Source organism: Musca autumnalis, unplaced genomic scaffold (genome assembly GCF_047663935.1).
Source record: "Musca autumnalis isolate F117 unplaced genomic scaffold, ASM4766393v1 scaffold_2, whole genome shotgun sequence".
NCBI lineage: Eukaryota > Metazoa > Arthropoda > Insecta > Diptera > Muscidae > Musca > Musca autumnalis.
Window position 1 is genome coordinate 88,903,079 of NW_027411755.1, and position 65,290 is coordinate 88,968,368.

At 34.2% G+C, this 65,290-nt stretch overlaps 2 protein-coding genes across 2 annotated transcripts; one reads left to right on the plus strand and one right to left on the minus strand.

Annotated features, from left to right (window-relative positions):
- Positions 1 to 25,902: 25,902 nt before the first annotated feature.
- Positions 25,903 to 32,521, plus strand: Wee1 (Wee1 kinase). The gene is made up of 6 exons (XM_073968187.1): positions 25,903 to 26,495; positions 27,256 to 27,438; positions 27,504 to 27,819; positions 27,913 to 28,617; positions 31,614 to 31,753; positions 31,819 to 32,521. Exons 1-6 carry the CDS (start codon positions 26,132 to 26,134, stop codon positions 31,971 to 31,973), a joined length of 1,863 nt encoding a protein of 620 aa, XP_073824288.1. The 5' UTR covers positions 25,903 to 26,131; the 3' UTR covers positions 31,974 to 32,521.
- Positions 32,522 to 40,155: 7,634 nt separating this feature from the next.
- Acn (apoptotic chromatin condensation inducer acinus) lies at positions 40,156 to 60,729 on the minus strand. The gene is made up of 5 exons (XM_073968169.1): positions 58,914 to 60,729; positions 58,589 to 58,802; positions 58,287 to 58,527; positions 58,100 to 58,209; positions 40,156 to 41,450 (listed from the first exon to the last, which is right to left on the minus strand). The coding sequence occupies exons 1-5, from the start codon at positions 60,407 to 60,409 to the stop codon at positions 41,220 to 41,222; spliced, it is 2,292 nt and encodes a 763-aa protein (XP_073824270.1). The 5' UTR covers positions 60,410 to 60,729; the 3' UTR covers positions 40,156 to 41,219.
- Between the last annotated feature and the right edge of the window lie 4,561 nt (positions 60,730 to 65,290).

Here is a 65,290-nt window from a genome sequence, read left to right on the forward strand (position 1 = left end):
CCGCAGCCGAACACTACGATTTATATTGATCCATTGTCCAAAAATCAAATCAGGCGTTTTTCACGTGTTCTATTAAATGTTATTCCTAATTTGTATTTATTAAAAAAAAATATAAAATATTTAATTTTTAGTGTTCCGGCAGTAGGAACACTACGATTTTTAGTGTTCCGATGTATATTAGGGATATATATTTTTAGAAGAAAAAATGTATTCATCTGAAATAAAAACAATTTCCCATAAAGAATCCTTCATATCATTGACATGTAACCTCCTCCAGGTCCGAACGACATACTGCACACTAAAACACCACTTATAGAGGCGGTACAATATTTGTTAATATGTGTGGTATTTTGTTTAACTTGAAAATAATAAAGCCCTAATAAACATGTGTTTTTTGTTTTCAAAAGTAAACGATTGAAACAGCTTCTCTTTTTCAATGAATTACCATCGACCCCGAACATTTTTGCAAGAATTCTACTTCCTGCGTGAAATTATGCATTTAGTGGAATGATATGGAAACATTCAAACTAAAAATCTAACGAGTTTTCATTCATGTTTTTCAAAATATTCTATCAAATGTGAAAAATTATTAGTTTTTTAATTTCCAATAATTTATAGACATTTCCTTATTTTGTTTACATTTATACCCTGCAAACCATTGGAAGATTGTTGGACGATTTTTCGACCAGATTTTTCTTCAACGCTTCTTTCCGGCGATCTTTTAGCGAATTTTTATATAAAATTCACCCATGCGAGTAATTTGCCATTCGTAGACGATTCTCAAAAATTATTGTTTATAATCAATCGCTTCGACAAATTACCTGTTATGCTTCTCGGCGATCTTTCCGCGAAATAGTGTTATGTTCCGCTATTGTTAGAGCAGGCGAATAATATATTATTCTTCCGAACCTCGATCACGGGATTGTTACTAAAATTTTTGATTTGGCTGCTTATAATTCTCATATACACATTCTGCATAACTTTGGTATAAATGGCAGGTATTATATTATGAGTATAGACAAACATAGTACATGTCTGGGTTTTGCCAAGTGGAATTAAGAAAGGCCCGAGATGCAGTATAAACCACTATGTCATAAAGAATGATAAAAAATTATAACAAATCAGAAAATAAAACAAAAAGTGTAAAAATCAAAGACAAAAAATGGAAGAAACAAAAAATAAAGAAACATTAAAAATAAATTTTCTTTAATTTTTTGTTTATATTTTCTTCTTCTTTAGATCTTTCAAATGATTCGTCAGCGAATGTTGGTCGCGATTCGCATTCCAGAAACACTTACTTTAGGTTTGTGTTACGCAGAAGATTTTTACGCGATATCGCCTGCGAAAAATGATTCGCCCAGGAAAATCGCGTATTATTCTTAGGCGATAGAAATGGTTTGCAGGGTATTTGACACTAACGTTCCAAACAAAAACAAATTCCTATGTGGTTGTTGTTGAGTTGTATTTGTTGTAGTACTAACTTTACCTGGTTTGTTCTAGTCCCAATTTACATTAGGCGAGTTTACTTGCGGCAATTGTCAGTTTGTAGGTGAGAGAGGGTGCTGAGAGGCAAAGGGTTACCATCAGTGTTGCCGTTTTGGGCATTTCGGCCCAAATTTGGGCCGAATAAAAAATATTTTTTAATTTTGGGCCGATTGGCGGCCCAAATCCCTTTTGGGCCATTTTCATGCTAATAATTTTAAACAATATTTTATAAAATATCAAATATTAGTCTTTGGGCTATTATTACATGCTTACTTTTACTATAATAAAATAAAGCAATTTGGTGACATTAAAAATATAATTTTCACATTAAAACTTAAGGCCTGCGTACATAAGCTGCTTTGCCTGATTGCCTTGCTTACCTGCTTCATTTCTGACGTAATAAAAATAATAGAATAAAGACGAAATTTTGAACTGGGTTGCCATCAGTTGGAAATTGGGTCGGCCTTCTTTGTTCTTTTATTTTTTTATTGAAGCAGCAAAGCAAGGCAATCAGGCAAAGCAGCTTATGTACGCAGGCCTTTAATGCCAAGAAGGTCCTCCTAGTAGTTTAATTGTCATTTTTATACCCTACACCACTATGTGGTAAGAGGTATTATGTGTTAGTGCATTTGTATGTAACATACAAAAGGAAGCGAGATAGACCCATAGTTCCTTTTAGGGATATACATAGAATCACTTTCTGAGTCGATTTATGCATGTCCGTCCGTCCGTCCGTCCGTTCGCAACATACAGGTCGCATTTGTTGACCGATTTCGCTGAAAATTGGGGAATACCATTTTTTTAGCCGTCGGAAGATCAAGTTCGAAGATGGGCTATATCGGTCCAAGTTTTGGTATAGCCCCCATATATATTTTCGGCCGATTTCACGTATTTTCTGTAACACACACGCTATATATGTATGTCCGATTTCGATGAAATTTGGAATGTGTGACTGAATTCAGTCTAGAAATAAATGTGCCAAATTATATCGAAATCGGTTCAGATTTGGATATAGCACCCATATATATTTTCGGCCGATTTCGCGTATTTGCTGCTCCAAACACGCTATATATTTCCGATTTCGATGAAATTTGGAATGTGTGACTGAATTTTGTCTACAAATAAATGTGCCAAATTATATCGAAATCGGTTCAGATTTGGATATAGCTCCCATATATATTTTCGGCCGATTTCACGTATTTTCTGTAACACACACGCTATATATGTCCGATTTCGATGAAATTTGGAATGTGTGACTGAATTTTGTCTAAAAATAAATGTGCTAAATTATATCGAAATCGGTTCAGATTTGGATATAGCTCCCATATATATGTTCGCCCGATTTCACGTATGCGATGTACCAATCACGCTATATACGTCCGATTTTAATGAAATTTGGAATGTTTGACTGAATTTGGTATAGAAATAAGTGTGCCAAATTATATAGAAATCGGTTCAGATTTGGATATAGCTCCCATATATATTTTCGGCCGATTTCACGTATTTTCTGTACCAAACACGCTATATATTTACGATTTCGATGAAATTTGGAATGTGTGACTGAATTCAGTCTAGAAATAAATGTGCCAAATTATATCGAAATCGGTTCAGATTTGGATATAGCACCCATATATATTTTCGGCCGATTTCGCGTATTTGTTGCTCCAAACACGCTATATAAGTCGGATTTCAATGATATTTGGAATGTGTGACTGAATTCGGTCTGGAAATAGATGTGCCAAATTATATCAAAATCGGTTTAGATCTGGATATAGCTCCGATTTATATTTTACATATTCACAGTGGTGTAGGGTATCATATAGTCGGCCCCGCCCGACTTTGATCCTTTCCTTACTGGTTTTTAATTTTAGTTACCCGGCTTTTGAAATATATTTTTCGTGATACTTAAGTATTAGGTAAAGATTCATGCATTGTGTTAATAAATAAAAAAAAGTTCATAATAAATTGGTGGCAACGGAATCATGCCAAGCTAGAGGTTATATTAGATCAAAATAATAAGAGAATAGACTATAAGAGTGACCCAAATAGGCCCCTTTATTACAACTCTTCTTTTGTTATAGTTTGGATTTTGCGTACAGATCTATAGCGTTTCGGCTAAATTAAAGTTGAAAGTAATGATTAAAATTGAAGGGGGCCTTCTTCGTATTAACGTTTAGTGTGAAAATTACACTAATAATGACCCTTAAACTACTAAATACAATTGCTATGTTCCAGAACCTGCAAGAAGCTACTATTTCTTACTACGATAAAATTTTTTCCTTTATGTTATCGGAAAAAATAGTAAAAATTAGTAGATTCTTGCAGTACTGGAACAGACCATACAACTCCATATAAGGTAACCTCCAACGAAGTTTTGCCTATATGAACCAGGTATTACATTTTCCCAGACTTGTAGAATGTGACCCCGATTTAATAATAAAAGATTGGAATTTGCTAAAACTCGGTGAAACTATACTTTCTTTCATCTCAAAGAACACAACTTATAATACCTTTGGAATTGTTGTTGAAAAATAGTGCATATTCTAGTATATATAGTATATTTTTGTAAGCGTTTTAGGAACCTAATAAAACAGAATTTAAAAAAAGTATTCTTAAAAAAATTTGAGCTGTCAAAGTCAAAATTTCGACTTTACCGGAAAAAATGGACTGTTTTTGTCAAAAAATTGGGCAAAATAATTTTTAATCTGTCCCGCTCAAGCGTTTTATGTATTTAATAAGCTCACATGAATAAAATAATAAGGTCATATGAAGATCGGTCAATTCGTTTTAGTTGGCACCGACTTCAAATCACAATAAATTGTTGCCTTCCAATCATTATATCTCAGACAATTTTTTGCGACATACAACCTTTAAGTAAAAATAGACAATATTTTTTTCGATTTTCCTAAATGTAATAAAAGGTATCTATGAGAAATATATATTTTTGTTTTAATTTTTAATGTTGGGCCGTTTTAGGTCGTTTTGGGCCGTTTTTGGGAAAATTTTGGGCCGAAAAAAATTTTTCGAGCGGCAACACTGGTTACCATATGCCTCACCTCTCTCTCCTACAAAATGACAATTGCCGCAAGTAAACTCGCCCAATGTAAATTGGGACCTACCATGGGTAGGGTAGGTGATATCCACTTTCAAATTTGATGTAAATATGTCGATGGTCAGACTAGCACGATTTCAACATGGCGACGTCAAGTTTATAGGCGAGGGGTATGAAGTAGTGAAACCCATGTACATGGTTTTCTGTGTTTGTTGTGTTGCCTCTTCTTGTTCTTCGTTGCAAGATTTTTTCTTCAATTTTCTTTCATTTTTATTTTCTCAAGCAAACGTTAACAACAGAACAAACATAAATATATTTAATAAAAACATTTAATTAATGAAATAGTGAAAATGTAACTATTAATATTAATTTAATTATTAATGTTAATTATTTTGTGTTGTTTTTTGGTTTATTTATGTCTTTTTTTGTTTTTATTGGTATGAGAAAAACAACTAACGCGAATGGTAAAATAAAGAGGACACTAGAGCTGGCAAAAAATCGATGGCACTATCGATAATATCTATTGTTATTTAAAAATTCAATATCGATAGATAGTTTTGCCTATCGATATTATCGGAATAAAAACCCCTAACCTGAAATCCATTGAAATGTATAGAAATTTCGCTGCTTTTCGGTTATGTGTGTGTAAGAAAGTAAGCCCGTAGTCACATTTTTCGGCAAAATAAAATGTATTTTTTTAAATTTTTTATAAAATAAAAGCATTTGTTTATTCTCCTTTACATTTCTGTAAACTACCTTTGCATAATTTCAAGAAATCATTGACATTTCCGCCATTTTCATCTCCAAATTAATGGCGATGACAACTTAACGATATTATCGATAGCAATCGATATTTTAAAACATTATATCGAAAATATCTAATGTTGAGAATATCGATGGTTTGCCAGCTCTAGAGGACACGCAAAGATCTTAAATTTCACGTTAACGTGTGTGGACATTAACGAAATTTGAAAAGAAACTTTAACGAAATTGGTTTCATGAAACCTTGCTAGTCTGACCATCGACTATGGCCTTTGGACCAAATGGATCAATCTACTCATTACGCCGTAATATAAGTCACGAGGACTACCTGCTGTAAAGATTTCAAAACAATCTGACGCATGTCCTTCACCGGCACATTTGCGAATAATTTTGAAATATTGTGTGAGAGGTACCCCAAGGAATGGACCGATATAGGCCATATTGGATCCTTATCTACGTCTGGTATAAATATTACGATGTGCAAAGTATAGACCAAAGTGGCTGCTCTCATCGCAATTAATTGTGCAAACCGTTTTAGCGAAAATGTTTAAACTTTTCTGGGGATTTCTTGAGGAGAGCCAAACAGGATTTCTTAAAGAGATTTTGATGGGGACTATAACCATTAGCGTGGATTTGTAGTATTTTAAGGAAAGCGAAGTATTCGTCTGTTATCTTTATATAATTCCCGTTCTATGCTCCACTTTTTATGCTTTTATAAAATAGCATGACAACGTAGAAAATATTCTCTTTACAGTCTATTTTTGAATCAAAATTCTTTGCATTGATTGATTCTAATTAGGATTTTGCACCAGGAAATTAGTCTGTGTCTTTCATTGAGGAGTTGCATGGACCATATTCCATTCTTACTACGTTCATGACACATATGTATACACTACATATGGGTACTTTACACTATATGTTTTTTACATATGGGTTGTCACTTTGCATATACATTTTGTATTTAAAAAGTGACAACCCATATGTTGAGAACATATCGTGTAAAGTACCTAATAGTATTATTACTGTTAATATTTGTTCTAAGTGTTCGTAGCCCATCTTTCGGCACTTGGTCTCCATATCCGATGACGCGCCAGCTTCAAAAATACAAAACAATGATTTGTTTTTTTCTTTTTTATTTTCACAAAAAGTACGTATAAAGGTTTTATATGTATTTCAAAATAAAAACAAACTATATTTTGTTTTTTGTTGTGAAATGTCATGCCGTATTGTTGTTGTTCTGTATGTGGCACGCTCCCGTAATGACATACAGGTGGTCTGTTCCAATACTGCAAGAATCTACTAATTTTTACTATTTTTTTCGATAACATAAAGGAAAAAATGTTATCGTAGTAAAAAATAGTAGCTTCTTGCAGGTTCTGGAACAGAGCAAGTGTTGTATTTATCTAAATTTGACAGATGCGACTACCTTTTATCATTCTACCATGGGGAAGTACATATGTTCTCAATATAATTTCATTTCTGACAATCTGGTATCCGAATTTTTACCACTTTTCCACGGGTTTCACGGTAATTTTGATATACAATTTTATTGGCCGTACAAAGTTGTTGAAATGATATTGATCTTCGAATATTGATTAAAAGTGGACGATTACAAATGAGGATTTTTTTTGACGTATACGCCAAGGAATTGACATTTGAAACCAAGTAGGTTTGTGAAATCCGGTTATATATAAACGTACTATAAGGCCATCTTTATATTATAGCCTTTTGCAGGGTTAACCTTCTTATATTACGTTTATATATAACCGGATTAAACAAACAAACTGGGTTTTAAATGTAAATTCCATTACATATACGTCAAACAAATCCTCATAAACAAGGTTAACCCTGCAAAAGACTATAATATAAACATGGCCTTAATTAGGATTTAATTGACGTATACGTAAAGGAATTGACAATTGAAACCCAGTGGGTTTGTTAAATCCGCTTATACATATATAAACGTACTATAATGCTAAGTTTACATTTACGAAATCCACTCGATTTCAACTGCCAATTCCATAGCTCAAACGGATTTCCATTGGATTTCATTTGACGTTTAACGTATGGATTTGACAGTTGAAATCGAGTGGATTTCGTAAATGTAAACCAAGCATTAGACTGCATTTAAATCAATCCAAAATACTGCATCAAATGCCGTGATTTGGATCGAAAATGGACTGCATCCTAGCTGTGTGCTGTGGAAGCAAAATGGATTGCATCCTAGCTGTGCGCTCTCTTGTAAAATTCATAAGTGAATTCATAGAAAAAGATGTACTCCAATGGCACTCAAATGCAGTTTAATCAGTACAAGTGCCATTGGAGTACATCCCAGCAAAAAATTTTGGAAGTTGTGCATGTGGAGTTATGATTTCACAACATCCTTCGATGCAGTCCACACGGAGTTATGAAAAATGCACTCGGTTGGATACAATTTATAAGCAGTTGCTTTAGAGATCCCTACAAAAAAAAAGCAGTTGGTTGATTCCTACCCGCCGCTGGCGAAATCATTTATTCTAAAAATAAGAGGGAGTGTATACATTTCTAAGAATTTGTTATAAAATAAAGAAATAAAAACGTAAATTGCGAACATTTTTGCGGTAGTTCACGAAACGGAAATTTTTAATGGAGTGGAGGCCATATCGAGAGGTGAACTAGTGATGGGAAGGCAACATAAAAACCTTTAGAATGATGACGCAAAATCAGATGCGCTTGGATTAATTGGAGAACGGAGAAAGCATGGTGTAAGAAAGAAGGTGATACAATAATAGCAACCTATGTCTTCATTTGCTGTCAAAACATATTTTTAATCAAAAATAAATAACAAATATTTCGGTTCTATAAAAAATATCTGTGTACAACATCTTTGTTTAAGCTTCGTGAATAATATTTTAACGTTTTCTTCTAACTTTTGTGGATATTTCGCGCAAAAAAAATTTGACAGCAAATGAAGACTACAACCTAACGTCAACTATTGGATCACCTTGTTAAATTCGCCTTGGGAGAAAGTAAACTCAAATGTGATTGAATTTAATGGAAACTTTTTTAATTTGTGTTTATATAATAAAGTTCTTTGTGTTATTGTTTTACACAAATAATAAATGTATTTTATTTATTCTGGGATATTTCGCAATGGCTTGCATTTTTATTGCATCTTTAAACTGACTAAAAATGCAATCCGAAGAGTGCCTTTAAATTCAATCCAAAACACTACATCAAAACTTTGATTTGGATCGAAAATGGAGTGCATCCTAGCTGTGTGCTGTGGAAGCAAAATGGAGTGCATCCTAGCTGCGCGCTCCCCTGTAAAATTCATAGAAAAAGATGTACTCCAACGGAATTGTACTGTACACTTGTAATGATTCAACTGCATCCGCGGATGCAAACTTTTTGCTGGGATCTTTTTCTATGAATTCACTTATGAATTTTACAAGAGAGCGCGCAGCTAGGATGCACTCCATTTTGCTTCCACAGCACACAGCTAGGATGCAGTTTATTTTCGATCCAAATCACGGCATTTGATGCAGTGTTTTGGATTGTATTTAAATGCAATCTAAAAATGCTATAAAAATGCAAGCGATTGCAAAATATCCCAAAATAAATAAAATACGTTTCTTATTTGTGGAAAACAAGAATATTAACGTTATTACATTAACACATATTAATTTTATTACATAAATGCTCTGTTCCACAATCTGCAAGAAGCTACCATTTCTTACTACGATAGCATTTTTTCCTTTATGTTATAGGAAAAATAGTAAAAATTAGAAGATTTTTGCAGTTCAGGAACAGAACATAACACAAATTATACTCCATTAAATTTAATCGTGACTGCCCAGCAAAAAGTTTGCATCCGCGGATGCAGTTGTATCACTACAAGTGTACAGTACATTTGCCGTCGTCGGATTGAATTTAAAGGCACTCTTCGGATTGTGTTTTTTATCAATCTAAAGATGCAGTAAAAAATATCCCAGAATAAATAAAATGCATTTATTACTTGTGTAAAGCAAGAACACAAAGAACTTTATTATATAAACACAAACTAAAAAAGTTTCCATCAAATTCAATCACATTTGAGCTCACTTCCTCCGTTCCCGATTTAATCCAAGCGCATCTGATTTTCTTTCATCATCCTAAATTTTTTATGTTGCCTTCCCATCACTAGTTTAACTTTCGACATGGACTCCAACTACAATCCATTAAAAAATTTCCGTCTCTTGAATTACCGCGAAAATGTTCGCAACTTAAGTTGTTATTTCTTTATTTTATAACAAATTCTTCGAAATGTATACACTCTTGTTTATCTTTTGAAGAAATGTGTAGGGATCAACCAACTGTTTTTTTCTGTAGGGATCTCTACAGCAACTGCTTATAATGTGTCGAACGGAGTGCATTTTTCATAACTCTGTTGGACTACATCGAAAGATGTGAAATCAAAACTCCAATTGCACAACTTCCAAATTTTTTTGCTGGGTGAGTTTACTTCCTCTATAATTGTTCCACAAACATCCCATACGGAACAAGGGAGACTTCTCTCATATCAATGAGTGCACCCCGATTCATATTAGCTCAATGATAAGGGACCTACTGTTTATTGCCGAGTCCGAACGGCGTGCCCTAAGGCACCACTTTTAGAGAAGTTTAACAACGCTGAAATACTCAGGAAATATCGCCAACACTGCTGAGTGGTATTTTGCACCCTTGAAATGTTTGATGTTGCCTGGCCGGGGAATCGAACGCGCGACCTTTAGCGTGCAAAGGTGGGTGTGCATACCATTGCACCACGGTGGCACCCTACTTCTTCTGCTCTGCATTTTATTACACACCACTTGATTTTGCTCACCATCCAAATGGTTTTATATTTTTATACCCTCCACCATAGGATGGGGGTATATTAAGTTTGTCACTACGTTTGTAACTACTCGAAATAATCATTGTAGACCCCACAAAGTATATATATTCTTGATCAGCGTGCAATTCTACACCGATATAGCCATGTCCGTCCGTCTGTCCGTCTGTGGAAATCACTCTAGCGTCCGAACGGATTGACGTAGGTTGATGAAATTTTGGGAAAATATGTTATATTTACGTAGGACTTTTGGTATTGAAAGCGGGCTATGTAGGTCCACGCTTTCGTATAGCCCCCATACAAAATGACGCGTGACGCGTCGTCGTTTTAAGGAATTTTTAAGATATTTGGCTCATTTTACCACCGAATTGGTTGTAATTTGGTACTTTGTGTCTCCAGAGGCCAAAAAATATTCCTACCAAAGTTGGGTTATATAGGTCCACGTTTTGGTATAGCCCCCATATAAGGCCCCATATAAAGTACGCGTCATTTTAATATATTTTGAATGTATTAGACCCATTTGACCAAAGAATCGCTTGTAACTTTGTATTTTGTGTTTCCAGAGGCTAAGAAACATTTCTACCATAAAATGTTTATATAGGTCCACGTGTTGATATAGCCCCCCATAATACAATATCTCCCGATTTTCGATATTTTGAACGTTTTATCCTCATTATCACACCGAGATGGCTGAAATTTGATATTTAGTCTTCTTTAGGCGTATAAAACTTTCCCCCAGAAATTTTTAGGTATAGGTCCACGCCATCATATAGCCCCCATAGAACGGTACCTTCCGAATTTCGGTATTTTGAAGGTTGTGGCCACATTAATCCACCGAAATGGCTGAAATTTGTGGTGGAGGGTATAAAAAGTTCGGCCCGACCGAACTTAACGCTTTTCTTACTTGTTCCTCCTACTCCAGTTCAGATTTCCAAAATAACTCCAACTCCACTCCAGAAATAACTTGCGTCTCGTGAATTGCAGCAATGTTTCTTTATTTTTTGTATTTCTTTATTTTTTAAAACAAATTCTTAGGCCCGTTATTACATCCTTTCTGTAGTTAAATATTGGCCGGTATCGGTCAGATAACCCTTTTTTTATTCTTACATGTTTACTTTAAGAATAAGTGTCAGATAAATTAAAAGGAACTTTGTGTTCCTTTTAAAATTTAAACTGCGCCCGAGAGTATGCTGCACCAAGAGCAAGAAAAACTTGTCAGCAAATTCAAATCAACCAATCAGGTTTGAGAAAACTTGAGGTATACAGATTTTTTTGCTTGATATTGCCATATTTTTACAAAATATAATATTTAGTTTAAATGGAAGATGTAATAACAAATCCCTTGTAATGCGAACTTTATTCCTTACTTTTCTTAAAGTAAGGTATAACAAAAATGGACTTTAAAGACAACATGTAAAAACGGGCCTTAGAATTTTAGACACTCCTTGTGTTCAGAAAAAAAAGGTCTGTACGATAACCCAAAAGTTTGCACAAATTTTACAAAATGCTGCCCGATAACAAACTTGTAAAGTAAAAGAGAGCCAATTTGGAGAGAATTGTGAGAGAATTTTGGAGCGTTTTGGAGACTTTTGTTACTGAGAATTTACAAGTTTTTGCAAGCAAAATTTTCCTTGTAAGAATTTGCAAGTTTGATCAGCTGATTTAAATTCGAATGTTTTGTGGCGGACTTTGCAATTCTTGGCAAAAACATAAACAAACATTTGTTTATTAAAAAAATTACAAGATAAAAAATAGAAGATATAAATTATGGAAAACGACTTATTTTGTAAAATAACTTATTTTGTAGTTAGTGATGATTGTTTTATTTCTAAGGTATCAAATCTCAGCAAAAGCGGCGCATCCATGGAGTATGTGGACGGCCAGCCGTTAATTTATGATATGGAAAGAGAATTATTTTTGTAGCAATGGATAATCAAACAATTTCGTAAACAATTTTCGATTGTTAAATTACATCTTATCCGCCAAACTTCTTGTTTGTCAAATCAGCTGACTTCTTGCAAGTTTTTGCAAATTGTTCGATAACATTCTGTACATTTTTAGCTTCGAGAGAGTAAAATAAGTGGAGAGAAGTTACTGAGAACTTGCTGAGTATTTGCAAGTACTCCCAGCAAAAAGTTTTGCACAACTTCCAAAATTTTTTGCTGGGATGTACTCCAATGGCACTTGTACTGATTAAACTGCATTTGAGTGCCATTGGAGTACATCTTTTTCTATGAATTCACTTATGAATTTTACAAGAGAGCGCGCAGCTAGGATGCACTCCATTTTGCTTCCACAGCACACAGCTAGGATGCAGTTTATTTTCGATCCAAATCACGGCATTTGATGCAGTGTTTTGGATTGTATTTAAATGCAATCTAAAAATGCTATGAAAATGCAAGCGATTGCAAAATATCCCAAAATAAATAAAATACGTTTCTTATTTGTGAAAAACAAGAATATTAACGTTATTACATTAACACATATTAATTTTATTACGTAAATGCAAAGACGTATAGCAATAAAGACCCGAACAAATGCATTTTCCAAAAACATATGCTAATAGTTCCACATTTTGGTTACAGATAGCAAAGACATAAATACAACTAATATGCCATTTAGATATGACACCATTAGCCGGATTTAGCGCATTATCAGGTTTTATTTGCTAAATCCAGCCAAAATCTAGCGGATTTCCCATACAAAAATAAATCCTCCTATTGAGTGGATTTATTTTAAATCTGGCATAAATCCTCGTATACAACTCTGTTTTTTGCAACATGTTGCTAGAAAATACAAAAAGTTGCAAGCTGGCACAAGAAACAAGGTAGATGCATCGGTGAATTGCTACACTAAAAATAATTTAAAATGTAAAAATTTGTAAACAAGGCGGAAAAATTAAATTTGTTTTGATGTACAAAGTTGATTTTAATCAACCAAGACTAATATTTATGATGTCTAAACGATAAAATAATTCGTTTATTTATTTTAGATGGGCAAACTGCGATAAAATAGTTTTTTATTTGCTCTTTAGTTAGCATTAGTAGCATAATGTGCTAACATTTTCAGTATTAAACAATACATTTGTAATTTGACGTATGTTTTTTGAGACGAATTCAAATTACAACAACTTCTTTTGACGTTTCAAATTCGATCAGATGGCCTGATGCATCTACCTTTGTAATTGTGCTATGAACAAAAATCAGCTGACTGCCATTTAAATCCTCCAAAATGTATATCTAAATGCAATGAGATTTGTACTGGATTTATTAAATCCAGTCGAGGATTTATGGCTAGTCTAAATGAGCTATAAGACTAGACAAAATGCATGCAACAAAAAAATGTTTACGAAACTTTGTATAGAAACATTACCCCTAACAGGTTGCAGTTAATTCAAAATGGCAACCAAAGAGGAACATTTCATGTAATGGTATCAGAAACGAAATTTATGAATACAAGGATCTATTCAAGAATAATTCTATGTCAATTGGATTGGTAAATTCGGTTAAATACGTAAAAATGTATAAAAGAAAAAAAAAATGTTATATCACCATATCGTGATATAACATTATGTTAAATTCAAAAGCCATTCACTGAAGAATGATAGCAAACAAAATGTCTTATCTTGTTGTATTTATGTCTTTGCAGATAGCTACACAACTCACTGGAATCGATAACAGCAATGCCAATCGTTTTTGATTCCCATTTCTCGCGGCAGAAAACATTAACGTCGTGTTTTGTGGCTGAAATTTATTTCTTCACTATTTCTTATTTTTTATTTAATAAAAAATCAAAAGCGAATGCCGTCAAACTTGAGTTTTAATGTTTTTCTTGTCAATATTCCAATAAGTAACAGTTTTCGTTTAACAGAATGTTGCTATGATATCATAGCAACAGAGGTTAACTCCCTCTACAGTTAATTTTTCACAATTGACTTTTCCTATCATATAATATTGACATCTTTGATAAATGCTCTGTTCCAGAACCTGCAAGAAGCTACTATTTCCTACTACGATATCATTTTTTCCTTTATGTTATAGGAAAAATAGTAAAAATTAGAAGATTCTTGCAGTTCAGGAACAGAACATAACACACATTATTTTCCATTAAATTTAATCGTGACTGCCCAGCAAAAAGTTTGCATCCGCGGATGCAGTTGTATCACTACATTTGCCGTCGTCGGATTGAATTTAAAGGCACTCTTCGGATTGTGTTTTTTATCAATCTAAAGATGCAGTAAAAAATATCCCAGAATAAATAAAATGCATTTATTATTTGTGTAAAGCAAGAACACAAAGAACTTTATTATATAAACACAAACTAAAAAAGTTTCCATCAAATTCAATCACATTTGAGCTCACTTCCTCCGTTCCCGATTTAATCCAAGCGCATCTGATTTTCTTTCATCATCCTAAATTTTTTATGTTGCCTTCCCATCACTAGTTTAACTTTCGACATGGACTCCAACTACACTCCATTAAAAATTTCCGTCTCGTGAATTACCGCGAAAATGTTCGCAACTTATACCCCGGTTACACTATTGAAGGTTAACCCACTGGGTTTAATAGATCCAGTGGGTTAATCTTTGCTGGTTACACTTAGCTTTTCGAGGATATAAACTGTCAGCTGATGTTTGTTTACGTATACATACAAAATAACTAATAAAGTCATGTGTTACACTTTTACAATTTCTCGTATGAGATATCGTCCCCTCTTTGTTCATATTGGATACATTTTTGTATCATAAAAAAAAAAATAATTGTATGATTTCTAAATAACTTTAGATTTATTAACTCCATAAAATCCCATGCGACCAATCGTAAACGTGTAAAACACGACAAATTTTGTTGCAAAAACAGTTGCAACTTTTGGTACTTTTTGAGTAGAGTTGGATTTTTTTGCACAAATACCGAATACAACACTGTATTTTTGGTGGATTTGTGCCGGATTTAAAATAAACCCAGCCATGAGAAGATTTAATTTTTGTATGGCAAATCTGGTCAGATTTGAGCAGATTAAGCAAATAAATCCTCATGAAGTGGGTTAACCCGGCAAAAAGCTGTAGTGTAACCGTGCTATTAAGTTGTTATTTCTTTATTTTATAACAAATTCTTCGAAATGTATACACTCTTGTTTATCTTTTGAAGAAATGTGTAGGGATCAACCAACTGTTGTTTTCTGTAGGGATCTCTACAGCAACTGCTTATAATGTGTCGGCTAAACTATTGGGAGTTGAACCAAATAAACTTTTGCAAAAATCTTCCAAATAATGTTCTCAACAATTCTTTAGAACATTCTGAAACTCTAAAATGCTTATGCTTGGTTTACATTTACGAAATCCACTCGATTTTAACTGTCAAATCTATAGGCTAAACGTCAAATGAAATCCAGATAAGATTTCATTTGACGTTTGAGCTATGGAATTGACAGTTGAAATCGAGTGGATTTCTTAAATGTAAACTTAGCATTACTTCATGTTGTTTCAGCGGTATTTTGCATCATATCTTTTACAACACGTATTTCAAACACAGTTCACACCAACAGTTTATTCTCGCATTTCGGATTTCACTACATTATTGACATTTTTAGAAAATCGTCGTTGAAAAATGTACTGAAAACAACGGCATAGAGGCATTTTACAACAATGACATGTTCTGAAGAGTTGTTTATTACATATTTTTCCAAAAGAAAATATTAGAAAAAATTAACGGTTTTGGAGATACGGTGCGAAATGTATAAAAATTGTGGAATTTTTGCATATATTTTGAAATTTGAGGCAATAAATGTAGTTTTTCGAATTCATTATTTCTCCAAATATTTCATTCTTGTCATTATCTACAAATTTGCTTCAGAGGTCAGAAGAAGATTCGCATTGGTTTCAGAGATATAGCCCCGAATTTCTTTAAAAACTCTTTTCGACTCCAACTCCACTCCATTAAAAATATCCGTCTCGTAAATTACCACAAAAATATTCGCAACTTTAGTTTGTATCTTTTTATTTTATAACAAATTCTTCGAAAAATATTCACACTTGTTTCTCTTTTGAAGAAATTATGTCGGCAGCGACGGGTAGGGATCAACCACTGTTTTTGTTTTGTAGGGATCTCTAAAGCAGCTGCTTATAAAATGTATCGAACGCAGTGCAATTTTCATAACTCTGTTGGACTACTTCGAATGATGTTGTGAAATCATAACTCCAATTGCATAACTTCCAATTTTTTTTGCTGGGCGTTTTACTTGCGAAGTTATCGTACAGACCTAAAGACTGCGACATCTTTTGTAGGGATCAAAAAATTGGCTTGCTTGGCTAGGGATCTTTAAGCGAGTGCTTCTAAAATGTATCGAACGGAGTGCATTTTCATAACTCCGTGTGGACTGCATCGAAAGATGTATTGAAATCATAACTCTGCATTAAACGCCGTACACATTAGACACTTTTTGCCGGGTTAACCTTCTTTGTGAGGATTTATTTGACATATAACCAATGGAATTGACATTTAAAACCCAGTGGGTTTGTTAAATCCGGTTATATATAAACGTACTATTACACTACTTCCAAACTTCTTTACTGGGTTATTATCTCACACATTTTTATAAAAATTTCCACAATTTTTTAACCCGACTGTCTATGAAAAAATGATGGACAGTTGGGAGACAAACGACAACTGTATGTATGTATTAGTAAATCAGAGTCGTATTTGAAGACAAACTGTCTGGTGTAAACGCCTAGTAAGGGCCTTTTCACTATGTCGAATGAACATGATTGCGAACGAAAAACAACTACTCTTTGGTTTTCATTGAAATATTAGGTCTGTACGATAACTCAAAAGTTTGTACAAATTTGTACAAACTTTTACAAAAAAAAATAATAATTTCAGCATGAGCCAGGTTGGGATTCGAACCTGTCAAGGTTGCCGGCGTCTTAGCGTTCTAAGCCACCATCAACTTGTCAAAACTTTAGTAGACAATAATTGATGATCAAATCAAAAAATAAAATCTTCTGATATAGAAGAGCAATTACTAATGATGTAGGAATAAAACTTACCGTAGTATTTGTGAACATTGAAAAATGGGATTACCAAGCAAGACTATAGGAAAAGTTTGGAGTTTCAATTAACTGACATAATTTCGCATATACATTTATCTAATGAAGTGCGATATATATACTAGTTTCCAAGCTTTGCCTTCGTCTGCCACAAAAACAACATCCTAATACACCTGAAGATCGGCTTTACCACCCGTGAAACGTAGTGTAATGGTTGGATGCGTGGGACTTCGGTAGACTCCTAATTTTTCAATGTATCTCTAAAGGCCTTACAGCTCAACTCGAAAGAGAATTAATTAAATTTTACAAACTGTTGCTCGATAACAAACTTGCTCAGTAAAAGAGAAATGAGAAGTAGTTGCAAGTATTTGCAAGAACTTGCAAATATCTTTTACTTGCGAAGTTATCGAACAGGCGTATTGACTTTATGTTTGCTTTGTAATAATTGTTCCCCAAACATCCCAGATGGGACAAGGGAGACAACTGCTAACTAAAACAACTACAAAATTTAAAAATCATATGTCATGTTCATACCAGCATTTGAATCACGTCGTTCGTTCTCATAATTACGTACACGAATTAACCCGTTCATACGACATGGTACACAATTCATAGCAACATGATTCATATTTTCATAGTTTTTGTTTTCTGATTTTAAAGAAAGTTTCAACCAAAAAACGGGTACAATTATTTTATATGAACATAAAAAATATTTATCCTTCTTTCAGATATCTATTTAATATTAAATTCTATTATTTTAATTCATGTTTTCCATTTTTTCTCACAATTTTGGTGTTTTCAGTATATTTTCAAATTTTTCAATTTCAATAATTAACGAGAGAGAGACCTGCCAACATATCTTTTTGGTATACAGACATTCCGGCAGGCATTTGATTTTCGTTTCTAAATTTGTACGCGAATTTGAAACGATGGACAAGAAATGCAACTGCAATGGAAGAGAAGACAAAATTTGCTATGATTTGAATGTATACTAGTCGTTAAACTGTTTACTTTTCATTCATATTTTGCAGTTTTTCTAAAAAGTTTTGGATTTTTAATACATTTTTTAATTTTTTATTTTTCCTGTCATAATTAATTTATTTCGATAAATTCTCTCATTTGTTAGAGATGGGACACATTTTATCGTCGTTCTGAGAGTAATTTAAATTGAACAATGTACAAAAATCGTTGTTCGTTCTCAAAATTTTGTATGGGAAATGAAGTAATTGCATCGTAATTTGGGGTCGAACAACGAATAGAGAGCGAATTACCGCTAGTCTGAACATGGCAATACACGAGTTTAGTTGTTTTTCTTTCATTTTCGTTCGACATAAAGTCTGTCTGGTTACTTTCCCAGCAAGAACTTTCTCAGAGAGTAAGGGGTTTTTATTCTCTTTTGCTAGAAAATTTTTGAAAAGTAAACAGACACCTTCCCAGCAAAAACCAGCAAGCAGTCAGCTGACTTGCCAAAACAGAACAATTTGTCCGCCAACAAAGGAAGCAAACACGTTGTATTTTATTAAAAATAAAAAAGAAAATGAAACAAAAAAGTATTTTTCCACTTCACAAATTGGTTCTCCATAAAACAATACAATTAGACTATGTTATTTCCACAATAAAATTGTTTTTAATGTTCACAAACATTAATCAACAAAAAACTAAAAACAGCTGATTGATTGTTTTCAGGAAGAAGAAGAGATTGCAAGTGCTTGCTAGAAGAAATTTGTCCAGCAAGAATTTGCAAGCTCTCAGTGAAAGAACTGTCAAAATGTCTCTCTCGAATCGCTCTCTTTTGCTGGTTTTTTGTGTTAACAGACGACTTCCAGCAGCAATTGGTACAAATTGTTACAAATTTTAGGGTAACCAGACACAGCTATAGTGAAACAGGCTGTTATGTTATGTTCACACGAGAGTTTCAATTACGATGTTCGCCTGTCGAACGACGTACACGAATTAACCCGTTTCCACGACACCATTCGTAATTAACAGAAACATAAACAAATTTTCCTTCATTTTTGTTTCCTTGTTTTCACGAAAATTTGAACCGAAAACACATAAAACATACATTAAATAAATAAGAAAGCAATAGACTTTTCTTCAAATGTATCTTCCATATTTAACTACACACATTTCATTAATTTTTTCCATAAATTCTGAATAATTTTCTATTTTCAATATATTTTTATAAGTTTCTATTTTCAAAACTAAAGAGAGAGAGAGACATGTCAAAACTATGTTTGTGTATACAGACTTTCAGTTATTTGTTTCCTTTTTGTTTCTGATTTTTTACGCGATTTTGAACTAATGGACAAGAAATGTGTGTGGAATTAAGAAGGAAATACAACCATCTTCCTTCTGCATCTATATAAACTGTTTAGTTCATTAATTTTCATTCATTTTTTTCCTTTTTTCTATAAATTTTTGTGTTTTCAACAAATTTTTCAATTTTGAATTTAGACATGTGATAATTAATTTTTTCGATAAGTTCTCTCATTTGTTAGGGATGGGACATACTTATTCGTCGTTCAGAGAGTATTTCTAATCGAACAACGTAGAAAAATCGTCGTTCGTTTATAGAATTTTGTGTGGGGAAATAAGTAATTTATTCATAGTTATGGGTCGAACAACGAATAGAGAACGAACGACGTACCGTGGAAACGGGCTATTATAGTACGTTCATGGTACAATGATGTAGAGGTAGGCCAGGTATGAAAATCACTGAGAAATGCCACCCTGCAGCCATGGCTTAAAACGTCAAATGGCATGGTACAATAATAATGGTAGATGTACCAGCATAGCTATCCCGTATTATAAAAACATATGGAACTTAGAGCTTCACTTTTATATGTTAAAAGTGTCATATAGTGTAAAAACATTTCTTTAGCTAGGCTCCAGAATATTCTTAATGGAAAAGTGTTCCAAAAATAGCAAAAGTTCTTCTCAAACTTATGACAGTGAAAAATGTCATTCACTTATTTTCTACTTGACAAGTTTGGCTAATCTGACATCGTGATTGCTGGCATCCGATTTGCAGATAAATGTCAGCAGAATTTTTACAAAAATTGTAATTTTTACATTCCCGTACTTTTGGAACAAATTTAAATTAATATCAATATTTGATAAGTCGTTCATTCGTAAGTTTTGCTAAAAAAAATCAATAATTTTATTTTGCCACGCGAATACACATATTTTGTCCTTGTTTTCAATTTTAAGATATAGTGTTACAGCAGACGTTTTTTGTTGGAACAATTCAGCGATACATCTACCTTTATGATTGCATAATGTCAAAAACAGTACAAAATGTCAACCCTGCTTTTGACAGATTAGGCCATAAAAAGAAAAAAATTGTAATCAGCTGTTAGCTGTGGCCTACCTATACTTTATTCTACCATGAGTACGTTTATATATAACCGGATTTAACAAACCCTCTGGGTTTCAAATGTCAATTCCTTTGCGTATACGTCAAATAAATCTTCATTAAGAAGGTTAACCCTGCAAAAGGTTATAACATAAACATGGCCCATAGCCAAATGAATTGTATAGACAAAGAAATGCTCTTACCAATGTTGTTAACATTGAGTTAGTTGAGAGAACAACTCAATTAAAAATGCCAATAAATACGATTTTATAAACATTTTGTTGTAACAAAAACTGTATGGGGTTAGTTTTTGACGGAATCTACATCCTCAGATAAAAATATTTAAGAAAGTCCTGCCATTTTCCCCAAAAATGGCCTTAGAACAATTTTGAGTTTTTCTGTTTGAGTCGGTTGACAGCACATAACATGAGTATTTCTTTGCCTATGCGATAATTTGTCTATGGAACAACTTCCAGTAACAATTGGTACAAATTTTGAGTAAACGAACATACATTCTGTCGAACGAAAATGATAACGAAAGAAAAACTACTTAACTCGTGCATGATTTTCAAATTTTGTAGTTGTTTCGAAGCAAAAACAAATGCCTTGTTCAGACTGGCGGTAATTCGCTCTCTATTCGTTGTTCGACCCCAAATTACGATACAATTACTTCATTTCCCATACAAAATTTTGAGAACGAACAACGATTTATGTACATTGTTCAATTTAAATTACTCTCAGAACGACGATAAAATATGTCCCATCTCTAACAAATGAGAGAATTTATCGAAATAAAATAATTATGACAGAAAAAATATACTTACTTACTTAGCTGGCCCATTACAGAACATTTGTTCTATAGGCCGAACTAAGAAAAGATCTCCAATTCTCTCTATTTGTTGCTTCGCTTTCTGGAATACCGCGCCTTTTCATCTCATCGTCCACTTGTTTGCGCCATCTATTCCTTGGCCTTCCAATTCTGCGTGCACCGCCAAGCTGTCCGTGTTTATACACCTTTTTAGCGGGGTCATCATCGCTCATTCTTATGATATGGCCTAGCCAACGCAATCGTTGCATCTCGATACGTTTAACAATATTGATGTCGTTGTACAGCAGATACAGCTCGTGGTTCATACGACGTCGATATTCACCGTCAACGCAGATTGGTCCGTAGATCTTTCGAAGAATTTTTCTCTCAAACACACCAAGCACTGCCATGTCTGCTTGCGCAGGTACCCAGGCTCCGAAGCCATACATCAGCACGGGTAGTATCAGTTTTGTAGAGCGTTATTTTTGTTTGACGAGATGTGGCTTTGTTTCTAAACTGCTTACTTAAACCAAAGTAGCATCTGTTGGCCAATACAATTCTTCTTTTTATTTCACAACTGATGTCGTTTGTTGTGTTTACGGAGGTGCCGAGGTATACGAAGTCTTTTACTACCTCAAAATTATAGGAACCAACTTCAACAGTTGGTCCGATATCAATGGACGCATTGCGCGTCGACACCATCAACTTGGTCTTCTCACCGTTTACCGCCAGACCCACCTTAGCAGATTCTCCTTCGACCTTTATAAAGGTATCAGTTACTTCTTTTACTTGTCGGCCCATGATGTCTATATCATCAGCATAAGCAAGTAACATGTGACTATTGGTGTAGATTGTGCCACTTCTTTTGACGTTTGCCTCTCGCATAACCTTTTCTAGCAGGATGTTGAAGAGGTCACACGAAAGGCTGTCTCCTTGTCTGAAACCTCTTTTGGTACCAAACTCTTCGGAGAGGTTCTTTCCTATTTTAACTGAGGACCTCGTGTCAGTTAAAGTCATTTTACAAAACGGGATGAGCTTTGCGGGGATACCAAATTCAGACATGGCTTGGAATACCTTGGAACGCCGCGGGCTGTCGAAGGCTGCTTTATAATCGACAAAAAGGTGGTAGGTGTCGATCTGCATCTCTTGGGTCTGCATCTCCAGGATTTGCCGCAGGGTAAATATTATAATAATATAATATATATAATAATATATTGCCAGGTCTAAAGCCGCATTGGTATGGTCCAATTATCTCGTTGACCATAGGCTTTAGTCGTTCGCACAGACTTATGCCCCTATAGTTAGAGCTTACAGTCGTATCTCCCTTCTTGTGGACGGGACACAGGATACTCAGGTTCCAATCGTCGGGTACTCGTTCTTCCTGCCAGATGGTGCTAACTAGCTGATGAATACACCTTATCAGCGTGTCGCCTCCGGTTTTGAACAGCTCGGCTGGTAAGCCATCGGCCCCTGCTGCCTTATTATTCTTCAGCCGATTTATTGCTGTCTTTACCTCATCTTGGCTGGGCGGTATACATTCAATACCATCTTCTGGGATTGGGACTGTGGTATCTTCGTCGTCTTCGCTGCTATTGGATACCAACAGATTTGAAAAATGTTCTTTCCATATCCTGAGTACACTATCTGTATCAGTTACCAAATTACCTTGCTGGTCTCTACAGGAGGATGTGCCTGTACCAAAGCCATCAGTTTGATGCTTGGCTCTTTGTTTGCTACGTTTAAGCGGGTGCGTACCTTTGCTGCAACAAGGTAGTGGTCCGAATCAATGTTTGCGCCTCGGAACGATCGTACATCCAACACGCTCGATGAATGTCTTCCATCTATCACAACATGATCAATTTGGTTTCTTGTTTTCTGTCTTTTACTACCTCAATATTATAGGAACCAACTTCCACAGAAAAATATAAAATTTACAATTCATTAAAAACCCAAACATATTTAGAAAAACTGCAAAACATGAACAAAAATTAAAAGGTTTAACGACTAGTATACATTCAAATCATAGCAAATTTTCTCTTTTCTTTTATTGCAATTGCATTTCTTGTTCATCGTTTAAAATTCGCGTACAAATTAAGAAGCAAAAATCAAATCCCTGCAAGAAAGTCTGTATACCAAAAAGTTTTTTTGGCAGGTCTCTCTCTCGTTAATTTTGAAAATATAAAAATTAAAAAATGTACGAAAAACACCAAAATTTTGAGAAAAAATAGAAAAGATGATTGAAAATAATATAATTAAAAAATAAATAGATACATATCTGAAAGAAGACAAATAGTTTTTAAGTTCATATCAATTCATTTTACTCGTTTTTTGGAGGAAACTTTCTTTAAAATCAATAAGTAAAAAGTATGAAAATATTAATCATGTTGCTATGAATTATGTACCATGTCGTATGAACGGGTTAATTCGTCTACATAATTATGAGAGCGAACAACGTGATTCAAATGCTGGTATGAACATGGAAAAAGTCAATAAAAAGGGGAGTACACACTAACAGTCAAAACTGACAGTCAACGTACTTTAAGGACAATTTTCCGGCAAATAACAACTTTTATTTAGCTAAAAACGTTTGAAATACAATATTTACGGTATTATTTAGAGATTATAAACGAAATGTTTCAATTTGGCTTTGATATTCACGAAATTTGAAAATTTTTGAAATCATGTTAGAATATTGGTGATTTTCATTCATGATTTCGCAAAATCATTGCCACATAGAAGTGTTTTACATCTTTTAACACATTGGCAACGATTAACCAGGAAAAATCCTTCGTGCAGTAACACGGCCGTTTTTGGTCCGGTAACGTTACCTATGAGTTGAAATTATAACATTTTGCTTAGTCCATATTTACATTAGGCCATTTTCCTTGCGGCAATTGTTAGTTTGAAGGAGAGAGAGGTGAGGCATATGGTAACCCTTTGCCTCTCAACACCCTCTCTCACCTACAAACTAACAATTGCCGCCAAGAAAATTGCCTAATGTAAATGTGGAATTACACGGGAGATATCTACCCAGCAAAAATGTTTGGAAGTAGTGCAATGCAGAGTTATGATTTGAGTTTTGAAAATGCACTGCGCTCGATACATTTTGGAAGCACTTGCTTAAAGATCCCTGACCAAGCAAGCCAACTTTTTGATCCCTGCAGTCGCAGTCTTTTTTTCTGAACACAAGAAAGAGTGTTAAAATTCTAAGAATTTGTTTTATAAAAAATAAAGAAATACAAACTAAAGTTATGACCATTTTTGTAATTCACGAGACGCAAATTATTTTTAAAGTGGAGTTGGAGTTTTTTGGAAATCTGAACTGAAGTAGGAGGAAAAATGAAGTAGGAGGATGATGAAGCAATATCAATTTCGATGTTATAAAAAGCAGAGTAGAGGAAGTAAACATATGCTTGGTTTACATTTACGAAATCCACTCGATTTAAACTGTCAAATCCATAGGTTTAACGTCAAATGAAATCCAGATGAGATTTCATTTGACGTTTAAGCTATGGAATTGACAGTTGAAATCGAGTGGATTTCGTAAATGTAAACTTAGCATTAGTTACGATCAATTTTCATGGAGAGTTTTTATAATGTGTGTTAATGTAATAAAGCTAATATTCTTGTTTTACACGAATAAGTAATGTATTTTATTTATTTTGGGATATTTGCAATGGCTTGCATTTTATAGCATCTTTAGACTGCATTTAAATTCAATCCAAAACACTACACCAAAGGCTGTGATTTGGATCGAAAATGGAGTGCATCCTAGCTGTGTGCCGTGGAAGCAAAATGGAGTGCATTCTAGCTGCGCGCTCTCTTGTAAAATTCATAGGTGAATTCATAGGAAAAGATGTACTCCAGCGGCAATTGTTCTAGTGATTTAACTGCATCCGCGGATGCAAACTTTTTGCTGGGTATGAACTCATAGTCGATGGTCAGACTAGCAAGGTTTCATGAAACCAATTTCGTTAAAGTTTCTTTTCAAATTTCGTTAATGTCCACACACGTTAACGTGAAATTTAAGATCTTTGCGTGTCCTCTTTATTTTACCATTCGCGTTTGTTGTGTTTCTCATACCAATAAAAACAAAAGAAGACATAAATAAACGAAAAAACAACACAAAATAATTAAAATTAATAATTAAATTAATATTAATAGTTAAATTTTCACTATTTCATTAATTAAATGTTTTTATTAAATATATTTATGTTTGTTCTGTTGTTAACGTTTGCTTGAGAAAATAAAAATGAAAGAAAATTGAAGAACAAATCTTGCAACGAAGAACAAGAAGAGGCAACACAACAAACACAGAAAACCATGTACATGGGTTTCACTACTTCATAACCCCTCGCCTATAAACTTGACGTCGCCATGTTGAAATTGTGCTAGTCTGACCATCGACATAGATAACTACGCGTAGAAATTACGGCATTAGTGAAACAAGCCCTTAATTTATACGACATATTGCTTCAAGAACTTTACCTAGTGCGATTATCAACACCGTGTGAACTACCCTATGTATATTTGACATTTTTTTAGAATCATCTGGCAACGCTGTTATCAATATTTAGTACACAGAATTTTAGTACCATGGCTTTTTAAATTACAATTTAATTTCATTGGTTTGTGTTTGTAGTTTTTTGTTTAGCATTTTTTCATGTGAATTGTGTTTTCTAAAAACATTTACAAACAATATACTGCAAAATAATTGACAAGTTGCACAACAACAATAAAATTTGTGAAAAAAGAGTGTTACATTAGATAAAATGGCATTTCGTTCGCGTTTACAAAACAGTGGTGGTGGTAGTTCGATAGAACAACTAGAAATTGAAATGTGTTCGCCTTCGATGTCGCCTCCAATACCTGTTTCACCAGTGTGTACTACTATATTACCACGAAAGTTACGGTTTGCGTCACCTAGCCGTGATGAAGATGACGAAGGAACAAGTGGCAGCGAAGATAGTCCATTCAAAGCAAAGTCTATTAACAACAACAACAACAATGATAGTGACAAAACACCAAAAACGATGTCCATTTCTCCACCATATCGTAAAGTTCGTGCATTGAGACTTTTTGACACGCCAGCAACACCCAAAACTATTTTGGAACACTGTGGCCCTGCTAAAAATGGTATGTGTACTGTATTCCTATTTTTAACAAAAGATTAATTACAAATACTTGTGACATTCTATTTTGGGAACAAGTCTATTTTAATCACTCGCTTATACCACAAGACGACCCTGCTGATTTCTTCAGCCTTTCTGAGATATAAAACTACGTAGTTTCCTTAGTGCTTGCGATTCTATCAAATTCTTCCTAAGCCCAGTAAAGAAAATATTTTTTGCGGATAATAGAAGTCGGCTAAACTATAAAGTCCGCCTTTATAGAATGAATGCTTTCTTGTTGGACGACTCCTCTTTTGTTTTAGATAGAGTCCAATACCCGACTACTTGAATAAACTTCCCTCTGCAATAATCAGGGCAATTATGAATGTAATCTCCCGTGAGTTTTGTCTTTCCTCCCTTCAACTTAAAGGCAAAAGTGAGCAAACACACGGGGAGTTGATATTCATAATTGGGTTGAATTAGTTTTTATAGACTTCCGCAGTAAAAATACTTATCCATATTACCTTTTGTCAACTTTTAGAAACTATATAATATTAAGAGTACTTACTGCTCATATTTCGAGAGAAGCGGCTTAAGCGCTTCCGCAAAATGTATAATGTAGTAATCAGGACACAATGAAATAACTACTTTGGTAAACTATCAACATGATTCACGAGTTGGCCTTAAACAAGACTTAAGTGAGCCAGAAACCAAACGAAAAATAAAACATAAAACATAGATAACATTTTTTAATTTTATATCTGTGTCTTTTTTTATAATTTTAGAAAAATCTGGCGGAAAAGCATTGAATCACTTATCTTTGGCGGCGGCCTCAGACCTTACCAAAAGGCAAGAATCACTTTTCCTCAAGACGGCAGAGAGGCCACGATCGCTACCATTACACAATCGTGCCCTAGACAACGTTATGCAACAGCAGACAGCTAATGTTAATCCTTTTACCCCAGATAGTAAGTTAGAATGATATACCTATATGTGGTAATGTATTCAAAAGGTTGATTAATTAATTTTCTAGGTCTTATGGCCCATAATAAAAAACGTTGCCGAACACAAATCGGTCGTGAGAACTTAAGCAATCGCTCGTTGCAAATGTTTTTAAATAGCGACGAAGATATGAACAATGATAACGAACAGTCCACCGAAATGCACCAAGCTCCTAAAAGACTTGCTCTTCAAGATACTAATATAAGCCGATATAAAAAAGAATTTGTTGAATTATCTGTTATTGGAATTGGCGAATTTGGAATGGTGTATCAATGCCTTAATCGATTGGATGGTTGCATATACGCAATTAAAAAAAGCATTAAACCTGTAGCTGGGAGTTCATTTGAGTAAGTTCTGAATTTGTCTGGATTTACATTACACAGCTAAAAAGAACATTAATTAAGATGCTATTTAATAAATTCATTTATTATTTTTTACAGAAAACAAGCGCTTAATGAAGTTTGGGCTCATGCGGTTTTGGGAAAACACGATAATGTTGTTCGCTATTACTCAGCATGGGCCGAAGACAACCATATGCTCATACAAAATGAGTATTGTAACGGTGGCAGTTTACAATCATTGCTGCAAAAACGTTGCTTGGTAGAATCGGAACTAAGAATACTCCTATTACACGTTGCTGAGGGTTTACGTTATATCCACTCCAATGATTTGGTTCATATGGATTTGAAGTCAGGAAATATATTTCTTACGAAAGTGCCTTCAGTACATAAGACTGTAATGCCACCGTTAACAAAGGAATGTTATGAAACCGGTATGGATGGAATTTATGAAGAACTAAGCAATTCTGAGTGGTTAATTACCTACAAAATTGGTGATTTGGGACATGTTACTTCGGTAAATGAGCCATGTGTTGAGGAGGGAGATTGCCGTTATTTACCCAAAGAAATACTGGAAGATGATTTTTCGAATTTATTCAAAGCCGACATATTCTCATTGGGTTTGACGTTGTATGAAGCTGCCGGAGGGGGTCCACTACCAAAAAACGGTCCAGAATGGCACAATCTAAGAGATAACAAAGTACCAGATATACCTACATTGAGTCGAGAATTTAATGATCTTATTAAAATGATGACCCATTCAGATCCAGAGAAAAGACCTTCATCGACATCGATATTTAATCATTCGTAAGTAAATTTTGTGCAACATATTACTATATTGAAAAACAGAATTTAGTGAACATAGGGTGTAAGAAGCGATATTCTGTCCAGGACTTCGGGGGGTTCGAGTCATGCTATCTTCGTGTTTACATTTCCCTCTTACTTTCAATGAAAGTAAAACTTTGTACGAAAAGCTTAGCAAAAAAAATTAGCAAAAGTTAAAGACGGTACGTGTAAAACCCTTGTAATAAGCCTCTGAAATTTACACTGATCAAAATTCCTCTTAGAAAAAATACTCTTTCAAATGTTGTGAACGTATATTGGAGAAAACTACAAAAGTTTCAGGTTTTCAGTTACAATGTACAGTCAGCGACTAAAGTTTTACACCCTATGAATCTCGAGTTTAAGTTGAAATTTTTATAAAAATTCAAGTACATAGTTCTATTTCATACCCCTAATTAACAAAATTATATACAAGAAAGGTATATTTCATAATACAAATAGAAATGTTGCTGTATCAATGGATTGTAGGAAAAAACTAAAGGAGTTAGTTGAGTAGGTTTGGCAGGGCAGTTGAAAAAGAACAGTGTGTCGTGCGGGCCTGTGCTGCATGCTGGGCAGAAGTTTTCTACGGCGTCATCCATAATTGCTCTATAGGAATTTAGACGGCTGCACAATCCAAAGCGTAGTTGAGCCAAAACTACTCTGGTTTGTTGTTGTAGCAACGGAATTATGTTCGTTGGTGTATTATTTCAGCTATCAGGATCTGGTTCCCCTGTTCAGTCTCAAAAATTTTGCAACTTGGACTGGCTGCGTCCATAAAGAATCAGTTGAATAGGTTTGGGCAGCTAAACAAATGAAGCGTGGCATCAATTCGGGCCAATCAATACGAATTTAGGCGACTGCATCGTCCAATCTTAACTGGACTGTAACCGCTCGTGTTTGCTTTGGCAGCTGGTGTTCTTCCGCTGCCATGAATGGAGAATGGTCCCCAAGTAGGCCAAATAGGGCATTCATACAGTATGTATCTCTGTACTACCTGCCCAACTGCATCAGTGTGAATACTATCCAAGTCTGCCTTATAGGCTCGTTGGTCTAGAGGTTGTCTTTTATCCTTAGATCATGAAGATCTCTCCTGAAGTGCCTGGGTGGGGGAAGCCTTTCCATTAAATCGTGACATGGATGCTCACTGTGATAGTCCCCAAGCAGGTATTACATCAACAACATCCAAGTGTTATGAGAAGGCACCCTGTTGACATATGTCATTGTACAATCATGCGCATACACTACGATCTCTATGCCGTATGGTGTATGGAATTTCAGAAAGGAGGAGGTTAAACAGTTCCGAAGACGCCACCAGTGTTACCGAATTTGACGATTTATCGTCATTTTGATGATTTTTTGCCCAAAATTGAAAAATGACGATTTGACGAATGACGAATTGTATGAAATAAAAGACGACTAAACGACGATTTTGACTAAAATTTCACAAAAGACTTTAGGGAAAGAATTTTCCAAACTCGATTTTATGAGCTTTTTAATGTTTTATAGCAATTTCCAGACAGATTGGCTATATTTAGGTACATATCTGGAATACAGTTATAGTTTTTGCCCCAAATTCAAACTACATCACCTGAAATTTTCGTTTAGTTTTGTTAATGGATGAAAATCTTCCTTGAAAAGTTTTCGAGATAAAATATTAATTATATCTATTTTGTTGTAGAAAAATTATGAGTTCAGCTTTCTTAACTTCCTACTAATGCCCTCTTTAAGCGGTCAGCCAGTTTTGAATGACAATTTTTTCTTGGCCATGATGACCATTTTTGACGGTTTTCCAAATTTTCTTGACGATTTCCGATCAAAAACTGTCGGCAACGCTGGACGCTACTCCGCCTTGGAGAACTCCCTGTTTCACTTTACATGTTTTGGACTTCTTGTTTCTGAATTCCACAAACGACTGGCTTCCACACATTAGTTGATTATTCAACATTTCAAACGCGGCTGGAGGCCAGTTTTTGTCGAATTTCTTGACTGCCCAATATAAATGCGATTGATGCTCCATCAATTTTCTGTCTGTTTGTAAATCCATGAGTCGTTGAGTTTCATCTACGCGTGTGTTGAGAGTTGTGCAATCCTTTGTTTCGTCTAACAATTTGAGCAAGCGTGTGCGAATGTCGTTGTCTTTCCTGGAGTCGCTCGTGTTTCTACCTAATCCAATAACCACTTTTGGGAATTTTTCTTTATAGTAACGAAACGTTTTTATGATCCACCATAAAACGAAGATTTGTTAGATTTGTCCGCTGTGCAGTTTATAAACGTGGTTTGTTTATTCCGTATTTGAAGTATTTATGATTATTGTTGCAGATATTGGGGGTCATTCTGAACGAAAATTTCCCGTGAATTTTGACTTTCAGCCCTTGTAACTTAAAGGATAAAGTGAGAAAACTCACGGGAAATTTACGTTCAGAATAACCACCATGAAGTTTACTGTGGCCCCCAGAAGCTGAAAAATATTTTGCGCTTTACATATTGAGTGCCTTTGTTTGGATAAAGTAACGATTTTTGTTTAGCTTTTTCATACTTTTACGATTCGAATAAAATATTTGGCTGTGTTTTTACGTTATGAAAAATACTTTTTTGATAAATGCTGTCTCCGTAGTTTGGATAAAGTAAAGACCTTTGTTTTGCTTTTTCATACTTTTTATGTTTCGAATAAAATATTTGGTTGAGCTTTTACGTTATGAAAAAAAAACTTTTTTGATAAATTATCGTGTAATGACTCTATTATTTATTTATTTTATTACATTAACTAGTAGTAAATACAAAGTTAATAAACGAAGATAGCATTGGCTACTAAGGCCATCAGCTAGTGACTCTATTTAAATTTTTTTGGCAGATGCTAAAAAAATATATCAAAATAATGCACTTTATAACGTATATTTATCATCATACATAGAAATATCTCATCTTTATTAATTTATAGTTAGATTTTGTACTTACAATTAATGTCTTTTTTATTTTAGCGTTTTAAATTCATTGGAATCAAAGAGTAAAGCTCAGCTTAGCCAGGAATTAACAATCGAAAAACGTAAAAATGAAATACTATTACGAAAACTGAGAGAAGCTCGCAAAACTATCAAAGCTTATGAACAAAATCTAAAAGGTAAGTTTTTTGTTTAAAAATTTGCTATTCACGTAAATGTATTTATAAATATTTGTTTATTACAGCACATCACTCTCATTTTAATAGTCCCCAAAGATTAACAGATCAGCGATGTCTTCGTTCACTTACACGTAAAAAACATAACACTCCCAATTTAAGTGGTAAATTAGATAGCTTGCGAGATCGCAATAAAAATGTTATTAACAATTTTAAGTATTAATTTGTTATTGCGTTTGCGTTTTATTGATATTTATTTTAACAAATATACTTGAAGTTTTTACTTATTCATTCATTATAATACATATGTGAATTTTTGTCAAACAAGAGTTATTAACGTATGACGTATATATTATACTCATACACAAGTTAAATTAGCCTGCCTATTCACCATGAATATGAGATACCTAATTTGTATAATGTTTGTGCATACATATTTGAATACGTTTAAATATAAATACATAATATGCTATTTTAATGGCCGTTCCCATTAAAATTTGTCATATTTAAAAAGGAAGGATTTTTTTGTATATAAGAAAGTATAATATATTAGATTCTTAGCTACCTTTAATAATATTTATTTGTTTCTAGTGATAAAACTATTGTTCCCTTTTTTGTTAACATAACAAAAAAATATCCGCATAACGAATCATTTTGTCTTCTCAAATATCTAATTATGACTGTAAAAATTAAATTTGAATTTTAATGTTTTCGAATTTGATATAAAATATTTGTTAAGCATTTTTATTTAATAAATACAATTAAAGAAAATAATTACATGTTTCTTCATTGCGTGTGTCAGAATGTTTTTTTTTTCTAAGTCTAATATAAGGTCAAATTACACACCAGTAAATAAAGGATCAATGTCGGGCATGGTCGAATATATGATATTTCGATTTCAACATAGTTTGACGAATTTTGGCTTTTCTAGACCAAATCGCGTCACATTTTCCAAGTTTCATTAATGTTGTGTTCAGTGCGTCCGGTACATGCAGTCGGCCCAAAATATGTGTATAGGAGCTATATTAAGTCTGAACCGTTTTGTTACATCAAGTACCTCAAATCGACCGAAAATATATACATATGAGAGCTATATTCAAATCGGAACCGAATTCAATATAATTTGGCAAATTTGTTTCTATACCAAATTCCGTAACACTTTCCAAATTCGGAGAGTTACCAAAGATTCTGATGCTATATCTCCAGAATAACGTGGAATTTCAAAACAAACAAAACAAACAAATTTACAAACATTTCTTTATGAAGGCTGAGCTTAAAAGCGTTTGTCGTAGAAGCCATACAGGTTGAATGAGAAAAAAACTCATCACTGTAAAAAACTCATTGCAAGTGAGAAATGAAAAGTTCGATGACAGAGAAGCCACTCCACAGCCTATATGTCAGATGAGCTGCTACTAACAGCGAAAGCAGGGCATATAATGGTGGCTTAGGCTTTCCTTTTTAACTTGCAAAAAATTTTCGACCAATCGATAAAGTAAGTACTTCCAGAGTAGTTCCTTTGGACCAGTCCACATATTCACGATACACTCTTTTCTTTATCTTTTAACATCCGATTAGTATCATAGAATTCGTCCTACAATGAATTCGATAACAAGTTTTATAACGATATCGATATATTACGATATAATCAAGATCATGTAGATCTTGAATAACCTAAAGTAGATAAGAAGGGAGATATTTAAATGAAGAGGTAGGTAGATATAGGGCAACTAGATTAAAATAAGTTGCTATGGTAGAGGACCAGCTGCAGAGGTCGACAGACAAAGTTTATTTTCCTTCAGGTATGTAATGTGTCGTTGTGTTCTGAAAGTCAATATTTGTTTTTCTCAAGGTAAATTTAGTAAGGTTATCCTGAAGGCGAATTAAGGGTAATAATTATGTGATTCGATATCGAGTTGTTTCGACCTGAGTACTCAATGTTAGGATGACAACATTCGTTATCGAGTAATTAAGCATAAATTTGCGAGTAATTTCTCGAGGCCAAATTGCCTATCGTAAACAAATAAAATGAAAGATTTCTTATTCAGCCGTATTCTGAACTCATTGGAGTTGGGAATTTTTCCCCATACCCACATTTTCGTATACAGCCCTATTCTGAACGCATGGGAGTTGGGAATTTTTTCCCATTCCCACATTTTCGTATTCTGAACAAAATTTTGTGGGAGTTTTTTTCCCATTTCCCATCTCCCCTCATTCTGAATGAAGTTCGAATTGGGAATTTGTTCCCATGGGAAAAAAGTATACATTCTCTATCTTGAATTGTGGGAGAATTTTGTGTCTTTTTGTGGGAAAAATCTCCCCAGCAAACAGTGTGGGAGTTTGAAAAAAAATTTCAAGAAATTTCATATTTTTATGAAATTTCATATTTTAAGACATCTACACGACAAAATTATTGCAAATATTTATAATCGCCATGTGTTTGCTTAATAAAAGCATACAAAATGTACTGTAAAATATGTCATTAGTAGACTTCGGATTTTGCATATTCTTATATGATACAAAAACCTGCAAGAATCTAACTGTTTTACACCAATAAAAAATGTTCGAACAAAACAAAAAAGTAGTAAAAATTAGTAGATTTTTGCAGATCTGGAACAGACCATATGTATTGAAATACGAGAAAAAGAGTCATGGTTGATTCTGTTAACGCAGCACAGCAAGTAAAAACAAATCAATTTCAAAAGAATTGTTGGCAATAATTATTAAAATATTATTTTAAATCAGACGACTAACGTTCTATTGAAAACGTGTTAGTCTCCTCAATGACACGACAACGATCACACAAACGTACATACGTATGCCAAATTATTGCAATGCTATTCCATTTTCCGAAATGCCTTTTCTTGAATAGGATCGTTATTTTTGAACGTAGAAGCTTGAAATTTTTCAAGGGCACGTGTTTCAGTTTTAAGCCTTTACCTAATTAACTGCGTGTTGCGTGTGCGTTCAAAAATACAAAAAGAAAATACATGTATTTCAAATTGAAAACAAAAACAAATACATGTAGGGTAAGTGCACCAGTAGTCGGCACTTTAAGGATTCTCGTATCTTCAGCCGTATGTCATTCCGAGCCTAAATATCCAATCAAATTAAATTTAATTTGTTATGATTCGTTATTTTGTGTAGTTTTAGATTATATAAACAATTTTTTTGATTATTTCTGTTCAGCATGCAAAAAATGCAATTTTAGTGAAATACTGCTTTTTCACCAGTAGTCGGCACCATTCCCCAATAGTCGGCATGATATGATCCAGTAGTCTGCATGTTATATTTAAATAAAGAAAAAATGCATACTTTACATTTTTTCTTAAATATTTGAAAGAACTATAGCTTAAGTATTAGTTATTTATACATTTCTTGTTTATTTCAAACGTGTCTATTGATTTTACTTCAAAAAATAAGGAAATTTAAACATATTGTTTAAATAAATTAGTTCGTACCAGTAGACGGCATCTATTACCCAGTTGTCGGCACCCCACAACGTACGTACTTCAAATCATGGCTAATATTGCTTAAAATCGCTAAAGTTCCTTTCAAATTGAAACTATTTTTCTATTAATTAGCCTTTAAAGTATTTCTTTAGTATTTTTTATAATTTTTAGCTAAAAGTAATTGATAAAAATCAATGTTTATAACCCCATGCCGACTTCAGGCAAATTTTATATTTTTTTGTCCCTAAAGTCGGCATCAGCAAAAATTGCACAATTATAAATATTTTTTAAAAATTTCTTTTTCTGAAGTGTTTTTTTAACTGTTCTCTACCTATATAACAAAAATGTTGGGGAAAATTTCTTCATTTTAAAATAATTACAGAGCTTATAAGGTTAACATCTCCACAATTTTTTACTTAAGAAACATGCATTTTCGGTTTTGGTGAAAAACCCTCACTGACAAAAACTTAAATTTCGATATAATAATTGGTCCTAGCTCAATGAAATGTTATATAAAGTTAGCTGACAATATTGTTGAAGAATTTTAAGGATTATTTTCCTATTTTGTTTTCTTAATTTTTAGTTATTTGAGTTCAAATTCAAAAGGTGCCGACTACTGGTACATGTCGACATTAGGTGCACTTACCCTATTTTGTTTTTGTTTTTTTGAACGCACACGCAACACGCAGTTAATTAGGTAAAGGCTTTAGATTCAATCAAAAACGTATTTTATTTATTTATTTATTTTTTTTTTTTTTTTTTTAGATACCTCTTCGGAAATTTATGGTGACGATATGTAATAACACGCAAAAATATGTAATAATCGAGAAAAATATCCGAATTTATCTTTTTGAATTTTTTTTTTTAATATGCAAAATACGAGTTCTAGCGATCATTAGGAATAAGTAAAACTAGCGATATACTCGTTAAACCCCTAACTAAAATTACTCCGTATCAACATACAATTTTTAAATTCGTTACAAACTTAAAAAGTTCCGATTACTTTATACACAAAAATTATTTTTGCCTACTAATTAAAAAAATGCTTACACCAATTCGCACATTCTGAAGAAAATGTGCTTATTAGAACAACATCACACATCGCTGACTCCAGTCACTTAAAAATCCATAAATCAATGCACGGTTGTTGAATTAAGTGAGTTGTGCTTTTGCTAATCTAATTCAAAAACCGCGAATTCAATGCAAATAGGCATTTTGTATTACAAAACAAACAGTGTGTTCGTTTACTCAAAATTTGTACAAATTGTTACTGGATGTTGTTCGTTTACTCCTCAGTACAAAAAAGTTTCAAGAAATTTCATATTTTTATGAAATTTCATATTTTAAGACATCTACAAGACAAAATTATTGCAAATATTAGCTTCGTTCCAGAACTAAAAAGTTTTTACACATTTTTTTCCCGAAATGCGTTCCCGTACACCTAAAAAAAGTTGCAAAATGTTCACTTCTCTTTGAAAAAAATGCAAAGTGGCTTTATTTTCGCCAAAAAGTCTGACTCCACGAGCTACGTTTCGGTGGGCTTCCATTTTTTCAAACAGCGTTTCAAATTGCTGTTTTGTGGTAATTTTTACCAATATAAGTACTGAAAAACCAAAAAAAGTATATAATATTAAATAAATTCACTTAAAATAAATGAAAATGTGATCTACGTTTCATTTCGTTTGCAAAAATGCACGGCGACAGCTAATTTGTTGTCGCCGGAAAATGAACTTTATGGCGACAGAATTTGACGTCGTCGGGCGACTTTTGCCATACGTAATGGAAAAATTGCAACTGGCAACGCTACACGACTCGCGTCGCAATACGGAATAGACCCATTAGTTTTAGACGAAAGTTGTTAAAAGAAGAAATAGTAAAGAAATTAGTAGCTATAATATTTAGGACCATATTCTACCATTTTTATTGACATTTTCGTTATCTGCGGTCACAAAATATATTTTATTGATGTTTTTTCATAATAAATTCTTACAGAAGATTATGCGTGCTCGATCCAAACGGTTTTTGAAATATCTATGGTGAATATATATAGGGAAAATATTGATAACCCAGATCGGACTTTGAAAAATTACGTATTTTAGTACTATAAACTAAAATAACGTCTTCAGGATAAGTCATAGGTTCCTGATACTGTATGTAAAAATGCGGGGATAGTCTACGGCTATTCTCCAGTGATTATATCTAACATACGAGTCCTAACATCCATGATTTTGGCATGGTCCTAAATACTATAATGGTGGCAGCTACTCCTGCTCTGACAAAATTGAATGAAACGTGATTTTACTTTTGGCAGATTCCTGGCGTTTAGGTAGGATTTAGAGTTTTGTGTATTCGGGGACCCATAATAAAATTTTACGACAAATAATTTGTGGAATATTTTGATTTGATACGATCTCATTTTAAAGGAGTTTCTAAACTTTTTTGAAAAAAATGGACCAAAAAACCCCTTTAGTGACTCGCATGAGGTTCAATTTTTTTCATAAAAAGATACCCCGCATTGTTGTCAGTAATATTGCCAAAGACACTTTATACCTAAAATGCAAGGATTCCAAGGAATCTGATGTCAAATATTTCAAACCCTGTAGAAATGGGCGGAACTTGCCACGCGTATTCAGGTTACTTCCCGACGTAAACTTTCAAAACGCCGATACACGTGTCTTCTTTTTTTCGGTCCTCTTTCATAATCTATGAGGGGTTTCTTGTAATTTTAAAAAAAGTTCAATTTTGTTGTACAATGTTATCAATGTATGTTTTATGATAAGTTGCTAAGTGCATAAATTTTAATGTCTTTTAAATTGAGAATTTCCAGCAGTCATAAAAACAATGTGTGTGTACTGATAATAAGGGATCGACAGAGTACATGCACGACGCGATCTTTAGGCAGCATGTAAGTGATAATGCACTCAGCGAGGGAGCAGTTTTTTATAGTGATAAGTGCATAGAATAAGAGAAAATAGGCTAAGAATTATTTTGTAAAATTCATTTTATTTTAATAAAATTAGAATTGAATCATCAACCAAACCGAAAGGTTGTCGTTTCTTTTCTCGCCTTTACAGTTTGTATGTTCGTGCTCCTGTTCAATCTGGCTCTGGGTCTATCTCCAGTTCCAGGAAGTTGGCTACTTCGATGGGATGTAACCACAGATCCACTGGAGTCAGATGAGTAGGCTTGGCGCGGCAGTTTAATAGGTGCTTAGTATCGTGCGGGCCCATGCCGCATACTGGGCAGATGTCTTGCACGGTGCGATCGATTCCCGCCCAATAGGAATTTAGGCGACTGCAAATCCGAGCGTAATTGAGCCAAAACTACTCTGGTTTGTCGTGGCAGCTGACGCTCTTCAGCTGCGATAGATGGGGGATGTGCTCCGATGACTGCATTCACACAAAAATTGCTTATGGTCTTAGCAACTGTGTCCGTGTGAATGCTGTTCAATCCCACGGCAGCGGGTTCTCTGTACCGGATTGACCCGGGACTACACAACATCAGCGTTCCGGCCAGAGAAAATTGACTCACATTCTCACTTTTTTTAACATTTATGATAGCAACTTTTCTCACGAACGTAAGTTTTGTTCTCCCTTATGATGTTTATAGTAAGGGAGGAGGTGAGAGTGAGAAAACTGATGGTGAGATGATGTTTATCAGGTATGTGATGGAAAAGATTTCGAGCTCAAAACGAGTCAAAAACGACTGTAGGTGTGATGCATGTACATTTTCCGACATCGAATTGTTTTTGATATCGGTTTCATATTCCATTTTGTTCTATGGAAAAATTGATCAAAAAGACGTGTGATGCAATTCGATAATCGTTTATTTTTCTCGTTTTGAAAACGGTCATATTTTTGTGGTCGATTTATAAACGATTTAATGAATTTTGATATTTTTTGAAGAAAAAAGGCTTGAAATTTAAACACGGATATAGAATAAATTTACATTTATTTGCCTTATATTTAGTATATTTTGTTAAGAAAATATTTGATATTTCGATAAAAAAAAAACACGGATCAAAAAATCTACTTTGAACATGTTTCTTTCCTCTAGATTAGTGAAGGCATCCGCTTAATATTTTTTTGCACTGTTTGTAAAGTTCTCCTCATATAATTGGACAAGAATTTCCACACTAAACTTCCATATAGGGCAATTTAAACAAGAACACATCACATCTAAATATTTTTTTCCTTTCAATTTTACTTCGTTTCTTCGAAAATATTCACTGCAACTGAAAATAACTGGTTGCTGAAAAATAGCCGGTTCGTCAACTGAGATTCGCAACTTCAGTTGAAGGTTGCCATACATAAAGTAATTTTGAAAACTGGCAACGATAATTGCTATCGATAATCGACCCCTAAGGTTGCCAATGTTTGGGCTCAATCGGAATATTTTAACACGTGCCACTGGGGCCTAACATTAAAATCTGACCGGATTTTCAAAATTTTTTGTAGGATTACTTGTTTAGCCACTACAAAGAACTGTGTATGCTGTTTTCATCGATTGGACAATAAATGTGGTCTGTAGAGTGATTTTGTGAATGTTCACCTTTGGTACCATGCAAATTCGCCTTTGGTCCATAAAAATTTTAAAGAAATCGCTCTTCAGACCACATTTTTTGTCCAATCGATGAAAACAGTTTACCAGTTCTTTGTTGTGGCTAAACAAGTAATCCTACAAAAATATTGAAAATCGGGTCTGATTTTAATATTAGCTATATAAAGGGCCCACGGAAACTTTGAGGCCCCAGTGGCACGTGTTAACATATTCCGATTGAGTTCAAACTCTGGCAATCTTAATTTTTAACAAGACTAAACATGTTAGGAGTGTGCCCCGCATAAAAAATCCCACATCGATTTTTTAAAACCACTCTAGTATATACAGTAGTACATGTGACGATATTGTTTGCCCTTATTTTTAGTCTACAAGAAGCTCTTAGGAAAAATACATAGATAGATTTGTGTATTCTTTCTTTATTTGTATTGTTTGTTATAATTTAATATTTAGTGTGTGGATGATACAAACATTTAAAAGTTTTAATCTTTGTTTATATGGTGTTTTATGTGGGTGGTTTATATACTTTATTGTGGTGTTGCATTAGCAATTTTGAGTGTAGGTTGGCAACAGACTATTTTGTATTTCGCTTCAAATGTTTTTTTTTTGTTTAATCTGAATTTCCGTTTGTATTTATTCCACGAACTTTTGTCACCAATCTTATTGTAAATTTATGTACGTTAATATAAACGTATAATGGATATATTTCTCACTTTTAGCAGATGTATGTGAGCTCAGCAGGCAATACAGATGACGGTCCTCATTTGTTTGTTTTAGGGACGATGTTGTTGCTAATATTATTACTGACGGCTATGTGATAAGCTTCACTGTTGGTGTGCGATTGGTAGCATAGGAATTCCTTTCATCATTACAGGGCAATTACGGGGCGTTATATGGACATGACAACATACACTGGCTGAATGTAGTAGGTAGCAGTAATTTATATATAGGGATGGCAGATCAGATTTCGAATTTCTAGTATGCGCTAAAAAGTTCTTAAGATCAAAAATGTTTTAATAAATGAAAAAAACAAAAAAGATATATAAAAAACCATTTGCAAATAAATGTATATAAAGAAGAATAAAGAATATACACAATGTATAATGGAGAAACGAAATAAATCCGTTTTGTTCAGAGGAATACCTAATTATAGCTGAGAGAAGCAACGAGACGATTATTGAATTATTAACAAAAATAAATAAGAAACAATTTTTGGTTCAGAAAAATTGTTGTTTTTTTCCACGGAAATCATCTTACTGTTTACGCAAGAATACAAAAGTCTGGAATTGGAAGAAACATTCCAATTCATAAAGGGGTCAAAAAACAAACGTTATGCTGCTTTTTGAATTTTTGAGGGAAATATCGTTGTCTCCCTAAATATAGAAAAAATGGAAAATAAGACATGAAAAATATGCCTCTTTAAAATTGATCTGCAATAAGAGAAAAATACCACCACGGCCACATTAATAACGACGTCGATCACGGCTGCGTGAACGTCTTCGGTCACTCGATCTTGGCCGCCGATGATCACGATCTCTAGATCTGTCTCTATCGTGATTTTGTCTATTGCGTTCTCGTTCTCTTTCACGCTCACGTTCCCTTTCGCGTTCTTTTTCTCGTTCTTGTTCTCTCTGTTTTAGCCGTTGTTTTTGTTCCTCTAAGCGCTTTAAACGTAAAGCTTCCTTTTCAGCAATCTGCAATTAAAAAACAAAAAATCTATGTTATAATTATATTTTCACTAGTTTCCATGTGCATACTTTTGACGAATTTATCACGGAGAATGGATAACCTATTATTTATATTTATTTATTTTTAGTTTATATGTTGCCAAGAAGCCATTTGGCCTATCAATGTCACAACATGCAAAGAACTACAAATGTGTTTTTCAAATCCGGAAATGTATCTTAAAATATTACAATTCAAATCTTATAAGCTGCCCAGTGGGAAAATGGAAGCAATGGTAAACGAGGAGGTAATGCATAAACACTATGATTTATTGATTCCAGAATACATTATTGTTAACACGGTGCATGTCCTAGGAAAATAATGCATTCCTTTTGTTTGCCTCAGTGATTCATAATATAATGCATTCAATATAATACATTTTTGGACACTATTTCAAGAATACATTATATAATTGATTATTTATTTAATTTTTTCCCCCATAATAGATTAAAAAGATGTATTTTTTTTTTTTGAAAAATATTTATTTTAATTAAATTTTTTATTATTTTATATTTTATTATTTTTTTTATTAGTAATAAACATATTTTTATAAATATATGCACGTATTACCAGAATACAAAAACAAAATCGAGTGTATTTCAACTGTCAATTCCTTTGCGTATACGTCAAATGAAAACTCATCCGAAATCCATTGGCTTTCATTTGACGTTTGAGCAATGGAATTGACAATTGAAATCGAGCGGATTTCTTAAATGTAAACCAACTATTATTAAACTGTCTTTATTTAGTCAGATGGAATGCCTTTTTAATATCTTTTTGTATTCTTTCTCGTCATATCCTTCGCACGTTGACACTTCTGTAATAAATAATGTATATTAATATTTATGTTATAAAAGTATTGAATTTGCAAATGTTGAACAATTTAACTTACTTGTTTTCATTTGATGTATGCACTTGCACAACGTTTCTTTTTATTTGATATTAAACGCCTCCAATGTCGCTTTGAATACATTTAAAAAACGTACATTTTCACCGTCACACGAATGAAACAAAACTAAACAAATTTACAAACTTAAACAATGACGCGTCGTGAAGTCGTCCGAAAATAACGGGACACAGAATCAGGATAAAAAACTATGAAACTACACATTCCATCATATACAGATTCTGGAATATAGACGGTAATCAATTTGTAAATTTCGTCAAAAGAAATTACCATTTCGCTTCAATTGGGATGAATAACATAATGCATCCTATAACAACAGTGGTATAATTAATTTTTGCTCAAATTGCATTCTTTTTTCGATTATTTTTGACAAATTCTATAATGTAAATCATATAATGCTATAAGTTATTTATTCTCAATGTAATCTATTCTCCATTTTCCCACTGGGTGTGTCTGGTTACCCTAAAATTTGTAACAGTTTGTACCAATTGTTGCTGGAAGTCGTCTGTTAACACAAAAAACCAGCAAAAGAGAGCGATTCGAGAGAGACATTTTGACAGTTCTTTCACTGAGAGCTTGCAAATTCTTGCTGGACAAATTTCTTCTAGCAAGCACCTGCAAGCTCTTCTTCTTCCTGAAAACAATCAATCAGCCGTTTTTAGTTTTTTGTTGATTTATGTTTGTGAACATTAAAAACAATTTTATTGTGGAAATAACATAGTCTAATTGTATTGTTTTATGGAGAACAAATTTGTAAAGTGGAAAAATACTTTTTTGTTTCATTTTCTTTTTTATTTTTAATAAAATACAACGTGTTTGCTTCCTTTGTTGGCGGACAAATTGTTCTGTTTTGACAAGTCAGCTGATTGCTTGCTTGTTTTTCCTGGGAAGGTGTCTGTTTACTTTTTACAATTTTCTAGCAAAAGAGAATAAAAACCCCTTACTCTCTGAGAAAGTTCTTGCTGGACAATTCTTGCTGGGAAAGTAACCAGACAGACTTATAATAATATGTATTTAATTAAATGTACACATGTGTGTGCGCAAAACAACTACGAGGCAAAAATAAGGCTCCCCAGCCAAAATGAAGAAAGAGTTATCATATGCCCATTGTTGGTAATATACAAATTAAATCAATGCATCAGTAATTCCAATACAGTAGAATCGACAAAAAAATGTCAAGATATATACGTGACTATTATATCACATCAGCCCATCGTATTATTAACAGCAAAGCTTTCAAACCTTCGTCGAAATACACTTCTGGAAAACGAAAACTGCCGTAGCTCTGCAGGAAGTTAATTCCACAAACGTGCAGAGCGAATAATAAAAGATCTTTCGTATAAACGTGGAAAAATTAATTGTGTGTTTCTAGTACATCTAATGAAAGCAAGCCTATCGTTTCTGATTCCTGGGATTGGACTGATCAAAAAAGTCCACTGGACCATATGTCTACGGTGAAAATCGAGCCTCCCGATTTTGACTTGAAGTTTTTATTGACGTTTTTTTTTTGGTATTTTGGCATATAACAGCCAAACCATTGATATTTGCGATCCAACAAAAAGACCAAAATTGTAGCCAACACAATAATTAAGATATCTCGAGTACATCGCAAAAGTTTTGGAATGCTCCTTCAGGCAGTTTTGGCCTTGAGACTGCGCAAATTTTTCGACAAATATCAATAAATGACAATGTGCTACCAAAGTTGTTACAAAATTGGATCGTGATTGGGTCCATGGACAATGAAAATACCTTTGGTTCGCTTGGGTCACTTCGTTTTATTATTATATAACAGTAAAAGTAGTGAAAATCTGGGTTTCTTACATTTTCCAATTTAAACGGGCATATCTCCTTTTTCTACAACGGGATTTCTATTGATCCCTTTTAAAGGGGGGAATAGTATCTTTCGAATAAGCTATTATTTGTTCAAATCGGCTAATAAATGGCTAAGTTATAGTGGTTGATTCATATCAATACAATTACTTTGTACTTTAACTGCTTTTTGTTTTGTTCCATATTAATATTGAAAATTATGAGAAATTCAGTTTAAGTACAAAGTAATTGTATTGCTATAAATTGTTTGCACACTTAACTGAAAAGAGTAAATTATTTCTATAGTGGAAAACTAGGGCAAAGAAATTTGCATTAATAACAAGAAAATTCTAAGTAGTTATGGAAAAAATGTTTATTTGTAATAAATGTCAATAATATTTAACTCACCAACCTACCACAACAACGCTCTCTTTGGGTAATACGGACGCTCAGTATTACCCAAATACATTGAGTCCAAAATCACATTTAAAACACAAAATCCGCGACCGAAACTTATTTAAATGTTTTCATTCGTAAAACAAATAATTTCCTTTGCAATAAATTGTATTTCATGTTTTGTTGGGCTTTTGTTTTTAGAATACAAAACACACACACACATACAAACAATAACGTTCTGTCAAAGTTAAATTTTTTCAACTTTCAAAAAGTATACGCTCGACGTATTTCGGTAGTTATCATAAGGCACTATACACCTAAAAGGCAAAGATTTCAAGGAATCTTTATTTCCAAAAAGATGAAATTTCACACTTGTCCCGTATTTTGCTTACATCCTGATGTAAATCTTAAAACGTCATATTTCTAGCTCTACTTTCACTATCTGATTGGCTTTTTCTGTAATTTGAGTCTTGTTGCATAGTAAATTGGTAACCTGTAGTGGAATTCTGTAACTCATTTTTCGACAAATATCGGTAAAATTAAAATGCTAATAATTTCGTTAATTAACGAAAAATGTCGGTAGTTCACAACCAAAATAAAGATATTGCTAAATCCTACCGATAGCAACAGTGCTGTCAACTTTTATTGGTGTTTTTCATTCATAATTTTTCGTTTTAATGTTACCGATTTTTGTCGGTAACTCAAAAAATGAGTTACAGAATTCCACTACAGGAAATTTGGAATTTATTTAAAAATTCCTTTTTGCGCGTGCCTTCGCTGTTTTCTGTTTGTTATTGTTGAAGATTCAATCATATGATTCCTTAAGTCTGGAGTATTCCCCCATTAAAGAAAGTAATAATGAAGTTAAGCCAATGGGGGAATACTCCAGACTTAAGCAATCATATTATTGAATCTTCAACAATAACAAAACAAACAGAAAAAAGCGAAGGCACGCGCAAATTTTTAATTAAATTCCAACAAGTCGAAGTTGGAATTTATTTATTTATTTATTTAGAATTATACTTATAGTTAATATAAGGATAATTACAAAAGGAGTACAAGAGCATTAGCTACAAAGGCCATCAGCTCATGCTTGTTTAAAATTAATTTTTTACATTGTTTTTTTTTTTTTTTTTTTTTTGAAATTTAGATAATAATATTGTTTCGTTTTATGTACATAAATATTGAATTTATATTTTGAATATTGGTAGTTTTGATTAAATCAAATCCTCTGCTTTGCAGAAGAGTGCGTTGTTGTTGAGATAGGATGCTGCAAGATTGAAGTATATGTTTGACGTCTACAACAGCTCCACATTTGGGACATTTATTATCCATATTCTTATTAATTAGGTGTTGGTGTGTTAGGATTGTATGTCCCATGCGTAAACGGGAAAATATCTTAATTTTCTTTTTCTCAATGTTCGTAGGATATACAGCTGCTTGGTTTTGTGGGTTAACATCACTATAGTGGTGATGTTTAAAACTGTTCATGTTAGCAATGTGTTGTTCATGAAGATGGGCTAAGATGTTTGCTTTGAGATCAAGACTTTCGATAATATTATCAAAGAGCAATGGTGAGTTGCAAGCTAACTTCGCAGCCGCGTCAGCATACACATTACCAGATAAACCAACATGTCCGGGAATCCACGCTATCTTTATTTTATTGCTGTGTGATGTAAGTAGGTCCCTTATTTTATTGATGCCAGCCCATTTGGTGTTTGATATGTTCAATATTGATTTTATCGCAGATAGACTGTCAGTTAGAATTATTGTTTTTCCTTTGGATTGTTGTGCAATAGTGATAGCTTGTAAAATTCCTGCTACTTCGGCGGTAAAAATAGAGCAGTAGTTGGATGTAATTTTAGAAGCAAGTATGTTGCCAGCTTTATTTACAACTGCATAAGCGGTTGTAAAGTCATTTTTTGAAGCATCAGTAAAAATTGTTGACCAATCGGCGTGCTGTGCTATAATTTGCTGGAAATGTGACACGTACATCTCGTTGGGCGTGTTATCCTTTTTGAAAAATGATAAAGATATATCACATGAATTTTTGGGGAACATCCAAAAGGGATATTTTGAAGAGTAACTCGTCACCTTATTTTTAAAATCAATGATATTGTTGTGGATACATTCATATATAATAGATGGCATTTTAGGTACACGTTTTGATGAAATTGCCTTATTGACGTCTTCATCTATTATCGATGAGTTTATAGACATAATTTTGGGCAATAGTCTGTTTTTACTCTCAGTAAATCTTTCCTCTAGTGATGGCAACCCCGATTCAGCTAGCAATATTTTAATTGGTGTTGTACGGTAAGCATATAAACTTGATCTTAGGCAGTCGTGGTATACAGATTTGATGAATTTTAGCGAAGACTTTGGGCTGTTGCCATACATGTAAAATCCATAATCAATTTTACTTAGTACTAGTGTTTTCACTAGATACGTAAGTGTGTTGATATGTGCGTAGCACCTGCTCGACAAATATTTGATGACGTTTGCTCTGGGAATTAACTCCTTTTTCAGTTTTAAAATATGGGTTTTCCATCTGTAATTCTTCGTAAATGTTATGCCCAGAATTTTTAAATCATTGACATATGCAAAAGTAATGTCCTCAACTGAAAATTCGTTGGGTTGGCATCTCTGCTTTCTGCATATATGAAGTATTGAGGATTTCGATGAGGATATTTTTGATCCAGATGTTTTGGACCAGTTTAATAACTCACGAATTATTTTGGAGAATGCTGCATTGGTCTGGTTGTTGTCTTTTTGCATACTTAATATGTAAACATCATCAGCATACATGCAATGGTAGATTTTATTGTATTTGTTGATTATAGCGCTGATGTGGTTGAAAGCAATTTGGAAAAGGGTTACTGACAACGGCGATCCTTGGGGTATACCATTTTGCAAATTGAAACTTTTAGAGAAAAAATTATTTATTTTTACTCTAAAAGTTCTTCCAGAGAGAAAAGATTTGATATAATTTAAAATTTTAGAGCCGCAACCCCAAGATATTAACGAGTCAATGATGACGTGGATACCAATATGGTCAAATGCTTTTTCGAAGTCAATAGCCAGTATAGATATGTGATTTTTTGTGGAGATAGCTTTGGTGGCAAAGAAATCTATATGGAGAAGGGCATCGGAGCAACCCTGATTGGCTTTGAATGCTACTTGGTTAGATGTAACTAGTTTTCTTGTTTTTAAAAACCATGCTAAACGGCTCGAAATTATTCGTTCCATTAATTTTGAGAGACAAGGCAGTAATGAGATTGGCCTATATCCGGAGAAGTTGGTTTTACTCTTATTTGGTTTTGGAATGGGAACAATTATGGCCGATTTCCATGAGTAGGGTATAACACCAGTGTCGAAGATTACGTTGTATAACGACAAAAGTTTATCTTTGCCCACGCTGGAGAGGTTTTGTAAAAACACATAAGAGATGCGGTCATGCCCGGGTGTGTTACCTTTAACTTTTTTTAAAGCTAGATTTAGTTCCGAAATGGTTATCTCATGCTCCATAAAGGACGAGTATTTATTGGTTGCAGGATTAAAGAATTTGTTTGCGATGGCGTTTTTTGCGTTGTAAAATTCTGTGGTGAAATTGTTATCCGAAGATTCTGCGGACCATTTTCGACCGAAAAGGTTTGCAATATCGGTAGGATTAGTAAGAATGTCATTATTGTCTTCCATGGCAGTGAAAGTGTGCGATGTATTCCGGTTGGAAATTCTATTTACTTTATTCCAAATGTCAGACAAGGGAGAATCTCTACTGATTGTGTTTGTGAACTGTATGAAACATTTTATTTTTGCTTGCTTACATTCATACCTGAACTTTGCATTTGATTTTTTGTAAATAATTCGGTTGCTCACTGTTGGACTTCTACGGAAAATCCGATATGTTTTTATTTTGTTTTGACGATAGATATTTAGATCTTTGTTCCACCAGGGGACGTAATGTTTCTTGTAATCCTTTTTTATTGGTACATGCTTGTTTGCCGCAGATCGTATTGCTTTGGTTATTGTAGCGTTTATTTTATTAGGATTACTGTTGAGTGATTTGCCGACTAAATCTGAATCTACGGCAGAACTGTAGAGTGGCCATTTCGCATTTTTAAAATTGAATCTTGGCATACGTTTTACAGATGTCCAAGAAGAATTTGTGCTAATTGTTGTTGCAATAGGGAAATGGTCGCTGCTATATAGATTATTTATTGTCTCCGACGATGCAATTGGTAAGAGGGCAGTGGAGCAGCACGCAATATCAATGTTCGTAAATGTGTTTAAGGTGGATAGATGGGTAGCATTGCCATCATTTAAAATACACATATTGTGCATATTCAAAGCCTGTTCCAGAAGTACTCCTCTAGAATTATTTGTTTGGGAACCCCATAGTATATTCCAGCAGTTGACGTCTCCAATTAACAAAACTGGAGATTGGATGTTTTCAAAAAGCGATGAAATGTCGTTGACAGTAAATGACTCATTAGGATGTATATACAGCGATATAACTGTTATTTTGATATTTAGTGTTATTTCCATAACGATGTTTAGGAGTTTAGAGGAATTGTAAATCCTTTTGTGAGGTATATGTTTCTTAATAAAAACAGCTAAGCCATTTTTTGCCGCTATATTTGAGGGGTGGTTGATGGAGTAAGCAGTAAAGGCGTTTGGTGCTATGGCTTGGGATTGAAAAGGAACGTGTGTTTCCTGTAGTGAGATGAAATGCGGGTGATGATCTTGGATTAACATTTGTAGATCAACGTAATTATTTATTTATTTATTTATTTATTATTTATTTATTTATTTATTCATATTTAACTTATATTTAATATAAGGTAAATAATATGGGAAAATAGCATTAGCAGCAATGGCTATCAGCTATGTAATAATATACATTTGGATATAGGTATTATATAGGAATTTTACAAGAAGATATGAAATTGAATGCAGCATCAATATTTTCCACAGTTGGGATTTGTAGGATATCTATTCCTTTGTTTTGAAGAAATTTGTTTTGGTGATGGCGTAAAGAATTGCATTCAGTAAAAATGTGTTCAACCGTACATATGATGTCTCCATCGCATCTTTGGCATTTGTTGTTAAGGTTTTTATTAATCAGGTGGAGGTGTGTTGTGATGGTGTGTCCCATTCGAAGGCGCGAGAAAACTCGAATTTTTCTTTTTTCCATATTGGAGGGATAGGATGGGCTTTGACAGTCTTGATTTACAAGGTTATAGTGCCTGTGTTGAAAGCTTATACTTTGTTCTGCAACGTGTTGTTGTAACGTTGTTTTAATTTGTTTTTTTAAGTCACATTTTTCCATTAGATCATCTGTTATCAATGGCGCAGAGCAAGCGTATTTTGCGGCCGTGTCTGCCCAAACGTTTCCGGTTAGCCCAACGTGTCCTGGGATCCAAACAAGTTGCACATTACTTTTATTTTCCATTAGAATATCACGTATTTTATTTATTGATATCCATTTGTTATTAGAAATATTACAATCAGCTTTTACGACAGATAGACTGTCCGTGAATATAGCAGTTTTTTTATTTGATTCCAAAGCTAAGTTTAGGGCGTGTAATACTCCAGCTGCTTCAGCAGTAAAAATTGATGCGTTGTCTTTTAAACATTTTGCTCCAATTGTTCTTCCATTTTCATCAACAACTGCATAAGCAGAAGTTAAATTGTTTTTTGACGCATCCGTGTATAAGAACACCCAATCGGATTGCTTTGATATATATTCTGCAACAAGTTGAAGATACACTTCGTTCGGAGTGTCTTTTTTCGAAAATCGAGTAAAATTAAGTATACAACTTGAATTTGTGTACTTCCATACAGCGAATTTTGACTGGTAATGTGGTAATTTTTCCTTAAAAAGCAAAATGTTGTTATGTACGCAATTATATATTGTGGACTTCATTTTGGGGGTTCTCTTGGCTGAAATCACCTTTGTCACTATTTCATCCAAAATTGAAGAATTTGTAGCCATGATTTTGGGTAGCAGCATGTTTCTACATTCTATGTATCGATTTTCCAAGGATGGTAATCCAGATTCTATATACAGAATGCTTATAGGTGTTGTCCGAAACGCGTAAATACTAGCCCGGATACTGTTGTGATATACAGTTTTAATGTGGCGCAGTGTAGTTTTTGGACTGTTTCCGAAGAGAAATAGCCCATAGTCTATTTTGCTCAACACCAAGGTATTGACAAGATATTTTAGGGTGCTTATGTGGGTAAAGCTCCGACTAGATAGATATTTAATTATGTTCGCCCTGGGGACAAGGCTCCTTTTTAGATTTAAAATGTGTTCATTCCAACGATAGTTTTTTTCGAAAACAACTCCCAAGATTTTTAATTTGTTGACACAGGGAAAGACTGTGTTGTTAATTGTAAGATTGGGATATATGCAGTTATGTTTTCTGCAAATATGCAATACAGAGGATTTAGATGGCGATATTTTTGCTCCTGATGTTTTTGCCCAATTATTGATCTCCTGAATTATTCCGGAAAAGACTTCATTGGTTTCATCATTATTTTTATTTAGGCTTATGATGTATAAATCGTCTGCATATAGACAGTGGTGAATTTTGCTGTGCTTGTTTACGATAACACTTATTTCGTTAAATGCAATTTGGAAAAGAATCACGGATAGTGGTGATCCTTGGGGTATTCCGTTGTGTATTTGAAAGTTTCGGGAATATTGATTATTAATTCTCACTCTAAAACTTCTGTTTGTTAGGAAGGATTTTACGTAATTTAGAATTTTTCCTCTGATTCCCCAAGATCTTAGTGCTTCTAGAATAACGTGCATCCCTATCCGGTCAAAAGCCTTTTCAAAGTCAATTGCTAAAATTGACGCATGATTTCTTGACGATAGCGCTTTCGTAACGAAGTAATCGATGTATAACAATGCATCAGTACAGCCTTGGTTTTCTTTGAATGCAACTTGGTTTGTTGCTATTAATTTGCGACTTTTTAAAAACCATGATATTCTTTTGGAAATAATTCGTTCCATTAATTTGGATATGCATGGTAGCAATGAAATCGGACGATAGCCGGAGAAATCGGTTTTACTTTTGTTGGGCTTGGGTATTGCTGATACAACAGCCGATTTCCATGAGTGGGGAATTACGCCTGTGTTAAGAATTAGGTTGTATAATTTTTGCAATACAGATATGCCGTAATCTGACAAATTTTGTATCATAAGGTATGTGATACGATCATGTCCAGGACTGCTTCCCGTAACTTTTCTCAACGCTTGAGATATCTCTATTATTGAAATATTTTGTTCAATAACAGATGCGTGCCGGTTACCAGGTATATTATTAAAGTTTGATATAAAATTATTTTTAGCGATCCAGAAGTCCGGATGAAAGTTTCTGTCTAAGGAGTCTTCCGACCAACGATGCCCAAAATAGTTACCAATATCAAGTGAGTCAGTTAAAATTTCATTGTTTGCTTCTATTGCTGAAATACGATGTGCCGTATTCTTACTAGAGATCCTGTTGATTTTTTGCCAGACTGTTGAAAGAGGAGTGTCTCTACTTATGGTTTTTGTAAAATTTTCAAAGCAAATCATTTTTTCCTTTTTGTTCTCAAACCTGAATTTGGCATTACTTTTTTTATAAGAAAGAAAATTTTCCATTGTCGGTCTTCTTTGGAAAATACGCCATTTTTTCACCTTATCTGTTCGGAGAATTGTAAGCTTATGATTCCACCAAGGGACAGAAAGCTTCTTTTTGTTTTGTTTTAAGGGTATACTTCGGTTTGCTGCATTTCTTATGCTTTTAGTGATTATAGCATTGACTTTGTTGACGTTTCCATTCAATTGCTTGTTTTTGAATTGTTCATCAGCTAATTGTTTGTACAAGTCCCAATTAGCGTTTTTGTAGTTATATTTGGCGATGGGTTTGCCTTGTGAGATATTCGTGGGAGTGGTGATATTAGTGATTATGGGGTAGTGATCACTATGGTACAAGTCTGGTAATGTAAAGCTTGATGTAAATGGTAGCAATGATAGTGAGCAACAAGCAATGTCGATGTTGGAAAATGTATGGAAAGTGGAAAAATGAGTAGGTTTTCCGTCGTTTAGAATGCATAAATTTTGTGTGTTTAGTGCATTTTCCAAAATAACGCCCCTTGTGTTGTTTTTGTTGGAGCCCCAAAGAGTATTCCAACTATTTACATCTCCAATGAGAATGGTGGGTGTATTTATGTGTTCGAAGAGTTCGAGTATATCGTTTTCATCAAATACCTCATTTGGATGAATATAAATTGAAATAATTGTAATTTTAATATGTAGAGTAACTTCTATTACAATATTTAAGATTTTTGATGAATTGAAGATTCGTTTGTGTGAAATGCTGTTTTTTATAAATACAGCTATTCCACCTTTGGCAGTTGTGTTGCCGATGTGATTGGATGAGTGTGAAGTAAATGTGTTTGGAGATATTGGAGACGTATTATATGGTATATGTGTCTCCTGAAGAGATATGAAATCTGGATTATGGTCTTTTATCAGTAACTGTAGGTCAATGTAGTTGTTAATTAATCCCTTTATATTCCACTGTGTAATTCTAAAATTAGACATGAGGATATAAATAAAGATACAAAAGTTAAAGCCGAAAACACAATCAACGCCTGAGCAGTGCCACGCACCTTCCCCGGCAAAAGAATAAAGAAAAATGCGAACTTGGTCGCCTTTGTCTTCATTCCCCCGCCAGAAATGATGCATAACTCTACCCAGACGTTGACTGTGTCTTCGGCTCAACCGGAAGCATATTTATTCATCCATCATATCTAAATCTTTAGAATCCATTTCTGGTCTTCTTGATGTTATTTTTGCTGGTGTTGCTTTGTTTTCCGCTGTGTGTGTGATGTTTGTAGATACATTGTTTGGAGCATCTAAATTACTCCGAGAGAGTGTTTCTATTCTTGAGTGAAAATCTTTTATTATTTTCTCTCTATTTATTTGGTTTTGGTTTGTTTTGGGAGAAGTGGTTTCTTTTGCTTTTGAAGTTGTGGTTTCACTTGCTTTTGAAGTTGTGCTTTGAGTGTTTTGTTCGTTGAAAGTTGTTGTTATGATTTGTGTTGATGTTGTGGGTATTGATGTTTTGTTGTTGGTTCTGCGTTCTGGGGTTATTTCTAATTCTTTGGTTCTTTGGTCGTTGTTTGTAGGTTGTGATATGTTCTCATTAACGGTATTGTGTCTTTGCATTTTATTAATTCTCAATTTTCTCTCTGCGACTGCATTCTCAAGAGTCTCAGTTGGTATTTCAAAGGTCTCTGCTTTAGGGGCATCTTGTATTGCCTCTTTAAACGAACATTTTTTTGTTGTTTTAATTTTTAAAATTTCTTTTCTTTGTTGAAAGACTGGGCACTTTTTGTTATTGGATCTATGCGCGTGATTACAGTTGGTGCATTCAATTTTTAAACAGGGTGTTGGATCGTGTTCAAGAGCAGAACATACTTCACATATGGGATTGTTTTTACAGAATTTTTTTGTATGACCTAGCTTGAAACAATTTTTACATTGTATAGGTTCTGGAACATAATCTCGGACTTTGCAGTTTATAATGCCAATATCAATACTATCTGGTAGATCATAAAGATCAAAACTCAGGATACATGAGGAAGTGTTAAAAACTTTACCGTCATGGTATGATGTGATTTTTTTACATCCGACAACTCCTTGCGTTTTCAAACCATCGACAATTTCGTTTTCGGTAAGATCTGTTAGTAGGTCGCATCTTACAAAACCTTGAATGGTGTTTAGTTTGGGATGCAAACTGCATTCAATTTGGCAAATTCCAGCTAGATTTTTGGCTTTGATAAATCTGTTAGCCTGAGCTTCATTTTTTGTCAGTATCAGTAAATTTCCGTCTCTTGTAATTACTGTTTTTAAGGTAGGTTCACTTGATATTCCTTTTATGGCTTTTGATATCAGAAATATATTGTATGATTTAATAGGTTTGTCTGGATCTGTGGTCTTTAGTATAACGTATTTTGGGCATGCTTTTCTAAGTCTCGGTTGAGCAAGTTGTGGATAATCCATGGAATTACCCAAACTGTATGTTGTCTGGTTCTTCGGTTTTTTCCTTCTGGGGGATGACCCCCCGGGATCCAAGATCCCATAATAATTTCCTCCAGAGGAGGAAGACATAATGAGTTTATTTATCACCAAAGGATATTAGGCACCCTGTATGATGACAAAATAGAGTAAAGAGTTTGTAATAGCAGTCAATTTTGTTAGAAGATGCGCGCGTAACACAAATCGACCGTTCACAATGAATGCTAAAGGTAGACTGCGTAATTATTTATTAACCCTTTGATGTTCCACTGTACTATCTTGAAATTAGTCATGATTGAGAAAAAGAAAAAAAGAAATAATGTTTTAGATAAAAACATTATTCATTCATTTGAATATCTTGAAGATCGTCGATTTCGGATCTTCTTTCCGTTATTTTGGCTGGCGTGCCAGTATATACATTTGATTCGCTTGAGGATGATGTTTGAGATACATCTGTATATTCAGATACTTGGTTTGTCTTGTTTTTGTTGTTTAAGCTTTCAATTTTTGATTTGAAACTTTTGAGTAGTTCTTCTCTGTCTATTTGTTTTGTGTTGAGATTATCGTCGTTTGTTTTGGTGATGGTTGTGTGATGAGTTTTATTGGAGTTTGATGGTTCTGAGTTATTTTGCTCATTTGATATGTTTGTGTTTTGTTGATTTTGTTTTGACTTTGATAGTGTTGTGTTGGTATTGGTAGCTAGACCGACATTGGATATATTCTCTGTGTTGTTTGATTTGTTGTTGAGTGCTAATCTTTTTTTACGCTCTTCAATGGCATCTGAGAGTTTCTCAGTTGGAATTTCATTTGGAGTGTGCTTTGGGGCATTAATAGATGCTTCTTTAAAAGAACATTTGTTATGTATTTTGTACCTGAGTACCGTTTTTCTTTGTTGGATCTCTGGACAATTTTTGTTTGTGGCTCTGTGTTCATGACTGCAGTTGATACATTTGATATATGTGCATGGTGTTGGGTCATGTAAAGAAGAAGCACATACTTCACATGCCGGAGAATTTTTGCAAAACTTTTTCGTATGTCCCAATTTGAAGCAGTTTTTGCATTGTATGGGGTTTGGTATGTACTCCTTTACAATGCAATTAATAATCCCGATTTCAATTGTTTTTGGTATCTCATACAAATTGAAACTTAGTATGTGTGAAGGAGTGTTGTATACAGTACCATCGTTAAATCTAGTAACTTTCTGACAGTCAATAACACCTTGAGATTTTAATCCAGTAACAATTTCTTCTGTAGAAAGATCTGTAAGTAGATCGCAGTATACAAAACCTTTAACTATGTTCAATGTTGGATGATAAAAACACTCGACAGGACAGATGCCAGCAAGGTTTTTGGTTTTTATAAAGCGGTTGGCCTGGGCTTCATTTTTTGTTAAGAAAAGAAGATTTCCATCACGGGTGAATATTGTTTTGAGAGTGGGTTCGGAAGAAATTCCTTGTATTGCTTTTGATATCAGGAAAATGTTGAAGGATTTTAGCGTTTTCTCCGTATTTTTGCTTTTCATTACCACATATTTTGGACAAGCTTGATTTTTGGGTTTTTGATGAGTTAGGCTGGGAAAGTTCAAAGAGCTTCCCAGAACTAAAGGTGTAGTCTTTTGTTTTTTCCGTTTGGGGGATTGGTTACCCCCATCGGGATCTAAGATCCCATAGTAATTTCCTCCTGAGGAGGATGCCATGATAGCGATGGCTTAATTATTATCACTGTAGCACTTTACACGTAAGAAAATGTTCGTAACAAATCGTTGTTGTAAAGAGAAAAATGTAACTGCGTGCGCTGAGTAAAAATATGTCCGTTCACAACAGGTGTTGAGAGTAAACTGAAGTTGGAATTTATTGAGTCTTTTTACGAGTCATTAAAGCAAAATACAAACATTATTGGACATACTTAAAACTATAGTGTATAGTTTTAATAACGGTAGAGGAGATTCAACTCGTGTTTTTAGTGATACGATAAGACAATTTTTTAAATTGGAAAATAAAAGGTAACACGCTTGCTCATAGCGTTAACATCGCAGTGAGAGAAAACTCCGATGTTTAGACTTAAAACTAGGACTTACAAACTAAGACTTAAAACTAAAACCTAAAACTAAGTACAAAAAAATAAAATCAAAGTTCTAGTGGGAAATCAACCCCTATGAGAACTACTTAAAGATTTTGTATAAAAATTTGGAATTCCAACAACAAAATTCTTAGTCTAACCCCCAGTTTTTGTAAAAAAAAAATTATTCTTCTCACACGAATTGTCAAATTTTGTAGATCGATTTACTCGCTTTAGCGCAAGTGTAGAGCGCTGATTTTTAAATTAGCAATTCTTAGCTGTATATGGAACGGGTATACGAACAATTAGGTATGTATGTCATCTGGGGGCTGAGCTACAGATGCCTAAATTATAACGAATATATACGAACGAACAAAAATAAGTTACAAAAACAGGGGGTTAATGTCTAGCTCATTTGTTTTTTCTGCCAGACAATTTTGGCCGAGCAGAAACTATCTAAATTTTTGGATACGTTGATTTTGAAATTTCTGATTGAGTCTTTGAACAAATTTGTATAGAAAAGCAACTTATGTTGTAATAAGAAGGCTGGTTTATTGGAAATTTCCTCACCTTGTGAAAAGCACTTTTGTTTATACCTATGTATTAGTCCAGATTTATTGCTGTGGCGGAATACCTGGAGAGTCTTAATAACATAATAATCTGCTAAGAAACCGACGTTTAACGACAATAAACTTAATTTAGAAAACTTTTTGATTATTTTCCAAATACAATTTGACGGTTTTCGTCAAAAAATATGTATGTATATAATTGCAAATTTTGCATATTTTGTGCATATGCAAAAGAAAATATGAGCACGTCATTGCGTTCAGTTTTTTCGAAACGAAATTTTGGTCCAATCAGAATTTTCGTATCTTTATTAATAAAAAATATATTCGATGTCTAGTAATCCTAATTTCATATGGAATTCTCAAATTACAAATGAAATAATTCGAATTTCAAATGAAGTTCTAAAATTACATATGAAATAATTCGAAATTCAACTGGAGTTCTCAAATTACAAGTGAAATGTTTCGAATTACAACTGAAATTATACGAATTACATGTGAAAATGGTGTAGATTCTTGCAGTTTCTGGTGTTAATGTAGCTTCATTTTGTCAAATTAAATGAGTAATTTTTTGTAGAATTTTTCGTATTTTTAACTCAGTTCCTTCCGGGACTTTTTCGACATTTTGACATGTAAGGTTCCCATTATCCATGATTCAGAAGGTTTAATACCGGCAAATCTTTCCTTCAGAATGAATTATAAACTCGATAACTTCGATACACAATAAGATTTTTTTTTGATTTCTTAATATAATCACTCCATGCGATGGTGGAGTATATAAAGACTTAAAGATTTCATTACCTGTTCTGGTGTTAATGGAAGCCAATAAATACAAGGCGTTGCCTTAGTTTTACGAAATAGATCGTCCAGTAATCTTAATGGTGGATCATCTTTTTTCTTTTGTTTTCGTGCTGAAATAAAGATTTTATAAAAAAAATATCAGTACATATGAATACTTTTCTTTATATGTATGTCACATTATTTATACCTGGTGATAAACTACTGCTCCGATTTTCTCTATCACGCCTTTGTCTCCTTTCTCTATCACGATCATTTCTGTCGCGATCGTTTCTGTCCCTATCATTGCGATCAAAATCTCTGTTCCTAGAGCAATCACGTTCACGGTCTCGGCTTCGTTCTCGACGTCTTTCCATTTCCTTGATACCCTTATTGTCCCGCTCCAGATTCTCCTTTTTGCCAACATCCCACTCGCGCACTGGTCGCGAGCCCTAAACACAGGATATGAATGAAATTAGTTTAAAATTTGAGGAGATGTTATTCACATATTACCCTTTTTTCATCTTCTATACGATCTCTATTCCAGCCCGAACCAACTAGTACATTATCTTTGTTTGTTTCTTGGCCAAACTTTGGAGCCTCTTCCTTTGTAGATTCAATTGCTTTAAGCATATCAGACTTATTTCCAAAATCGACATTTAAACATTTTGGATTTGAAGCAGGCCAACGTACACCATGTAAAGCGTGGCGTGTCTCAACCGCTTCACTACATGGGTAAAATGAAACATGTTAAGATTAAGAATATTATTAATATTATTAATTAATTAAGATTAAGAATATTAGAAAATGTATGTTTAACTAATGTGATTCTACTTACTCTTCAGTTTCATACTCAACGTAGCATTTCGATTTAATGCGATCGATCCAAAATCCATTTTCAACAATTTTACCAGTTCTCGCTAAGAGTCCCTTCAGTTGTAGTACTGTGAAGGGGCGTACTAAGTTTGTTATATATAAAACGCAACTCGATTGGTTTCGGGCCGGACTAGGTTGGCGTTGTATGGGATCCGGCAAAGTTCCGACACCAGGAACCATCTGATTTGGACGACTGCTCTCCTTTGGTGGAAGTCTCGGCTTGACGGATATTTCTATTTTGTCCGTTGATATGCGACGTCTTTCGGGTTCTGGTGAAGGAGACTGTTCACCTTCTTCGCGCTCAGAGGTCACATCCTCAACATCAGATGAAGACTCTAATTGCACATCGCTCAACGGCACAGGATGAACATCTGCAATAAGAGTCTTCAACGAATCTGTGGATATGGCCATAATGGGCTCTTTGCTTTCGGTGGCTTTCTTTGTAATCCAACGACGCTTGCGGGTAGTGGTATTGGTGGCGGAAACGGTTGTAGTGTTGTTGTGACCTGTATCGGCTGCTGCAGTAGTATTAGAGGTTTCATTAGTTTTACCGTCTTGTTTGTTGTTTACCTCCTCCAACTTATGTTGATCCTTTTGGGGTGAGCCATCTCTTACAGTGTCCACTTCCGTAGATTGTACTTCGTTTTCGATAACCTCCCCGTCTTCAGTCCCTTCGTCATCTTTTGATTCCTTTCTTGGCGAGGTTTGCTTTCGGACGCTGCTGTTGCTACGTGATCTGGGGGAGTTATCACGGGTGTGTAATTTTACCTCATCTTGATCATCCTTTTCCTCTTGGTCGTCCACTGATGACACAACCTCTTTGTCACTTTTGATCGGTGAATGTGACTCCTCCTCATATGTTCTATTAGTTTTTTCACTATTTGATGTTTTTTCTTCAACTTTTTCAGAAGTTTCTTCTTTATTGTCACGCTGCTCCTGGGTTTCCTCCTTCTCTTTCTGTTTCTCATCTTGCTTGTCATCATTTTCTTCATTTGTTGTCGGTTCTGGCCGTTCGGAGGATTTTATTTCATTTCCCTCCTTTTCGCCTTCCAACTTGTTTCTACTATCCTCATTATTTTTTTCAGACGTTTCTTCGTCATTGACATTATCTTCTTCCTGTATAGAAGGAATATTATTTTCTGGCGGTGTTGGATCTCTTCGATTACGACGACGACGTACGGGGCTTGACTCCTGTGCTTCCTTGCAAGGGGTTCTTGTGCTGCGTGAACTTCGTCTGCGTCGTATTCCAACGCGTTCTTCGCTAGAATCTCTTCCCTTTTCGTCGGCACTGCGATCTCCTTCTTCCGGGGAGTGTTTTTCATTAATATCTACACTTTTCAACTCATTTTTATCATCTTCAGATACTGATGGGGACTTGCGACGACGGTTTGTTCTTCGCGACGCCGGGGCTGGCGAAGAGACATCCGTAGATTTTTTTCGTTCACTACGTCTACGCATTTTTAAAACAAAGGAAAGCTTTTGTACTAAGCAACCAGATTAGTTCTTTTTTAATATATAAAAGTCGATAAAAACAATTTCCCGTATTAAATTCTTCACGCGTTTTTACTTAGTTTAACAAATTAATGCTTTCTCAAGCGGGTGTGGAACCATCTTTTTTTTACCGACTACCAGTTATGCAAGTACATAGACAACAATCAATACGCATGGTATCTGTTATTTGTATTTCAAATACCGACTATCAAATAAAGCCCCGGCACATACGGCGCGTTGAGCGTCGTGTTACAACAACCACATGAAGCTGTAAACACATCCAACGTCCAACGTTTCAGCTTGAAAACTTCAAGAGCAAACTTGGCATCACTCACACATTTTTCATGTGGTTTTTGTTTTGTCCGTGTTTAGACAAACAAATTTCTCGGGAAAATAAATTCAGTTTTTAGGAAATAGCGGGTAGGAAAGAGTATTGAGGAGCTCTTTCCTCTCCGCTCTCTCCCAAAAAACCCAATTTACTTTCCCGAGGAATTTGTGTGTCTAAACACAGACTTTCAACGTGCAACGCGTGACGGCTAGAGCTGGCAAAACATCGATATTCCCAACATTAGATATTTTCGATATAATAGTTTAAAAAATCGATTGCTATCGATATTATCGTTAATCTGTCACCACCATTAATTTGGAAATGAAAATGGCGGAAATATATACGCTTTTGTTGACATTTTGCACAAATAGTTCACAGAAATCAAAAAGGAGAAAAAACAATTGCTTTTATTTAATAAAAATACATTTTACTTTTTCGAAAAATTTTTACGTGTGACTACCAACTTACTTTCTTACATCCACAAAACCGAAAAGCCGCAAATTTCTATTAATTTCAGTGAATTTTAGGTGAGGGGTTTTTAATCCGATAATATCGATAGACAAAACTATCTATCGATATTGTATTTTTAAAAAATAATCGATATTATCGATAGTGTCATCGATTTTTTGCCAGCTCTAGTGACGGCACATAGTCCGTGATGCCAGATAAGGGGTAGTTTACACTATATGTAAATGTCATATGACATGAAATTTTCTATCATTATATAGTCGCTAATATGTGCAATATTGGGGATTTTCCTTACGCCATTTACTTTGTGCGTCTTCACCAGCAAAAATGTAATAAGATTACGTCTTCACATTGCCTGCTTGGGTAGATATGGAATGTTTTTATTTCGTGTCATATGAAACTGATAAATAGTGTAAACTACCCTTAAGTTTGATCGAAAATCGGCAATTTTCGAGTGCCAAAATCGTCAAATCGGCAAAATAATATTAAAAATCTGCAAAAAATCAGCAAATTAAATTACGTTTATTTCATTTCAAATTATTGCTATATTTAATAAGCATAATACTATGTTTACATTTACGAAACCCACTCGATTTCAACTGTCAATTCCCTTGCTCAAACGTCAAATGAAATCCAGTTGATTTCAGATGAGTTTTCATTTGACGTATACACAAAGGAAATGACAGATGAAATCGAGTGGATTTCGTAAATGTAAACATAGTATAAGTTAAAAAAATAACATTATGAGTACAACAAAACAATTAAAAATTCATAAACCAAGGCAATAATTCAAAATATGTATAAATATTATTACAGGTAACAACAGCAAGTGCCAGCTGATTTTAATAAACCGTAATACTAGTGTCAAAGCTGATATGAAGTTTTAATATTTTGAATTCTGTTTTTTTTTTTTTTTTTTTGTCAAATTATATTTCCATTCTCCAGAAGAAAATAATATTTTTCCCAACTTTGTGAATATTATTCGGTTTCGGAAAAGGAAATGATTTTTAATGGACTACGGAATAATGTACATGTTCATCGAAGTCAAACATGTGTGTATGATTACCCTATGATGTTGCATGGTCAAGCGGGGCTCCTCAGCTGGTGATGTTACCAACCCCTAATGATCATATTCAGGCGGCTCGTGGTCGGACTTGGCAAGAGGATGAGAGCATAAATGAGTCCCATGCTGGAGTGCCTCCCAATTATTCAACTTACATGCCAGTTTATTGTATGTCCAAGGGGGACATGACGTTGATTAATGATTCAGTAGAGGGAGTGTGGGGTGTCCACAAATAAGTTTAGTGGCGTCACAATATATGTGCAGCGGTTGTGGTATTGCAAAATTCGTATTATTCCTTTCTTTTTGTTAAACATGCTGCGTTTCATGAAGACCAAACAAGCTGTGATTTCGTTTTTTTTATAGTTGGTTGGCGGCGCAGAAAAGTTCGTGTTCCCCATAGATAAAAAGCAATTCTTGTTAATTTCTTTTCTTTGCACGTGTGCTTTTTCATAGAGGCCAGAAAATTCTGACAACGAGTGATGTGGAATATGCATTAATTGAAATTCAGGTACCGATTATCCATGTGAACAATTACTTGTGAATACAAGGGACACCTAACTTCAAGCGGAACTTAGCGTAAATTCCGACGTAAGCGTAGGCGTATATAAAAATAATTATTGTTTTTTTTTAAAAAAAAGCGAAAGCAAAAATATCCTCCTATACAAAAATAATTATATAGATGTATTGATGGGATTAATGACGTAATAGGGAATTTTCACCAAATACCATAAATTGCCAAATAAAAGGCGTAAGGGGCTGAAATTTTGAAAGAAACCGTACGATTTGTTGGAGATCAGTTATTTTTTTGTGTGTTGTGGAGTGTAGCCTGACAATTCACAATAAGCTGACAATTGATGTCAATAAAAAAATGGAAAACCGCCATGAAAATTCCAAATGAAACGAAAAGGTAAAGGAAAATTGGTAATAAAAATGGTTTTCTCGGGAAAAATAGCATTTGGCGGGAATATTCTACCCTTATAAATAGCCGATGAGAGATAGACAAACCGTCATTTTGCAGCAGCGGACGTTACATACTAAATCCTCGTCAGTGTTAATAAGTGCCAAACAGATATAACCAAGAGTGGCCCCGGAAGACAAGAGGTTAGTCGATAAAGGGCATTAATAAGTTATATCCTGGAAGGAGAATTGCTGTTGGTCGCCTGTAAAGGAAGTGAGACGGAACGTGATTAAAACATATTCACGACAGGTTTGAGGCTAAAGTAACAGCATACATATATATAAAAACATACAAATCCAGTGAACCATTACCATTACAAAACTAGGAAAGATTTGAAAAGGAATAGATTAAGGAAAGTAGCTTAAGGTAGATTTAAGGTTTTTTTTGCTAGGTTAGTTTTGCATGTAACTTCCGTATAACTTTGATATAGGGTTAAGTAGAATGAAATTTTGTTAGATAGGGTGTACAAAGTTATTAACCGAGTAAGCGTAAATTGCAGTTTGATGCGAAAAGAAATCCCACCTAAGTGAGCTCCTTTAGGCAGGATAAGAAAGAATCGTAGCCAGTTAATGGGCAGGATTTATATAACTTTGTAGGTCCTTGATTGTTTGTTTATGGATATCGTTTTTTTGCGTGCATGAATAGAAAGTAGATTATTGGCGTTAAGGTTATTATGGTTATAATGTTTGATATCGGAATAAACTAGCCTAAGTATGCTTATAACATTAACATGAATTGCTAAGTGTTTCAGAAATACGGGGATGAGTCAACGAAGGTAAACCAAGCACGGTAAGTGTGTGGGTGTGGATTCGGGGCTTAGGTAACTGAATGCGGATGACAAAGCCAAGGATGGGAGGGCTAGTGTGAGACATGATCATCAAGTCTCTGGTGTGGGAAGATGTCTTTTTTTTTTGTTTGTTTTTTGTTTGTGATATAATACATACCCTTCTTTTTTGTTCGGTGTCTGGACTGGTATGGAGCGGGTTGGGACTCACCCTGAGAGGTCCTGAGCAGCCGAAGAGCTTATCCCAGTGCCAAAAGGATGCCCGTAACAGAATGGCCCCACGTTGGGCGCCATTCTGTTACGGGCATCCTTTTGGCACTGGGATAAGCTCTTCGGCTGCTCAGGACCTCTCAGGGTGAGTCCCAACCCGCTCCATACCAGTCCAGACACCGAACAAAAAAGAAGGGTATGTATTATATCACAAACAAAAAACAAACAAAAAAAAAAGACATCTTCCCACACCAGAGACTTGATGATCATGTCTCACACTAGCCCTCCCATCCTTGGCTTTGTCATCCGCATTCAGTTACCTAAGCCCCGAATCCACACCCACACACTTACCGTGCTTGGTTTACCTTCGTTGACTCATCCCCGTATTTCTGAAACACTTAGCAATTCATGTTAATGTTATAAGCATACTTAGGCTAGTTTATTCCGATATCAAACATTATAACCATAATAACCTTAACGCCAATAATCTACTTTCTATTCATGCACGCAAAAAAACGATATCCATAAACAAACAATCAAGGACCTACAAAGTTATATAAATCCTGCCCATTAACTGGCTACGATTCTTTCTTATCCTGCCTAAAGGAGCTCACTTAGGTGGGATTTCTTTTCGCATCAAACTGCAATTTACGCTTACTCGGTTAATAACTTTGTACACCCTATCTAACAAAATTTCATTCTACTTAACCCTATATCAAAGTTATACGGAAGTTACATGCAAAACTAACCTAGCAAAAAAAACCTTAAATCTACCTTAAGCTACTTTCCTTAATCTATTCCTTTTCAAATCTTTCCTAGTTTTGTAATGGTAATGGTTCACTGGATTTGTATGTTTTTATATATATGTATGCTGTTACTTTAGCCTCAAACCTGTCGTGAATATGTTTTAATCACGTTCCGTCTCACTTCCTTTACAGGCGACCAACAGCAATTCTCCTTCCAGGATATAACTTATTAATGCCCTTTATCGACTAACCTCTTGTCTTCCGGGGCCACTCTTGGTTATATCTGTTTGG

Excerpts from the sequence above, each read along its gene's own strand:
- Acn (XM_073968169.1), bottom strand. The coding sequence starts at position 60,409 with ATGCGTAGACGTAGTGAACGAAAAAAATCTACGGATGTCTCTTCGCCA. Across the intron at positions 58,210-58,286 it reads GAGCAGTAGTTTATCACCAG|CACGAAAACAAAAGAAAAAA; the intron begins GTATAAATAATG and ends TCTTTATTTCAG. Across the intron at positions 41,451-58,099 it reads TTCCATTAACACCAGAACAG|ATTGCTGAAAAGGAAGCTTT; the intron begins GTAATGAAATCT and ends TTTTAATTGCAG.
- Wee1 (XM_073968187.1), top strand. The coding sequence starts at position 26,132 with ATGGCATTTCGTTCGCGTTTACAAAACAGTGGTGGTGGTAGTTCGATA. Across the intron at positions 27,820-27,912 it reads GTAGCTGGGAGTTCATTTGA|AAAACAAGCGCTTAATGAAG; the intron begins GTAAGTTCTGAA and ends TATTTTTTACAG. Across the intron at positions 28,618-31,613 it reads ACATCGATATTTAATCATTC|CGTTTTAAATTCATTGGAAT; the intron begins GTAAGTAAATTT and ends TTTTTATTTTAG.